The sequence below is a fragment of the Elephas maximus genome, chromosome 12, assembly GCF_024166365.1.
Source record: "Elephas maximus indicus isolate mEleMax1 chromosome 12, mEleMax1 primary haplotype, whole genome shotgun sequence".
NCBI lineage: Eukaryota > Metazoa > Chordata > Mammalia > Proboscidea > Elephantidae > Elephas > Elephas maximus.
Window position 1 is genome coordinate 109,472,720 of NC_064830.1, and position 60,948 is coordinate 109,533,667.

Genomic DNA, 60,948 nt, shown 5'->3' on the forward strand with positions numbered 1-60,948 from the left:
CAGTCTCAGTTAGACCATTAAAAAAGTCTGGTCTTTTTATGAGAATTTGAGGTCTGCATCTCACTTTTCTTCTGCTCCGTCAGGGACCCTCTGTTCTGCTCCCTGTCAGGGCGGTCATTGGTGGTAGGTGGGTACCATCTAGCTCTTCTGGTCTCAGGCTGATGGAGTCTCTGGTTTATGTGGCCCTTTCTGTCTCTTGGGCTAATATTTTCCTCGTGTCTTTGGGGTTCTTCATTCTCCTTTGCTCAAGCTGGGTTGGGACTAATTGATGTATCTTAGATGGCTGCTTGCTAGCTTTTAGGACCCCAAACGCCACTCACAAAAGGTGGGATACATAACATTTTCTTAATAAACTTTGTTATGCCAATTGACCCAGATGTCCCCTGAAACCATGGTCCCCAGATCCCCATCCCTGCTACTCTGTCCCTCAAAGTGTTTGGTTGTGTTCAGGGAACTTCTTAGCTTTTGGTTTAGTTCAGTTGTCCTGACTTCCCCTGTATTGTGTGTTGTCCTAAGATAATTCTTGCCTACAATCTAGGTAGTGAATTCCCCTCTCCTACCCTCCCCACCCTTGTAACGGTCAAAGAATATTTTCTTCTGTGTTTAAACCTTTTCTTGAGTTCTAATAATAGTGGTCTCATACAATATTTGTCCTTTTGTGACTAATTTCATTCAGCATAATGGCTTCCAGATTCCTCCATGTTATGAGATGTTTTGTGGATTCATCACTGCTCTTTATTGTTGTGTAGTATCCCATTGTGTGAATATACCATAATTTGTTTATCCATTCATCCACCAAGGTTGTTTCCAACTTTTTGCTCTTGTGAACAGTGCTGCAATGAACATTGGTGTGCAGACATCTATTTGTGTAATGGCTCTTATTTCTCTAGGATATATTCCAAGGACTGGGATTGCTAGATCCTATGGTACTTCTATTGTTTCTTGGGAGTATGGCCTGCACTGAATATAAGTGGACTTTCTGGCAAGGCTCGGAGGCTTTTCTCGCACCGGCTCCTGCAGCTCGCTCCTGTTTGTCTGACTTCTGGTTCTTGGGACTTGAGCTAGCAGTTTAATTGCCTTCCTGCCTGCTGATCTGGGGACTCGTCAGTCTTTGCAGCCTGTGAGCCAGAGCTGTGCCGACTTGCTAGTCTTGAGTTCGCCAGCCCCTGCAGCTACGTGAATCAGTAGAAATCTCCAGCCTGACCCATGTTCCAGCCTCTACAATAGTGTGAGTCATTTCCTTAATATAGGTCTCTCTCTATGTATATTCATATGTTTCACTTCTCTAGAGAACCCGGCCTAAGACACCGTATAAAGTTGGTGATTAGTTTTTCCATTTCAGTAAAGAATGTTATTACAATTTGAATCAGGATTGCATTTTATCTATAGATCACTTTGGGTAGTATTGACGTGTTCACAATGTTAAATCTTCCAATCCACAAGCATGGAATATTTTTCCATTCATGTAGGTCTCTTTTAGTTTCCTGCAGTATCATCTTATAGTTTTCATCTTATAGGTGTTTTGTTAGGTTTATTCCTAGGTATTCTATCTTTCTGGGGGCTATTGTAAATGGTATTGTTTTCTTGACTCCTTTTTTGGAGTTCTGCTTGTTAGTGTAAAGTAATCCCATTGACTTTTGAGTGTTGATCTTGTACCCTGTCACTTTGCTGAATCCTTCTATTGGATCCACTAGCTTTCTTGTGGAATCTCTGGGATTTTTTCTATGTATAGAATCAAGTCATCTTCGAATAGTTTTATTTCTTCCTTTCCAACTGGGATGTCTTTTATTTCCCTTTCTTGCCTTATTGCTGTGGCTAGGACTTCCAGTACAATAATGAATAAGAGTGATGGTGGGCATCCTTGTCTCGTTCCTGTTCTCAAGGGGAAGGCTCTCAATCTTTCTTCACTGAGAATAACGGCTGTTGTTCTCTCAAACATCTTAACTTACATTTGCTACTTTAATATACTTTCCTTTTTTAAGTATCTCAGTTATCTGACAACCTTCCAAGTACTCAAACATATTTTTTAATTGAATACATTTGTAATATGTTACATACGAAGTTGTCTTAAATGTCCTAATACCCGTTGCCATCGGGTCAGTTCAGATTCACATCGACCCTATAGGACAGGGCAGAACTGCCCCGTAGGGCTTACAGAGAGCAGCTGGTGGATTCACACTGCTGACCTTTTCGTTAGCAGCCGAGCTCTTAACCGCTGCCCAACCAGGGCTCCAAATGTCCTAATACTATTTATAAATTTGGTGAGATTTCAACTTAAAATCACAACTTGTAAGAATGGCGTGGCAGGGGTGTCTGACCTCCCCTAACTGCACAAGGGGAAGGAGAATCAAGATCAACAGCCCAAGGCTGATTCCTATGAGGTGGTGACCATACATGCCTCCTCTTTCCGCCATCTTTATCAATTCTGACACCTCCCACGGAACTCTCTACTTCTCTGCTGGGTTCGATAACTCATTGCAATGGCCACGCAGAACTCACAGACCATACTCACAGTTATGGGGTTTGTTAGGGAAGTAACAGGTTACAATTCCAGTTCAGGAACACTCGGGGTACAGTTCTTCAATCAGGACAGCCTCTTCTCAGCCGTGCCCACTCTGAGGTCTCTCTCTGGCCCTCAAGCCCTTGGCTTGGCCTCTGCCCTGCTTGGGCAAGTGTTACAAAGCTCTTTTAGCTCTGCCTATAATAGGTGCCCCAGGTGTCCTACTCCACCAGTGAGCTAGGAAGTTGAGTGCCTCCAGGCATGAGGCTTGCTGGCAGAGTAGGGTGCCTCTGGGCACTTGCTGGAGCTAGGTTTGCTGCCCCACAGAGCCAGAGCTGAGCACCTTCCACCCAAGACCTGCTGGTGGAGTGGCACGCCTCAGGGCAGCTTGAACCACCAATCTTCTGGTTAGCAGCTGACATAAAAATACAAACATAAAATTTATTTATTTATTGTGCTTTAGGTGAAAGTTTACAAATCAAGCCAATCTCTCATACAAAAAGTTATACACACCTTGCTATGTACTCCTAGCTGCTTTCTCCCTAATGCGACAGCACACTCTTCCTCTCCAGCCTGTATTCCCCATGTCCATTCAACCAGCCCCTGTCCCCCTCTGCCTTCTCATCTCGCCTCGACAGAAGCTGCCCACGTAGTCTCATGTGTCTACTTGAGCCAAGAAACTCACTCCTCAGCGGTATCATTGTCTGTGTCATAGTTCAGTCCAATCCCTGCCTGTAGAGTTGGCTTCGGGAATGGTTCCAATCCTGGGCTAACAAAGGGTCCGGGGACCACGACCGTCAGGGTCCCTTCAGTCTCAGTCTGACCATTAAATCTGGTCTTTTTACAAGAATTTGAGATTTGCATCCCACTGTTCTCCTGCTCCATCAGGGATTCTCTGTTGTGTTCCCTGTCAGGGCAGTGATGGGTGGTAGCCGGGCACCATCTAGTTCTTCTGGTCTCAGGCTGATAGAGTCTCTGGTTTATGTGGCCCTTTCTGTCTCTGTCTCTTGGGCTTATCTATACCACCTGTCTTTGGTGTTCTTCATTCTTCTTTGCTCCAGGTGGGTTCAGACCAATTGATGCATCTTAGATGGCCACTTGCTAGCGTTTAGGACCCCAGACGCCTCTCACCAAAGCAGGACGCAGGACATTTTCTTAATACATTTTGTGATGCCAGTTGACCTAGATGTCCCCAGAAACCATGACCCCAGACCCCTGTCCCTGCTACTCTGGCCTTCAAAGCATTTGGCTGTACTCAGGAAACTGCTTTTATTTTAGCCCAGTTGTACTGACTTCCCATGTGTTGTGTTGCCCTTCCCTTCACTTAAAATAATTCTTGTCTACTATCTAGTTAGTGAATATCCCTTTCCTTCCCTCCCCACCCTTGTAACCATCAAAGAATGTTTTCTTCTGTGTTTAAACCTTTTCTTGAGTTAATAGTGGTCTCATACAATACTTGTCCTTTTGCAACTAATTTCACTGAGCATAATGTCTTCCAGAGTCTTCCATGTTATGAAATGTTTCACAGATTCCTCACTGTTCTTTATCGATGCGTAGTACTCCATTGTGTGAATATACCATAATTTATTTATCCATTCATCCATTGATGGACACCGGGTTGCTTCCATCTTTTTGCTATTGTAAACAGTGCTGCAATGAACATGGGGGTGCATATATCTGCTCGTGTGAAGGCTCTTATTTCTTTAGGGTATATTCCAAGGAGTGGAATTGCTGGGTTGTACGGTACTTCTATTTCTAGCTTTTTAAGGAAGCGCCAAATCAATTCCCAAAGTGGTTGTACCATTTTACATTCTCACCAGCAGTGTATAAGTGTTCCAGTCTCTCCACAACCTCTCCAACATTTATTATTTTGTGTTTTTTGGATTAATGCCAGCCTTGTTGGAGTGAGACGGAATCTCATTGCAGTTTTGATTTGCATTTCTCTAATGGCTAATGATCGTCAGCATTTCCTCATGTATCTGTTAGCTGCCTGAATGTCTTCTTTGGTGAAGTGCCTGTTCATTTTTTAATTGGGTTATTTGTCTTTTAGTTGTTGAGTTTTTGGTGTAACATGTAGATTTTAGAGATCAGACGCTGATCGGAAATGTCATAGCTAAAAACTTTTTCCCAGTCTGTAGGTAATCTTTTTCCTCTTCTGGTAAAGTCTTTGGATGAGCATAGGTGTTTGAATTTTAGGAGTGCCCATTTATCTAGTTTCTCTTCTGGTGTTTGTACATTGTTCGTAATGTTTTGTGTACTGTTTATGCCATGTATTAGGGCTCCTAACGTTGTCCTTATTTTTTCTTCCATGATCTTTTTTGTTTTAGATTTAATATTTAGGTCTTCAATCCATTCTGAGTTCGTTTTGTGCATGGTGTGACATGTGGGTCTTGTTTCATTTTTTTGCAGATGGATATCCAGGGATGTCAGCACTTTGTTAAAGAGACTGTCTTTTCCCCATTTAACTGACTTTGGGCCTTTGTCAAATATCAGCTGCTCATTTGTGGATAGATTTATGTCCAGATTATCAATTCTGTTCCATTGGTCTATGTATCTGTTGTTGTACCGGTACCAGGCTGTTTTGACTACTATGGCAGTATAATAGGTTCTAAAATCAGGTAGTGTGAGGCCTCCCACTTTGTTTTTCTTTTTCAGTAATGCTTTACTTATCCAGAGCCTCTTTCCTGTCCATATGAAGTTGGTGATTTGTTTCTCCATCTCATTAAAAAATGCCACTAGTATTTGGATTGGGACTGCATTGTATCTATAGATTGCTTTAGGCAGAAAATTGTTGAGTCTTCCTATCCACGAGCAAGGTAACTAACAAACTTTTGATTTATTTCATCCTATCCATGCTTCTGAAACTCCCTGGAGTTATTAATTAATTCAACAAATACTTACCAATTTCTGCTAATGCCAAACTCTGTTCAAGGGACTGGCAATAGCAGTGATGACCATGGAGCGAATCCTTGCCATCAGGGAACTCACACTCTCATGGGTGGATGCACACACGATAAGTACACACACATTTGTCAGCTAGTGACGGGTGTAATAGAAAAGGAAAGCAGGGTAAGGAGGACAGAGCTGCTGGGACGAGGGGAGCTGGGAAGCCCCAGTGAGGAGATGACACTGAGCTGAATGGGGGAAGTCATGTGGACATCTGCGGGACGAGCATTGTAAGCCAAGGGAACAGCAAGTGCAAAGGTCCTCTGTAGGGAGGTGCTTGGCACTTTTCATTTAGAGCCAGGAGGCCCATGTGGCTGGAATCAAGTGAATGAGGAAGAGGGTTGTGGGGGAGGTCAGGGAGGTGGCCTTGCAGAGACAAGACATGTGGATGGAGCCTTATATGAATTGGGCTTTTGCTCTAAAGACCTTGACCTTGAATACTTTGTGAAGATTTGTTTGAAGACCTCCAGAAAATCAGTCTAATAAAAGATCATTACTTGGGACCCGGCAATTCCACTTCTCAGTACCTACCCTACAGCAACTGTCCCAAAAACACAAGGGGAAATGTACAAGGATGGTCATCGCAACACTAATTGAGAAACAGAAAAATGGAATAAACTCTGTCCATCAGCAGGGAAATGGGTGAATAAATTGTGCTTTTATTTATCCAATGGAATACTATAACTCATTGAAAACAAATTCATCTGTTCATTTACCTCACAAGTATCTATTGAGCACCTGCTCTATGCCAGACAGTGAACAAAACAAACAATTTTATTCCTATGGAATTTACATTCTAATAGATAAAATAGATCTACAGGGATAAATCTCTAAAACATAAGGCAAAGTTAAAAAAGCAAATTGCAAAGTTATATACAGAATGACCCAATTTATGGAAATTTTAAAAACACACTAAACAAAAAGACCCGACTTATCAGATCAGTCGAGACCAGAGGACTCCCTGAGACTATCACCCTGAGATACTCTTTAAACCTGGAACTAAAACTATCTCTGAGATCACCTTTTAGCAAAATAACACAGTGGCAGACAACATAAAGGCTTTTACCTGTAAGGGCAGTTCTCTATTAGAAACCTATCTACATGCACCTGAATGGTCAACACTGGCTCAAAGGCAAAGGTGAGAAGACAAGAGGAGAAGGGAAACAGAGTACGGGAAGTGGAACAACCAGAGCACAGTTAAGGAGAATGCTGACATGCTGTGAAAAGTGTAACTAAAGTCACTGAACAATTTGTACAGAAACTGTCAAATGGAAACCTAACTTACTGTGTACACTTTTGGCAAAAACACAATAAAATATTATTTAAAAAAAAAACCACTAAACGATGGTACATTGTATTAATAGATAACCTGTATCTCATAAGATTACCAAAGCACACAGAATATACAGGCTCTGGACTCAGACCACTGAGCCTGCACCCAGACTCTGTCTCCTACTCACCTAGACACCCTGGATACCACAGTTGAATTTCTGTACGTCAGTTTCCCCTCCTGTAAAATGGGAGCAGGAAGGGAAGAGAAAAGAATAGGGGTAGAGAACTTTAGTGGTATCCACAATGTTTTGCTTCCCTTTAAAAAAAGAGGAAGACGTGAATTAATATGGTACAATTTTAACATCTGTCTTGGTGGTGGGCATATGAATATTGATATTATTTCCAGTATGTTTGAAATGTTTCATAATTAAAAAATTAGAGATTAAAAGATCACAAAACAAATATAAACACTTCTACCCATACTTCCTCCACATTTTCCCTGCAGGCTACTCCCCACATGGCAGACAGAGTGACCTAAAATGCAAACCAGGTCGTGTCCCTTTTGCTGTGTATGTGGTGGGAGGTGTGTGTTGTGTGTGTGTGTGTCTGACAGCTGACTACAGGAAAACATGAATACTACCACATGGAAAAAAAAACCCAAGGAAAAATCACAAAGAAATATTTCAAGAAAACTGTATTTTCTCCTCCAGAAAAATAATCTGTGAATAGTGACTTTGAAAATATATAGATGGGTCCGTGAGAGACAGCCAACTTCAAGCATCTTTTCCAAATTATACAAAAAGTGAGAAGAAAAACACTGAGTGAGTTCTGAACCTGCACACTTTAATAATGACTATCATTGGCGTAGTGGTTAAGAGCTACAGCTGCTAACCAAAAGGTCGGCAGTTGGAATCCCCCAGGTGTCCCTTGGAAAACTCTGTGAGGCAGTTCTACGCTGTCCTACAGGGTTGCTATGAGTCATAATCAGCTCAACAGCAATGGGGTTTTTTTTTTTTTTTTTGGTATCTGGGTCCTTTGAGATGCTGCCTAACTGGAAACAATGGTAAAGAACAAGGCTGCACAGGTTCTGGTCTCATCTCACAGGACACGACCGTAGACAGCAGTCACTGCTTGGACCTTGCCAGGCTGGCTGCAAAACTGTAATGCTTCGCAGCGCATCTGAACAGAGAAGAAACTAGGAAGCAGGGGGCAGGGGCCAGGTCCTCAAGGAGCTAAACACTCAGGTTGGAAAGACCAGATTTACATAAGAAAAATGAACGTAACAATATTATCTTCCCTAATACATTTCCACAACGGACAGCGTTTCTTTTCTCCTGGGGGTAGGAAGAAAACTAAAAGGTAAAGATAAAAATAGAGAACGATGTCCTGCAGTACAGATCCTGGAGCCGTATTTATTTGACTGACTAAATCGGACCCCTAGAAGATGGGTCTCTTACCTGTGGTATACACAAACAGTAACTGATGCTGAGTGGAAAACAGCCATGGGCTTTGATAATTCCTATTGGAAACTCTGGTGGCATAGCAGTTAAGAGCTACGGCTGCTAACCAAAAGGTCGGCAGTTCGAATCCACCAGGTGCTCCTTGGAAACTCTATAGGACAGTTTTACTCTGTCCTATGGGGTCACTATGAGTCAGAATCAACTTGACAACAAAGGATTTGGTTTTTGGTGAAAACAGTTCAGTTTCTCACAGCTGACTCAAACTCTTCTGGAAACAGATTCCCACTGTTCATTAAAGACACTCAACTGAACATTTACAGGGCACCAGGCCCTGTGCTAAGCACTGGAGATAGAGATAAACGGGCCTCAATCTTTCCCTTCAGTTCAGATGTTAAAGGCAGCTTTACCTCAAAATTGTAATGCAATATAATAGGATTTTATACTAGGTGCTTGGCAACATGAGGGGAGTGGAATCCCGGCTCCACCACTTACTACGTACATGACATTAGACAAATTATTTACTCATTCCGGAGCCTGCTTCCTCACCTGCAGAATGGGGACGACAAGAGATTCCACCTCGGCACTGCACGGGGGCACGTAGTCACCAATATTATTAGGGTATTTGGGCTAAGGTAGGAAAGATTAGTTCCACAGGTAGAAAAACAGCCCAGGTGAACGCTGAAAGCACTGGTGAGTATGAAGTACCTATTTTTCCGAAGGAGTCCCTGGGTGTTGCAAACTGTTAACATGCTCGGCTGCTAACGGACAGGTTGGAGGTTTGAGTCCACCCAGAGGCACCTCAGAAGAAAGGCCTGGCCACCCACGTCAGAAAATTCAGCCACTGAAAACCCTCCAGCGCACAGTCCTACTCGGACGCGCATGGGGTCACCGTGAGTGGGAATCACTGGACGACAACTGGTGGGATGTGTGTTTCTGGAATACGGATTGGGGCACGCCTGCCAGAGGGACAGTTTCCTCCTCTGCGAAACGGGGACACCGCTGGCCTCGCAGCGCTGGGACAACAGACGTCAAACATCAAACGCAGGAGCTCACCTAAGGCGAGCCGGGGTTACTCGGTCGGGAACCCGGGAACCGGGGCTCTGGCCTCGCGCCGCCCAGGACCCCCGACGTCGTGCCTGCGGGCGCCCGCGCGTCCCAGCCCTGCGTCCGGGCGGCCGGGGCCCCGGCCCCTGCTCCTGCCCGCGGGACACGAAGCGCCTACCCCACCCGGCCGGCCGGCGGCGCGGAGGCGGAGCCCAGGCGAACCACGCAGAGAGAGGACCACGGAGCTCCGCTCCCGGGGCGACCCGCCTTCTGGGAAGGCTGCGCAGGCCGCGGTCGCCCTCCGCTCGCTCCCAGGCCCGACGCCCGGCTTCCCTTGGCAACCCCGGGCCCTGCCCTCGGCGCAGGCGCGGAAAGGGGCGCGCGCACGACTTCCGCTCGCGCCCGGCGTCTCTCGGCGACCAGGGGCGGGGCGTGCGCGGTGACGTCAGGGGCGGGGCCTCGGCGGCGGGAAGAGGCGGCGGGAGAATGGAGGCGCCGGAAGGCGGTGGTGGCGCGGCTGAGCTCGGCGCCCAGGGCCCTTCCCCTGCGCCCGGCAAGGCCTCCGGCGGCGCCGGCCACTACGAGCTGCCGTGGTGAGCACCCCGTCGTATATAAGGGCTGCGTCTCGCTCGGCGTGGGGGTGGGACGGACGGCGGGCCGTGGCCGTGAGGCCCTCAGGGCGAGCCTCGTCTAGGGGGTCCTGAGGGGAGCAGGCGGCCCGGCGAGCTGGCGAGGGGACTGTGGTGGGCGGGCGGCGAGGGGGCCGCGGCGGGCGGGCGGGCGGCGAGGGGACTACTGTGGCGGGTAGACGGCGAGGGAGCGGGGCCCGGGGGGCCAACAATAACGCACGTGAGGGACGGGCCTCATAGTTCAGTCACGAATCCGAGACTGGTGGGGACACGAGAACAAAAGCAAAGAGGAGGAGGCAGGAAGGGCCAGGAAAACTGGACGAATGGAAACGGAAACTGGGTGGAGAAGGGGAGAGAGAGTGTCGACGCATTGCGGGGTTGGCAACCAGTGTCACGAAACAATTTGTGTATGAACTGTTTAATGAGAAATTAATTTGCTCTATAAGCTTTCACCTAAATCACAAAAAATAAAAAGGAGAACCACTGTCTGAAAAGGCCGCCAGCCTGCCCCCTCTACCAGCCTCCTAGGGTCACAGAACAGCCTGTGTTTCTGTGCAGCCAGCCCTGCTGAGGGCTCGGTGCCTGCCTGCCCAGTCGGGCGGGCAGTGAGCAAGGGGCAGTGCTGCAGCGTGTCTGTCACCCCAAGGACGCCAGTGTGGGTGGACGCGCCGGGCCTCTGTTGTGGCCGGCGGGCAGGCTGTGGTGCCGCACGGCTCAGTTTTTCTGGCCCTTCTCCAGCAACGACAGGTGTTTCTCTGCTCTGGTGGCTTTGAAGTCTTTGTTGTACAGTTCTCGTGCACTCAACTTTTCACATGGCCCTTGGGCACCTCATTGAATCTAAAGCCTGCAACCTTTTGGCATATTTGTATTGAATGTATATAATCTGACGAAGCTCTGAGGATTGCCTTTTAGCGCTCTCTCAGGTACTGTGAAAATAGCCATGTCAACATTTTTATGCTTTTTTTTCCTTTTTTTAAAAACAGGGTTGAAAAGTATAGACCAGTAAAGCTGAATGAAATTGTCGGAAATGAAGACACTGTGAGCAGGCTGCAGGTGAGTGAGTTTTTACAGGATGATCTTGTATTGTTATTGTGGCTTTGACAAGCTGGAGTACATTTGGAGGATAGCCAAGATAGTGAAGGGAACGCAAACCACGAATCCAGAAGGATTGAAGGGTTGGGAGACAGTGAGTCTGGAGAAGCCTGGAGGCCATGGTGGATGGCTTCAAATGGTTAAGGGCTGATGCTTTGGAGAGAGGTTGTCAGACTTGTGCTGTGTTCCTCTAGAGCAGGACGGCAGACTCGTGCTGTGCTCCTATAGAGCGGGCTGGCAAACTGTTTCTGTAAAGGGCCAGATAATAAATATCTTAGGCTTTAGGAGCCACAGAATGGCTCTGTGGAATTCATATATATATCTATATATGTATATAAACCTTGAAAGATGTCAAAACCATTCTTAACCTGAGAGATTATAAAAACAGGCCCTGCCCCCACCCCGCCTTAGTATGCTGATCTCTGCCCAGAGGACAAAATTAACACAGTGCGGCTAACAGGTCAGCAGAATTCAGGTTGACATGAGGACAGATTTTGTAGCAAGCAGAAATGTCTAGCAGTGGAGCAAGCAAGTGGGGTTGCACCAGAAGGCTTTGCATTTCCAGCCCTAGAGATCTTCAGGAATCATCTAGAAGCCCAACTGTTTGACACATGACAGAGAAGGTCTCTGTAATAGCTACCGAGTTTCTTTTGATTTGTCGTTTAACAAGTATTTGATTATCTTGTCTGGTCCAGACACAGTGTTAGGAACTGTCAATATCTGATGAACAGAATGTACAAGGTTGCTGGCCATGTGGGACTTACAGTCTAATGGGGCCTACATTAAAGTCAACAGGTAATGTTGTCAGTACTCTGCCAGGTGAAGTACAGGTGCTATGGGACATGTGGGAGGAGTGACCTGCTTGCAGGTGAGCAGCCTGTGAGTAACCTGCTCCAAGTATTCCCCCAGTGGAAGAGGTGACTCCAAAGCTAAAAGATGAGTGGGAGTTAGCTAGACTGGAGTGGGCCGGGAGGGAGGGAGGCAGAAGGAATGGCAGGGACAAAGGCCTGGAGGTAAGAGGGAGTGTGGCTTGTTCTGGGGAACAAATGCTGTCTGATTGGGATACACATCAGTGCTTTTCAAACATTTGTGGGCATATGAATCACCCGAGGATCTTGTAAAAATGCAGATTCTGACCCCGTAGCTCTGGAGTGGGGCTGGGGATTCTGCTCATCTAACAAGCTCCCAGGCAATGCCGATTTTTCTAGTCCCTGGACCCACACTTTGAGTAACAGGGCTATCCAAAAACCAGTTGCAGTCAAGGCAACCCCAGCTTATGGTGACCCCTGGGTATTAGAGCAGAACTGTACTCCATGGGGTTTTCAGTGGCTGATTTTTTGGAAGTAGATCGCCAGGACTTTATCCTGAGATGCCTCTGGGTGGACTTGAATCTCTAGCCTTTCAGTTAGCAGCTAAGCACGTTAGCCATTTGCACCACCCAGGGACTGTGTTTTGGACTGCAGTGAGAAATGAGCCTTGTGTGGTGGGCAGAACCCAGACCCTGTAGGGCCTGTGAGCTCTATTTAAGAGTCTGGGCTTTGTGTTGACGGCAGTAAGGGGTTCATCCAAGGGTTTCAGTTAGGTAAATTTTTAAAAACATTTGCATTTCAGAAAGAAGGTCTTGGTTACAGTGTGGGAAATGGATTAGAGCGGGGCAAGTTTAGAGGCAAGGAGACCAGTTAAGGGCCTGTCGAAAGCAATCCAGGCAAGAGACGGTGGACTAAGAAAGTGGCAGTGGGACTAAGAAAGAAGGCAGTCTACCCTGGAGAGAAAGAATAGAAAGCACAGTCTTTCTGAAAGCTCAGTCACTGAGCTGCTGGGTGGGCTCATGGAGGAGGCCCAGACAAGGATGGTGCCGCCCTCCAGGTTCCAGATGTGAGCACGGGGCTGATGCACTGAGAGCTCACGGAAGGGGGAGCATGGGTGGGGCCCCAGGTTTGTAGGGGATGATGATGAGTTCAGGTTTGAATATACTGAGGGGAGAGTTCTCTGGGGCATCCATTTGGAGAGATTTGTAGTGATGCTTCCTACACGGGACTGTATGGCCGGGGCGGGGGGGACCGCTTGTAAGGCTTACAGAGTAACCAGTTTTAATTAACATTTTTCCTCAGGTCTTTGCAAGAGAAGGGAATGTGCCCAACATTATAATTGCTGTAAGTACTCAGTCCTGGTCTGGTGGTTTTGTTTGTCTCCGAGCCTCATTTTCGCTGCCTGCTTAAGTGTTTTGGTGGCATGGTGCTTCCTCCTCAGAGAGGCCCTTTATCACTACAGCCCTTGTCACTTCCGTCAGCAGGGGGAGATATTCCATGAAAGCTAGTCAGGAGACCTGTGGAGTGGTTACCCTAATGATTTGACGTCCACTTGAAATAGGGTGGGATGGGTTCAGGGGAGGTGAGTGGAAACAGTAATGAACAGCAAAGCTGGGGATATGCTGAATTCATCCTGGTGGCTTGGAGCACTTACTGAGGATTTCATTCCTAGGGGCCCCCAGGAACTGGGAAAACTACAAGCATCCTGTGTTTGGCACGAGCCTTGCTGGGCCCGGCACTTAAAGATGCCGTCCTGGAACTCAATGCTTCCAATGACAGGTACATCTGGGAATCAAGACCAAAGGGTGGCGAGTGTTTGGCGTTTTGAATTGTTATACATGTGGCCCTTTTTTCAGTGTGTGTTATGCTGGGAGCTTGCCTTACCAATGATGTGTTTTCCTTTAATCCTTCCCTGTGAAAGGTTGAGAATTGCTTGCTTGTCAGTGTGGCATCACAAGCCCTTGACTTGCTGGTTTACTTTTCAGATATTGAATAGTGAGAATTACGAAATAAGAACCTGTTGAATATAATGTCTGTAAAGTGTGCTTTTGATTATTCCTCGAGGACGTTGTTCTCAGGTTTTTCATATCTTCTGGATTACGGAGATCTTTATCTACCTGAAATGGCCAGTGTCCTTTGAATGCAGCTAACTGCTCCTCAACTCTCACGCATGAGCCTGTGATACATCTACTTGTGAATACTGATTCCAGAAGTCAAGTACGAATGGGTTCTAGTTAATCATTACTTCTCATTCTTCTCTCACCCGCATCATCAAAACTCACTACTTTTAAAAACTTTGGTGGCTCATAATTTTGTTGAAAAGAGGGTGGCCCATAATTGCAAAATATTTTCAATTTTAGATTTATAAACACCAATTAGAATGATAAATACAGTGATTTTTTTCCCGTTTCTGTGTCATTTATTTCCTTCTAATCACTTTGTATACACACCAGCCTTCCTCTAGCGAAGCAGGACGGTCCAAATTCTCCTCACAAGATACATTGGGGAATGACGTCCTTCCTGTTAAGTGACTAACTGGTTGAAAATATATTTACTTTTTGTCCTTAGAAATATATTGTTCACTTCTCAGTTCTTGAGTTTGAGAAAGTTTAAGTTGTTGGCATCTGAAGGCTCATAGTCTTGAGATTTTGCTTCTGTGATCAGTTTCACCATCAGTAGAGTCTAGACAGATCTCTGGGTGGCACAAACGATTTGCACTTGGCTGGTAACCAAAAGGTTGACTGTTTTTTTTTTAATAATTTTTATTGAGCTTTAAGTGAACGTTTACAAATAAAGTCAGTCTGTCACATATAAGCTTATATACACCTTACTCCATACGCCCACTTACTCTCCCCCTAATGAGTCAGCCTGCTCCCTCCTTCCAGTCTCTCCTTTGGTGACAATTTTGCCAGTTTCTAACCCTCTCTACCCTCCAATCTCCCCTCCAGACAAGAGATGCCAACACAGTCTCAAGTGTCCACCTGATACAAGTAGCTCATTCCTCATCAGCATCTCTCTCCAACCCATTGTCCAGTCCCTTCCATGTCTGATGAGTTGTCTTCGGGAATGGTTCCTGTCCTGGGCCAACAGAAGGTTTGGGGACCATGACCGCCAGGATTCTTCTAGTCTCAGTCAGACCATTAAGTCTGGTCTTTTTATGAGAATTTGGGGTCTGCGTCCCAATGTTCTCCTGCTCCCTCAGGGGTTCTCTGTTGTGCTCCCTGTTGGGGCAGTCATCGGTTGTGGCCGGGTACCATCTAGTTCTTCTGGTCTCAGGATGATGTAAGTCTCTGGTTCATGTGGCCCTTTCTGTCTCTTGGGCTCATAGTTACCATGTGACCTTGGTGTTCTTTATTGTGCTTTGATTCAGGTGGGTTGAGATCAATTGATGCATCTTAGATGGCTGCTTATTAGCATTTAAGACCCCAGGTGCCACATTTTAAGACCCCAGACGCCACATAGGTTGACTGTTTAAACCCATCTAGTGACACTGTGGAAGAAAGGCCTGGCAGTCTGCTTCCATAAAGATTACAGCCAAGAAAACCTTAAGGAGCACTTCTACTCTGTAGCACGTGGGATTGCCATGAGTTGGAGTCAGCTTGACAGCAGTGGATGTTTTTGGTTTTATTAGAGTCTAGAGTGCTGCTGTTTGTCTCTCTGCAGTCATTTTGTGATTTGTCTAATAATTATGAGTCTTCTGTCAGTTTTCTTTTCTTTGCCATTATGGAAGGAAAATGAAAAATTCTGAATTCTCAGCCATATTTAGCAATTCCAAATTCTTACCTGTGTTTAATGAAAGCTTAAAAATAACAACGAAGATGGTAGATCTAGACTGTCTTATATCTTCTTGAAAATAATGCAGAACCACCAGCAATGCAATTAGAAAACTGAAGGATGATGCAGCAGTGACCATTTCTACCACTGTTGTGTCATTTTTCTAGGCAATTCCATCATCCTTTCATTTTCTTCTTATTTTGATCTTTCTTACATAGCTAAGGGTAACCAATGAATAGTGATGAAATAATTAAAGAATAAGATCACTAAAACACCAAAATGTATGAAAGGGTCCATTGGATTCACATGGTAATTGCAAGGTAAAATGAGTTTCATTCTATTAAAAAAATAGTCAATTTTTCTTTGTTCTTTGGAAGACCTATAAGAAAGAATAGAAGTCGTTAAGTATCAATCTTTAGAAATAACTAGAATTGCTCAAAAAAGAAACTCAAAAGCTGAAGTTGGGTCCAATAGTCCCTGATGGTATACTGAGAGAAAACTGAAGGACACCGGGTGGGGCTGATATGGTGGAGCAGTCAGACACTTCTTGTGGTCCCTCTTAAAACAAAGATCCGAAAAAACAAGTGAATTGATTATATATGACAAGCTAGGAGCCCTGAACATCAAAGACAAAGTTGAGAAATTAGACTGAGCGGCTGGAAGGGGCAAAAATGGTTCAGAAACATTGAGTTGTTGCCACACCTGACCCTGCAGGAACCAGCACCCTGCAGGCTGATTCTGACACTGCACCAAGCGTGGAGAGCCAAGCAGAGGCGTTTGGGATGCATTTTCTACACTGAGGGAGGCCGAATGGCGGAGAGCCTGCTCAACCCTCCAGAACAAGTGAGAAATGGCCCACAATTGGCAAACAATAAGTACCTGCATTTACCTACTGCGATACAAAAATACCCCTTCAGGAAAATCATCTCATCCACGTACCTGTTCCCTTCTCACTCTGCATTGTGTCCCAGCTGGCTGCATCCCCTGGGTCAGAAGAGGACCCTGCACTCGCCCTGAGCCATTCTCCCAGCCTTGGAGAGGCAACACATTAACAAAAAGGAAAAAAATCTGCCTGCTCCTCTAAGCCAGGAACTCAGGGCAGAAACAGCTCCTTTGCCTAGGCTCAGGCATAAGGGGTCCATGGACTTTGAATGCCTTTCACCGCTGCATAGGCTTGTGCGGGCCCATTTCAACAGTGTAGGTCCTCATTAGCACAATACAACAGGGTATATACCTGAAGTCTAACTTCAGCTGTTTCAGCTACATGGTGGAGAGGCAGGTTCTTGTCATTTGATACCACTCTGCCTATTAAGCAGGGTCTTCATCTACCCACATCAGGGGCCTGAGGACTGATGGCTCCACCCACAGCACCTAGCCATGTGCAACAGGGCCCAAGAATAAGTGGTGCCTCTCAGTCCTTACAGCCAACAGCATTGGATGCCCATAGTCTGGCTGCAAAACCCACCTACCTACATGCTCTAGAGAACAGGGACACACTTCCCTCATAGACACTCGGGCAGCTGTCAGCCCCCTGCCTTGCTCAGTGCATGACCCCCTACTGCACCCAGGTACCTGTGCCTACACCAGTCACCCCTGCTTGTCTAGGACTGAAGGTGAGAGCTTGCAACATGCACTTGGTGACTGACTGTCTGGACACCTGAGCTGAATCCATACAAGAAAACTGAATGAACTCCTGAGGTCACATACCTAGTAACAGCCCTAACCACCTGGTGACAGGATGTTAGAGCTTCAAAGGCATCAATAATTAAACTAGCTCATTCAGGCAGCCTATTTGGGCATATCAAAACAAAATAAGAAGCTAGGATGCAGTAAGCAAATATAAAATAAATAAGTACAATAACTATTGATGGCTCGGAGACAAGAGTCAATATCAAATATCACAAAGAAGCAGGCCACGATGACTTCGCAAGCTTCCAAAACAAGGAATCAAGAAATCTTTCGGGTGAAAAGAATTTCCTGGAATTACTGGAAGTAGAATACAAAAGGTTAACATACAGAACTCTTGAAAAGATCAGGAAGGAGATTGGGCAAGACACAGAAGAAGCCAAGGAATGCACAGACAAAGCGTTAGAAGAACTTAAGCAGATTAGACAAGAGCATAATGACAGGTTTAACAGAATCCATAGAGAGACAGCAAACAAATTCAGAAGATTAACAATAAAATTTCAGAATAAGACAATTCAGTAGAAAGTCATAAGAGCAGGATTGAGGCAATGGAAGTCAGAATTAGCGAGACTAAAGATAAACCACTTGGCACCAACATATTTGAGGAAAAATCAGATAAAAGAATTTTAAAAAATGAAGAAGCCCTAAGAATTATGTGGGACTCTATGAAGAGAAGTAATCTAAGAGTGATTAGAGTACCAGAACAGGGCAAGGGATAACAGAAAATACAGAGACAGTTGTTGAAGATTTATTGGCAGAAAACTTCCCTGATATGAAAGATGAGAAGATATCTATCCAAGATGCTTATCCAACCTCACACAAGGTAGATCCCAAAAGAAATTCACCAAGACATATAATCAAACTTGACAAAACCAAGGATAAAGGGAATTTTAAGAGTGGCTAGGGATAAATGAAAAGTCACCTACAAAGACTAAGCTCTGACTATTCAGCAGAAGTCATGCAGGCAAGAAGGCAATGGGATAACATATAGAAAGCCTTGAAGGAAAAAAAGTGCCAACCAAGAATTATATATCCAGCAAAACTGTCTCTCAAATATGATGGCGAACTTAGGACATTTCCAGACAAACAGAAGTTTAGGGAATTTGCAAAAACCAAACCAAAATTACAAGAAATACTTAAGGGAGTCCTCCAGTTAGAGAGTCAATAACATCAGTTTTGTTACCCAAAACTAGAACACAGGACAGAGCAACCAGATATCAACCCTGGAGACAGGGAAATCACAAAAATAAATCAAAGCTAAAACACTCAAAACAGGGAAACAGATGTCATTATGTAAAAGATGACAACATTAAAACAAAAAAGAGGGACAAAAAAATGTAGTCATAGATCTGTCGTATGGAGAGGAAGTCAGGGAGATATAAAGAAATAAAAATTGGTTTAAATTTAGAAAGATAGGGGTAAATAATAAGGTAACCACGAAGGAAACTAACAATCCTAGGCATCAAAATAAAAAACAAGAAAAACATAAAGACCCAGCAAATACAAAATCAACAACAATGAAAAAGAGGAAGAGAAAATATATAAACAAAAATGACTCAGCACAGAAAATTAAGTGGCACAAAGAAACTGTCAACACACACAAAAACATCAAAATGACAGCACTAAACTCATACCTATCAATAATTACTCTGAATGTAAATGGACTAAATGCATCAATAAAGAAACAAAGTGGCAGAATGGATAAAAAAACACAATCCGTCTATATGCTGCTTACAAGAGACACACCTTAGACTTAGAAACACAAAGAAACTAAAACTCAAAGGATGGAAAAAAATAAGCAAACAACAACCAAAAAAGAGCAGGAGTGGCAATATTAATTTCTGACAAAATAGACTTTAAAGTTAAATCCACCACAAATGATAAGGAAGGAGGCTGTATAACGATTAAAGGGTCAATACACCAGGAGGACATAACCATCAAAAATATTTATGCACCCAATGACAGGGCTCCAAATTACATAAAACAAACTCTAGCAGCATTGAAAAGTGAAATAGACAGCTCTACAATAACAGTAGGAGATTTCAACTCACCACTTTCCGTGAAGGACATAATGTCCAGAAAGAAGCTCAGTAAAGACAGGGAAGATCTAAATGCCACAATAAAACAACTTGACCTCATAGACATATATGGAACACTCCACCCAACAGCAATCAACTATACTTTCATTTCTAGTGCACATGGAACATTCTCTAGAATAGACCACATATTAGGTCTAAAGCAAGCCTTAGCAGAATCCAAAACATTGAATTATTACAAAGCATCTTTTCTGACCCTAAAACCATAAAAGTAGAAAACAGTAACAGAAAAAGCAAGGGGGGAAAAAAAAAACTTGGAAACTGAACAACCCCTTGCTCAAAAACTATTGGGTTATAAGAGAAATTAAGGACGGCATAAAGAAATTCATAGAATCAAATGAGAATGAAAACACATCCTACCAGAACCTTTGGGACACAGTAAAAGCAATGCTCAGAGGTCAATTTATAGCAATAAATGCACACATCCAAAAAGAAGAAAGGGCCAAAGTCAAAGAATTAATCCAAGAACTCAAACAAATGGAAAGAAAACAGCAAAAGAAACCCTTTGGCACTAGAAGAAAGCAGATAATAAAAATTAGATCAGAATTAAATGAAATAGAGAATAGGAAAACAATCAAAAGAGTTAACAAGACCAAAAGCTGGTTCTTTGAAAAGATCAATAAAATTGATAAACCACTGGCCAAACTGACAAAAGAAAAACAGGAGAGGAAGCAAATAACCCAAATACGAAATGATATGGGTGATCTCACAACAGACCCAACTGAAATTAAAACAATCATTACAGAATACTATGAAAAATTGTACTCTAACAAACTTGAAAACCTAGCGGAAATGGACAAATTTCTAGAAACACACTACCTACCTAAACTAACACAACCAGAGGTAGAACCACTAAATAAAAGCAATAACAAAAGAACAGATTGTAATTTAAAAAGTTCCAATAAAAAAAAAGTCCTGGTCCTGATGGTTTCACTGGAGAATTCTACAAAACTTTCAGAGAAGAGTTAACATCACTACTACTAAAGGTATTTCAGAGTATAGAAAAGGATGGAATACCCCAGACTCATTCTGTGAGGCTAGCATAACCCTGATAGCAAAACCAGGTGAAGACACCACAGAAAAAAGAAAATTACACACCAATATCCTTCATGACCTTAGACGCAAAAATCCTCAACAAAACTCTAGCCAATAGAATTCAACAACATATCAAAAAAATAATTCACCATGTCCAAGTGAGATTTATTTTTATGCAGGGATGGTTCAACATTAGAAAAGCAATCAATGTAATCCACCACATAAATAAAACAGAAGACAGGAACCACATGATCTTATCAGTTGATGCAGAAAAGGCATTAGATGAAGTCCAACACCCATTCATGATAAAAACTCTTAGCAAAATAGGAACAGAAGGGAAATTCCTCAACATAATAAAGGGCATTTATACAACACCAACAGCCAATATCATCCTAAATGGAGAGTCTGAAAGCATTCCCCTTGAGAACGGGAACCAGACCTGGATGCCGTTTATCACCACTCTAATTCAGCATTGTGCTGGAGGTCCTAGCCAGAGCAATTAGGCTAGAAAAAGAAATAAGGGGCATCCAAGTTGGTAAGGAAGAAGTAAAAGTATCTCTTTTTGCAGATGATATGATCTTATACACAGAAAACCCCCCAAAATGCACAAGAAAACTACTGGAACGAATAGAAGATTTCAGCAAAGTATCAGGATACGAGGTAGACATACAAAAATCAGTTGAATTCCTTTACACGAACAAAGAATGTTGAAGAGGAAATCACCAAATCTATACCATTTACAGTAGCCCCCAAGAAGATAAAATACTTAGGAATAAATCTAACCAGAGACATAAAAGACCTATACAAAGAAAACTACAAGACACTACTTCAGGAAACCGAAAGAGACCTACATGAGTTGAAAAACATACCTTGCTTATGGATAGGAAGAATCAACGTTGTGAAAATGTCTTTTGTACCCAAAGTGATCTACAGATACAATGCAATCCTGATCGAAATTCCAATGGCATTTTTTAATGAGATGGAGAAACAAATCACCAACTTCCTATGGAAAGGGAAGAGGCCCCGGATAACGAAAGCATTACTGAAAAAGAACAAAGTGGGAAGCCTCACACTACCTGATTTTAGAACCTGTTATACCGCCACAGTAGTCTGGTACTGGTACTGATATAACAACAGATGCACAGACCAATAGAACAGAATTGAGAATCCAGATGTAAATTCATCCACCTATGAGTAGTTGATATTTGACAAAGGCCCAAAGTCAGTTAAATGGAGAAAAGACAGCCTCTATAACAAATGGTACTGGCATAACTGGATATCCATCTGCAAAAAAAAAAAAAAAAAATGAGACAAGACCCATACCTTACAGGACGTACAAAAACTAACTGAAAATGGATCAAAAACCTAAATGTAAAATCTAAAACGATAAAGATCATGGAAGAGAAAATAGGGACAATGCTAGGAGCCTTAATACATGGCATAAACAGTATACAAAACATTACTAACAATGTACAAACACCAGAAGAGAAACTAGATAACTGGGAGCTCCTAGAAGTCAAACACTTATGCTCATCCAAAGACTTCACCAAAAGAATAAGAAGACAACCTACAGACTGGGAAAAAATTTTGGGCTATGACAAATCTGTTCAGCATCTATAAAATCTACAAGATACTGCAAAACCTCAACCACAAAAAGACAAATAACTCAATTAAAAAATGGGCAAAGGATATGAACAGGCACTTCGCTAAAGAAGACGTTCAGGTAGCTAACAGATAAATGAGGAAATGCTCATGATCATCAGCCATTAGAGAAATGCAAATCAAAACTACAGTGAGATACCATCTCACCCCAACAGGGCTGGCATTAATCCAAAAAACACAAAACAAATGTTGGAGAGGCTGTGGAGAGATTGGAACAGTTAATACACTGCTGGCGGGAATGTAAAATGGTACAACTACTTCGGAAATAGATTTGGCAATTTATTAGAAAGCTAGAAATAGAGCTACCATACAATCCAGGAATCCCACTCCTTGGAATATATCCTAGAGAAATAAGAACCTTTATACACATATATGCATACCCATGTTCATTGCAGCACTGTTTACAGTAGCAAAAAGATGGAAGCAACCAAGGTGCCCATCAACAGATGAATGGATAAACAAATTATGGTATATTCACATGATGGAATACTATGCAATGATAAAGAACAACAATGAATCCATGAAACATCTCAGTGACATGGAGGACTCTGGAAGGCACTACGCTGAGTGAAATTAGTTACAAAAGGACAAATATTGTACGAGACCACTATTATAAGAACTCAAGAAAAGGTTTAAACACAAAAAACATTCTTTGATGGTTACAAGGGTAGGGAGAGAGGGAGAGGGATGTTCACTAACTAGATGGTAGACAATAATTCGGTGAAGGGAAGGACAACACAATACAGGGGAAGTCAGCACAACTGTACTAATCCGAAAGTTAAGAGGTTTCCTGAATACAACCGAACAGTTCCAGGGACAGAGTAGCATGGTTGGGGGTCTGGGGACCATGATATCAGAGGATATCTGGGTCAATTGGCATAACAAAGTGTATTACAAAAACGTTCTGCATCCCACTTTGGTGAGTGGCGTCTGGGGTCTTAAAAGCTAGCAAGCGGCCATCTAAGATGCATCAGTTGGTCTCAACCCACCTGGAGCAAAGGAGAATGAAGAACACTAAAGACACAAGGAAAATATGAACCCAAGAGAAAGAAATGGCCACATAAACCAGAGACTCCATCAGCCTCAGATGGGAAGAACTAGATGGTGCTGGGCTACAACCAATGACTGCCCTGACAGGGAACAGAACAGAGAGAGAATCCTTGAAGGAGCAGGAGAAAAGTGGGATGCAGACCTCAAATTCTAGTAAAAAGACCAGACTTAATGGTCTGACTGAGACTGGAGGGACCCCAGAGGTCATGGCCCAGGACTCTGTTAGCCCCAAACTAACTTCGAACCCGACTCTTCACACAAATGTTAGACCAGACTATAAGATATGAAATGATACTGGTGAGAAGTGAGCTTCTTAGCTCAAGTAGAGACATGGGACTATGTGGGCATCTCGTATCTGTAGGCGAGATGAGAAGGCAGAGGGGCATGGGAGCTGATTGAATGGACACAGAAAGTACAGGGTGGGAGAAGGAGTGTGCTGTCTCATTGTAGGGAGAGCAAGTAGGGTCACATAACAATGTGTGTGTAAGTTTTTGTATGAAAAGCTGACTTGAATTGTAAACTTTCACTTAAAACACGATAAAAACGAAACAAAACTGAAGGACACTGAATTTGTTTTGGAAGGTGACAATAAAATTCTGGCTTCTCGTTTCAGGGGCATTGACATTGTGAGGAATAAAATCAAAATGTTTGCCCAGCAGAAGGTTACCCTTCCCAGAGGTCGGCATAAGATCATCATCCTGGATGAAGCAGACAGGTAGGGCACTTTGCCAAATATGTGTGTGTGTGTTTATGTATATATGTGTGTGTGTATGTATATATGTATGTATGTATGTATATAATGTATATGTATTTTAATAAAAAAAAAATTTATTGTGCTTTGAGTGAAAGTTTACAGATCAAGTCAGTCTCTCACAGGAAAATTTATCTCCACCTTGCTATATACTCCTAGTTGCTCTCCCCCTAATGAGACAGCACACTCCTTCTTTCCAGCCAAATATATTTCGACCTTGATTTCTAAATCTCTTACAGAGCTTTGTTGGCAGGAAAAGCTGTCACCATTGCCCTTCTGTGGTGGGTGGGGCCTGTGCCTTAGACCTTGTCTGCATTACATCACTCCTGGACGTTTGTCTAAGACGGTAGTTACGTGCTTGTCCCAGCATCCGTTACATGAACAACTGAAATACAAAAATTCAGTGACATTTTAAAAACTGTAAAGGTAGTTCATGTTCTGAAGAAAATTTGGAAAATAGCTGGTAATACCTTGCTTTATTTCTTCTCTTACTGATGCAGATTTTTACCTAGTTAAGACTGTGAGACATGTATTTTGATGTCCTGGTTCCTCCTTTTAATGTAAAAACAGTGCTCTGTATTGTAGTAATCTTGCGGGCATGGTCTTTAGTAGCCGTGTTACATTCCGTGTGTGGGTGCACCTTAACCTCCTTAGTGTGATATGATTTATAGTACTAACAGCAGCTAACCTTTATTGAACAGTCACCCTGAGCATTTATGCCGGGTACTCTCCTAAACACTTGGCATGTCACAACTCTTTTGTTCTTGTTATTTTGATCTTTTTTTAAATTATGGTAACACACATACAACTCAGACGTTGCCATTTGAACGATTTTGAAGTGTACAGCTCAGTGGTATTAATCACACTGTTGTGCGACCATCACCTCTGTTTGTTTCCAAAACTTTTTCATCCCCCAAATAGACACTCTGTGCGCATCCAACTGTAACTCCCCGTTCCTCCCTCCCCAAGCACCTGGAAACCACGGTAAACTGTCTGTGCATTGGTCTATTCTAGATATGTCCTAAATGGGATCATGGAACATTTGTCCTGTTATGAAGGGCTTATTTCACTTAGCGTGATGCTTTCAAGATTCATTCAGAACTTTGATTCTCTTTAAGGCTGAATAGTATTCCACTGGGGTTTACCGTTGTGTTCACTCATTCTCCCGCTGATGAACACTGGGCTTGTCTCTACCATTTGACTCTTGTTTGTATCACATATAATTGCCATAACAACCCTCTGAGTTCAGTAGTAGTATCATGTCCATCTTACAGGTGATGACACTGAGACTTAGGGTCACACGGCTTAGTCGAGCACAGGGCCACCTGTGGAAGACCCTAATGGGGTCCTGGAGAGAGCTGAGCATGCTCGGTGAGGGGGTCAAGGTTCTCAGCGCTTTATTAGAAAAGTTGGCAGCTGACGTCATAAAACTATTCTCTTGGATTTCCTGTCATGGCAGAGCTGAAGGGAGCCCTGACCCCTGCATGTTTGGATGCAGCCACTGCAGATGGTGATTTTGTGTGTCTGGGCAGTAAATCTGCTCGGGCAGTCTTGCAGGGTGCTGCTTGTGGGTTTTGGCATTCATGGGGTGACATGATTACTTCTGAGACAACTGTGACTGTCCAGGACTTCAGACATGTCTTGTGTCCTGTGTTCTTGTTCACAGGGAGGGAGGGATTTGTGCCCGGGGGGCTTCAGGTCCCAGTTGCAAAAGTCTTCTTTTGTTTTCTTTCAGCATGACTGATGGTGCCCAGCAAGCCTTGCGGAGAACCATGGAAATCTACTCCAAAACAACGCGCTTTGCTCTTGCATGTAATGCTTCGGATAAAATCATAGGTGTGGTGAGCCCTGGGTGACTTGGGGTTCACATGGTGTTCACATTGGCCCTTTTTTTTAGCAGGGGAAGAGTACGGTCAAGCACTACAGAAGCATCTTTTTTGTTTAATCGTCATACAGTTCTATGAGGAGGCATTATTAACTCCACACTAGAGATGAGGAATCTGGAGCTCAGAGGGTTGAGTAATTTGCCCAAAGCCACTGAGCAAGTAGAAGAGCTGAGATTGTGACCCTAGGCCTGTCTGACTTGTGCTGTGTCAGGCACACGTGACGTTTCTGATGTCCTGTACACAGTGTCTTACTCAGTCACTGCTCCTCCCCAGATATGCTCTTGCACTTTTTGTTTGTTCCAGGCACTTAGCACACTGGGCTTTGTTGTTGCCAGGAATCGCTTCCTCTTTGATTTCTTAAACGTCGTCCTCTCTGACCTCAGTGTTCTGTCCTTCTAGCTCCTGCCCACCGTCCCTCCCAACAGCCTTTCTACTTCCTCACTGCTCTGAGTCTGTCAGCCCCCCACTGGTGTCACATCCTTCCCTTTCTGGTCTAGACCGAGAGCACCACACCGGCCAGCTTCTCTCCCACCACTTCTCACGGCACCCTTGTCGTGTTGTCTTTGCCTCACTTCTGCCCTGCTGAGCCCCAGCCCTTATGATTAAAGTTTTTTGATTTATGGACGTGCATATAGCTTGTCTCCTTAACCAGTGGTAAGACAAGTCTTTAAGGGCAGGACACTATTACAGACATGCCCCCAGTGCAGCCGCCATAGGGCTGAGCGTTAATGAATTTGTTCAGTGATTTTAAATTGCAGTTGTTGGCTGAGAAAGCTTTGACCTTCTGTCTTAGGGTTCTCTAAAAAAACAGAAGTAGTGAAATGTATAGTATGTATACAGAGAGAGAAAAAATGACTGACTTTAAGGAATTGGCTCACGTGACTGTGGGGAGTAAAAAGTCTGAAACTCGAGGGTCAGGCAGGACGCTGGAGACCTGCGGGTTTGCGTCCCAAAATCCGTAGGTGAGTGTTGGGAAGAGTGTGGAGTTGAGAGAGAGAGATTTGCCAAAATGTCTGTAGTCTGAAGGCAGACCGTACCCTAAAGAATTCCCCTTTTAACTGATTGGTTATATTCTCCTAGATTATATTATGGAAGGTATTTACATTATGGTGCATTACATTATATTGTGGAACATCAACTAGTTTAGTGTTTGGCAAAACCACTGGGAACCATAGCCTAGCCAAGTTGACGCATAAAATTAACCATCACACCTCCCCTTTTCATGAAATTAGTTTTTCTGCTACATAGAGCATCCTGATGATTTCTTTTAAGGGACTGTACAAACATGTGAGTGACATCCTTAAAGAAATGTATTTCTACACCTTATATATATATATATTTTTTTTTTATACGAAATGGTTCATGGTCAGATGGCTGCAGGTTTGATTTCTGAGACAGTCGCACCACTGGACTCCTAGACTGACACCAGCTGAGAGCGTGAGGCATGTCTTTTTTGAGGAAGGCCATGGCCTTCCTGAAACTCTGAAACATATTTAAATCCTGCAAGTTAAGCTTTTGGTACTTCTTCAAAGAGAAAAATCTAGTAAAGGAAACTCATGGTGGTGTCTGAATATCAACTGCTTTTAGACGGGAACCTCGGTTTCTAAGAGATCTTTCTCTTGTGTGATAACCCTAAATATGCAAATAAGGTTCAGTTGTGAAGCTTTGTGGTTTCAGATGAGTTGGAATGGACCAGCTCTTAGGAAAGGGGCTCTTTTCATTCATGTGACTGACACTCGGCCATTTTATGTGCAGAGCATCTCCTAGCACAAGGCGCAGTGGAGAATGCAAGTTTCTGGGAGGCTCAGCCCCAGCCCTCGCCCCACCGCGCCGAGTGCATACCTGGATACCAGGAGTAAACCAAAGCCATTGCCGTCTGATCAACGCCTACTTGTTGTAACGCTATAGACAGAGTAGAACTGCTGCATAGAGTTTCCCAGGAGCACCTGGTAGATTAGCAGCCTTTTGGTTAGCCGCCATAGCTCATAACCACTACGCCACCAGGGGTGAACCCCCAAACCTGAGTCACCCTGAGTCCTCCTTTCTCTTTCCTCACCACCGTAGGCAGCCCCTCACCAAATTCAAATCTAGGTGTCCTACCTCAGCAGTGTCTCTTGAACCTTTCTTTCCCATATCAGGTCTGTGCTCTCACTTTTTCTGCCTTGGCTGGTTGGCTTCTTGTTACCTGTGGTCCTTAAATGGCTGCCTGGGAGTCTTCTAAGAACAAGTCCGACTTACCCCTCCCCTGCTTAGTCCTTTGTGGTCTCCCATTGCCAACCACAACATGTGCCCCTCCTGAGCTCACATGCGGGGTCCAGTCTGCCCGAGGGCTCAGCTCTTCCACGCTGCAGCCTCGTGGCGACTTGCTGTTTCCTGAACTCACTTCCCTGGCACCACTTGTCTCTGAGTATGCTTTTCCCTCTGTCTGCGATGCCTCTCCAGCCAGGAAAACCTCATCCTTCACCACAGCTCCCCTCCACTGGGAGCCTCATCTTCTGCAGGCTGAGCTGCTCGTTCTCAGGTCTGGGCTCCAGCGCTGTCCCTGTATATATACACCTCTTCCCGTAGCCCCGGTCTGTTGTGTGTAACTTTCCTGTTTGCCTTTTTCTGTCCTGGTAAGCCTACGCGCTGAGGGGCTAGACCTTTGTCATAAGAGTCATTGCTGCATCCCTGACACCTAGGGCGGTCACTGGTCTGTTTTCTACAAATAATTAAACAGGATTATATGTTCCTCTGTGAGGTCAAAGGAGAGAGGTTGCTTTAGTCCCGGTGGTCTGGGACAGCACCATGAGGTGCTGGCTTTGAGAGGAGCTTTCAAAGATGGTTGTGATTTAGACAGGAAGAACTTGGACAGGAGGGCGCCGTACGTGGGAAGATGGTTGTGATTTAAATGGAAGAACTGGGCGGGAGGGCGCTGTAGGTGGGAAGAACACTGCTAGGCGGGGAGATGATGGTACCAGAGCTGGCTTTAGGAGAGCGGAGGATGAAGAAGTTGCGGGGAGATTTTAGTTACAAGGAAAAGAGCTGGGCTGTAATCGTTAGCATTAAAGGCTACTGAAGGGTTTGCCTTGGCAGGAAGAGGTGACGGGTTAGAGCCTTAGGAAGGTCGGTGTGGCAGGCGTGCAGAGTGTGGGTCAGAGAGGTCAAGTTGAGGCTTGGAGCTCACGGAGCAGCTGATATACCACCCTAAGCCAAAGGTGAAGGGATCTGCAGGGGTTCTCAGCCCTGGCAGCATGTGGACTCTCCTGCAGAGCTGTGAAGAAGCCATGCAGGGCCCGTTATTGGCCCAGACTGAATCGTATCTGCCCAGAGGGCCTTACACCTCCTGGGCAGGCAGCTCTGACAGGCAGTCAGATGGAGTCCACCTGGGCTGGTGCTGACTCACCTGAGGACTCATGGCACATGGGTGTCTCTGTCTTGGGGCATCTTCTCCCCTTCTGGAAGCTGTGGCTTGCCAAGGCCGTCCTTGGCAGTGTGGCATAGTGGTTGCTGTATTGAAATGTAGCCCTGTTTACCATGACCCTCTGGAGCACCTGCTGGTGGAAAAAGAGGTGGCGGCATTGCTGGGCCCTGTGGACTGGGTAGCTGCATCCTGGTGACTAAGGAACTAAGAGGGCCGTGCCATCGGCTGCCTGTCTGTTCAGAGCCCATTCAGTCCCGGTGTGCAGTGCTCCGCTACACAAAGCTGACAGATGCACAGATCCTGGCGAGGCTAATGGATGTGATTGAGAAGGAGAAAGTGCAGTGCACTGACGACGGCCTGGAAGCCATCATCTTCACTGCCCAGGGGGACATGAGGCAGGTACGTGCGGCCACCACCGTGCAGATGTGGGCCTCCTGGGAAATGCCTGCTGCCCAGGGACAAGGACAGCTGGAGTGGGGGACGTGTGCTCATCTCTGTGGGGCATGACCAGCCAGAGTGGGGGACGTGTGCTCAGCTCTGCCAGGAATGGCCAGCTGGAGTGGGGGACGTGTGCTCAGCTTTGCAGGGTGTGGCCAGCTGGAGTGGAGGACATGGACTCAGCTCTGCCGGGGGCGGGAAGGCGAGCAGGCCTTAAGGGAGAGCTCAGCCTGGACTCCAGGAAGAGGAATGGGACAGGCAGAGATTTAAAAGGCAATACTGACACATTCTTGTTTGTCAATAGGCGTTGAACAACTTGCAGTCCACTTTCTCGGGATTTGGCTTTATCAACAGTGAGAATGTGTTCAAGGTATGAACGCTGGTTGTTCATCTGCCGGGGCTGGTGGCATGGAAGCGGGGCTTGATGGAAGGAAGGCTTCCTGGGGCGAGGGGCGCTCAGGGAGCCGGGCCTGCTCCCAGTTGTTCTTTCTCTGCTGTCAGTTTTACTTTCACGCACTAGAGACTTAGGAGATAGCGGACATTCGGGTGATACCTCAGGCCCAGGGCTGGGTGCTCTCAGCGTGTCTGGTTTAATCTCACAACAGACCCACCACACAGATACTCTTTTTTTAATATATGTGATTTAAAAAATTGGTAATTATAGCAGTTAATGTTTGTAACAAAGTATTTGCCTTTCAAACATGCTTTGCGTGTACGGTGACAGCGACAGATTTTGATCAGTGCTTGGTGGACGAGGAGGTGGGCTCAGGTCAGGCAGGCGGCTTACCCGAGACCACGCGGGCTGGAGCTCAGCACTGTCCCTCGGCAGCTTCATAGCCCAGTCCTGCTGACCGAGCTCTCAAAGCCAAACTGTAGAAAAAGCCTCTTTCTCTCCCACGTTGGTGAAAGATTTTTCTTTTGGAAATTCTTTTTTTAACCATAAATTTATTTTTATCTTTATTGTGGCAAAATACACATTACGAAGCATTTGCCTTTTCAGCCGTCCGGGTGATTCCGTGACATTAGCTCGGCACCATGGTGACAGCTGTCGCCATGATCCCTCTCCAAATGTTTTTTTAATAACTTATTTTTGTTCTTGTTCGTTGGAGATTTTCTTGAAAACCCGCTACTACATCCTAACACTCAGCATCTAAATGCTGCTTTGGAGACGGCTTTCTCCCTTGTCTGGGGGCAGAATTGAAGAGAGGGCCCTTGCTATCAGTCCACGACTGCTTCTTAGCAAGTCTGTGGGGAAAGAAAGCCACGTTAAGCATCGTGTGGACCTCAGCAGCGACTATCATCAAGAGGGAAACTTGCTTCGTAGCCTGTGGAGAGAGTTATGTTTTTTCCCGAAGTGAGCATTGAGGGCTCTGGAAACTGGCGTCTCAGGGACAGTAATTGAATGGGGATGAGAAGACCAAGTGCAGGTGTACATAGGTACCGTCCTGAGATATCAGAAAGCTTTCTTTCATTTAGAAGATTTAAAATGTCATATGTTGCACTGGAGACAGAACCTAAGGCTGATGGAGGGAGTTGCAAGCAGGCAGCCTGCAGACTCCGGAGCTGAAGCACCACTCAACGGGCTGCCTGTGGGGTGCAGGGTCCCCTCTCTTCAGGCATTCATGCTGAGTCTAAGGGCCCTTTCTGGGGAAAGCGTATTTCTACTCTGGGTAGGAAATTGGTCCAAATGACCTTTCGGTTCTTAAGATACCAAGACGCGACGACGCGGCTCTGGGCAGGTGCTCCCCCAAGTGATGTAAGACTAATGGTCTTAAAGCCTTTCCCAAGCAGACTCTATTGGCCATTGTCAGTTTTACGCTTAATTCATCTTGTGTTTGAGCAATTTCTAACTATGGTGTCAAAAGCATTTTCCTCACGGCAGTAGGTTGACACGTACTTGGTGGTGAGAGGGGCATTCCCAGACCTGCTTCTGTTTGCTGGAGGATTCTGTGACGAGGAGTTGAGAAGTTGGTGAGGTGTATTGCCCAGCAGCTGGCCTGTTAGGGCCCCTGTCCCTGGCCCCCCACCCCTGACAAGCCGTTGTTCTTGGTGTGGGCAGGTCTGCGACGAGCCCCACCCCTTGCTGGTGAAGGAGATGATCCAGCGGTGTGTGAATGCCGACATCGACGAAGCCTACAAGGTTTGCCTCCTCCCTCATCAGAAGGAACATTGTCTCTCAGGCTGCTAGAGGGAACTGTGCTTGGGACCTGACGTGCGTTGCCCCATTTAATTCTTAAAATAATGTTAGGACTTGAGCTCACTTTACAAATGAGAAAACTTACTCAGGTTAAATTCCTTGCCCTAAGGAATTCACAGACTGGAATTCACAGTCTGGTCTTTCTAGTATAATGACGTCTTCTGTAAGAGGAATTGACCAACCTAAGATATGAGGAAAGACCAGTTCAGCTCCTTCCTGCCAGTGAAGCTGTCTTCTTCTCTGGTGGGGGCTTGAGAGCAGGCTACCAGGAGAGGAGGGACCAGGGGGACTCTAGCCTGATAATGGAGACTGGCTCTGTGATCAGATACCACAGGCATGATTTGGGTTTAAGTGATCTTCAGGTCACATGAGTGGCAATGGTGTGATTTAAGGCCATTGGTCTGATCACAGCAGGTTCTTTCTCTGCCTCTCCCCACCTCCCCCACAAACTAAAGCAACTAGAAGTTGACTAGCTTTAGGGCAGGGCTAGGCCTAATGTGAAACTGGAGCACAGGGCAGGGGGACTGAGGCAGAGACCCAGGCACAGGTCTGGGTCACTGAGTGGGCCTGAAGGAAGGCTAAACATTGATGGACACAGAGCTTCCCAACCCCCTAAATTCACCCCAAGATGCCAAAGCAAAGGCAAGAAAGACTGATTCCGGACTCTGCAGTCTGGGTGGGGGTGGGGAGTGGTTTGTAGAGCTGGGGACTAAGATTTGAGAAGGTATAAAGCTGAGTCTACTGTTAATATCTGTCCTGGTCAGGATTTGTTTGGGGCTAGCCCTCCTTGGGCCTGTGTTATGCCGCCAGCAGCTAGGGAAAGCATGGCAGATACCTTTCTTGGTGAGGTGATTAATAAGCATTTTAAGAGCCTTGGATAAGGACATTCATCACATGGGTATGGTAGTATCTTACAGTATAGTTTTAAACATTTGCAATGTTACCTCTGCCTGCTGGGAAAATAAGTTACATTACCCCTCATGTTCTAGAAGGTGTGACAAACAGGTGTCGTTTGCCCACCAACAGCTCTGTGGTATTCAGGCGATTCTCAAAATTGCAGGGGTTGTCTTAAGTTGACCTGTCTGCTCCCAATAGGCACCCTATCACGGTGTGATAGGCTCAAGATTGGTATGGGTTTGACTTCATTTCACCCTAGAGTCCTTATAGTTTACAGCCTCACTGTATCTTCTTTTGTCTAGATTCTTGCTCACCTGTGGCATCTCGGCTATTCATCAGAAGACATCATTGGTAACATTTTTCGAGTGTGTAAAACCTTCCAAATGGCAGAATACTTGAAACTGGAGTTTATTAAGGTCAGTAAGAGTATAAACATGCCTATTTCCTCAAGACTGTGGGCCATGGTGTGTTCTCTTTTGTTTTGCCCACAGACCTGGCACCTGGAAGATGCTCAGTGTTCCTGACTGCAGTGGAAGTGGGGGTTGGCCGGCTGTCCGAGGGCCCGGAGTTTGTTTAAGCCAGCTCTGCCAGTCAGTGGCCTGAGTGTTCCATAGGGCTTTTTAAAAATATTTTTATTTTTATTTAGGTCAGGCTAATTGAGGTATAGTTTAATCGCTTATAGGTACGTTATGCTGACAAACGTGTTCTAGTTATATAAGCACTACCGCAATCAAGATAAAAAAGTTCTGTTTTCCCAAGAAAATTTATTGGGACCCTTTGTGATCAACTCTTTTCCTTAGCCCCTGGAAACCACTGATCTATTTTCTGTCCCTATAATTTTGGACACAGAATTTTTGAGAATGCATAAAACGGAATCATGCGCAATGTAGCCTTTTGAGTCTGGTGTCTTTAACTTAGCGTAATGCATTTCAGATTTGTTCACGTTACATGTATCAGTGGTTGGTTCTTCTTTATTGCTGAGTAGTATTCCACTGTATGGATGTGCTACAGTTTTTCTGTTCACCAGTTGAAGGACACTTGGGTTTCCAGGTCTTGGTGATTATCGGTAAAGCTACTACAAACATTTGCATACAGGAACTAGGGTGAATGTGAACATAAGTTTTCATTTTCCTTGGGTAAATTCCCAGGAATGAGAATGCTAAGTGTTCCCTTTTACTCTTGTGAACCTCCCGGCATCTTCCTTTGTCTTGTCATGTTGTGCTGACATCCTCCTCATCGTGTATGGCCTTTCCCTTCACCCAAGTGAATGCCTGTCGACTGTCTAGTCGGTGATTTCCCTCCCTCTCCTCTCATCCCTGGTAACCGTCAGAGAACGTCTATTTCTGTGTGTAAGCCTTTTCTTGACTTTTTATAATAGTGGTCTCGTACAACGTTTGTCGTTTTGTGATTGATTTATTTCACTCAGCATAATGCCCTCCAGGTTCATCCATATTGTGAGATGTTTCACGGTTGCGTAGTATTCCATTGTGTGTATATACCATAGTTTGTTTATCCATTCGTCTGTTGGTGGGCACCTAGGCATTTCCATCTTTTTGCTGTTGTGAACATTGCTGCAATGAACATGGGTGTGTACGTATCCAGGTCACTGCTCTTATTTCTCTAGGATATATACCTAGTAGTGGGATTGCTGGAGCCCTGGTGGTGCAGTGGTTAAGCGCTCAGCTGCTAAACAAAAGGTTGGCAGTTTGAATCTGTCAGCTGCTCCCTGGAAACCCTATGGGGGCAGTTCTGCTCTGTCCTGTAAGGTCGTTATGAGTCGAAATCGACTTGATGGCAGTGGGCTTTTAGTGGGATTGCTGGATTGTAAGGTGTCTCTATTTCTGACTTTCTAAGGAAGTGCCATGCAGTTTTCCACAGTGGTTGGACCATTTCACACTCCCACCGGCAGTGTATGAGACTTACCTCCCTGCACCCTCACCAGCATTTTCTCTTTCTTGAATCATTTCCATTATTACCAGGGTGAGGTAATACCTCATCGTTGTCTTGATTTGCATCTCTCTAATGGCTAATGATTGCAAGCATCTCTTCGTGTGATTGTTGGCTACCTGAGTGTCCTCTTTGGTGAAGTGTCTGTCCGTGTCCTTTGCCCACTTCTTAACTGGATTGTTTTTCTTTTTGTTGTCGAGGCGGTGAAGTTTTCTTTATATTTTAGAGATTAGTCCCTTGTCAGATATGTTGCCAAAAATGTTTTCCCAGTCGGTAGGTTCTCTTTTGGAGAAGAGGCCTTTTGATGTACATGAATGTTTGATTTTCAGGAGGTCCCAGTCTAGTGCTTTGTCTTGTGCTGTGTGTGTATTTTTTGTTATATTTGATAGTCTATTTATGCCATAAATTGGGGCCCCTAGGTTTGCCCCTATTTTTTCTTCCATAGTCTTTATAGTTTTAGGTTTTACATTTAGGTCTTTGATCTATCTTGAGTTAGTTTTTGTGTATGGTGTGAGGTATGGATCCTGTTTGATTTTTCTGCAAATGGACATCCAGTTGTGCCAGAACCATTTGTTACAGAGACTGTCTCTTCCCTCCTTAGTGGATTTTAGCTCTTTGTTGAAGACCAGCTGTCCATAGGTAGATGGATTTATTTCTGTGTTGTCAGTCGTTCCTTTTTTGAAGTTTTATTTATTTTATTGTTGTTTGAGAATATACATAGCAAAACATACACCAATTCAACCATTTCTACATGTATAATTTAGTGAAATTGATTACATTCTTCAAGTTGTACAACCATTTCCTCACTCTCCTTTTCTGAGTTGTTCCTCCCCTACTAACATAAACGCACTGCCCCTGAGGTTCTGGTCTAATCTTTTGAGTTGCTCTTGTCCATTTGATCCCATACAGATAGTTCTTAAAAGAGCATGATGCTCAAGGCAGACATTTTTTACTAGTTAAGCTAAAGTGTTATTTGGTTTTAAGATGGCTTCAGGGGATATTTTTGTTTTAAGCTTTAAAGATTATCTCAGGGCAATAGTTTCAGGGGTTCATCCAGCCCCTGTGGCTCCAAGAAGTCTGGAACTTCATTCCTTTTCATTGTTGAATAGTATCCCATTGTACGGGTGTACCACCTTTTGTTTATCTATTGGTGGACATTTGTGTTGTTTCTATTTTTCCGCTATGGTGAATAACGCAGCTGTGAGCATTCATTTATAAGTTTTTGTGTGGATGTGATGTTTTCAGTTCCCTTGGGAATACACCTAGGAGTGGAATTGCTAGGTCATATGGTAATTCTGTGTTTAGCTTTCTGAGGAATCACCAGGCTGTTCCACAGTGGCTGTGCTATGTTTGCATTCCCGCCAGCGGTCCTCCTGGTGTGAAGTGGTGTCTCATTGTGATTCTTCGATTTGCATCTCCCTAATGACTGATGATGTTGAACACGTTCTCATGTGCGTATTGGCCATTTGTATATCTTCTTTGGAGAAATATCTTTTCAAATCCTTTATCCGTTTTTTAATTGGGTTGTTTATCTTTTTATTGTTATTACTGAGTTTTATTTTTCTGGTGTTTTCATTTTACTGTCTTGTAATTTCTCCATCTTTTTGCGCACGTTGTCCACTAGAACCTTAAGATATTAATCATGTTGTTGTCAGGTGCCGTTGAGTCACTTCCGACTCCTAGAGAGACCCTGTGCACATAGAACGAAACACTGCCCTGTCCTGCGCCATCCTCCCAGTTGTTGGCTACGCGTGAGTCCATTGTTGCAGCCACTGTGTCAGTCCATCTTGTTGAGGTTCTTCCTCCTTTTTACTAACCCTCTACTAAAACAAGCATGATGTTCTTCTCCAGGGACTGATCCCTCCTGGTAACATGTCCAAAGTATGTGAGACGAAATCGTAGTTGCTTTAAATTCCCAGTCTGATAACTCTGATGTCCGAGTTCTGTCTCATCAGGTTCTGCTGATTGCTTTGTCTCTGGATAGTGGGTTGTTTTTCTTGCTTTTTTGTGGGTTTTGTAATTTCTATTGAATGCCAGACATTGTGTAGGACATTAAAAAACTGACCTAAATCGTGTTTACGCCTGAAAGTGGGCACACCTTTTCTTCTGCTGGGCGTTGTGTGGGGTTTGAGTCAGTCTTGTCAGGAGTTGACCTGCGTTTGAGTTTCTGGTTGTTAGGACTACCTCCATTGTACCACCGCCTTCAACTTTATTGTTACCTTCTGCTTTTTCCTTGGTATTTTTGCTCTGTGCTCAGCTTTGGGGGCAGCAGTGTCTCAGTGGTAGAGTTCTCCCCTTCCATGCAGGACACCGGGTTCACTTCTGAGCTGATGCAGCTCATTTACAGCCACCCACCATCTGTCAGCCGAGGCTTGCACCTTGCTATTCTGAACAGGTTTCAGAAGTTTCCAGGCTAAGGTGGACTAGGAAGAAAGGCCTGGTGATCGCCTTCCAAAAACAGCCAGTAAAAGCCCTACGGGTGACACAGCCCAGTCCTCGAGTGGTCGTGGAGATGGCACAGGGCGAGGTAGCGTTTCAGTCTCTTGTGCCTGGGGTCACCATGAGTTGGGAGACGACTCAGCAGCGGCTAACAACAAGAGTAACCCTCAGATGCGTCCGGGAAAGGCTCTGTTTCCCCTGGAGCAGCAGCCACCCGCCCTCCTCCAGACCAGCACCTGAGGGAGGCTCCCTTCCATCTCCTGTCCTCCCCCAGCACAGGAAGGGCTTCAGGTGGGCGCCGTCTCCCCCGTCTGGCTCTCTGAGGAGCCTCACTAGCCCACACTTAGTCTGTAGGAGTTTGCTTAAACTTGTTGCCCCACACGGGGCCCTGTGTTTCCTCCTCCCGTGCTCGGCCTCAGGTGAGCCAGTGCGGACATCCAGCTCTCCTTGGAGGTGCCTGTCTTCCCTGGGACTTCAGACCTCGGCTTTCTCTTGGACTTCTCACTCAGAGAAGCAAAGTTATGACTTAGTAGACCTTCAGCTTTTCTGTTGTTAGGATGGGGGTGATGTCCTTTCCAGCCCTCATCATCCCCAGTAGAAGCAGAGCCCTCTCTTCACTACAGGCTAGCTCGTCTTTTCTCTTTCTTCACGAAGGAATTCGCGGGGCCCCGGGGTAGTCTGGATGGGTGACTCCTGGGCACTGGGCACCTCAGAGTGAGGTGGCCTGACTTATTTGCCCCACCTTAAGAGCCTCCTGCCATGTGTGGTTCTGTCTGTGAAGGTCATGGTTTTGGTTTGAGGGGCTCTTACCCTTTTTTCAGCGCCTGATCTTTTTGAGACTGAGACCGTGGGTCCTTTTCCAGAACCTTCCAGAGCCAGCTCCCTGACCCTCCAAAGTCCAAGGTTGAAAAGTTTCTACTCAGTCATCATGAAATACCAGCATCCTTTTAGGAAATAAATTGAACTTTGGTTAAACATAATTCATTACATCTTAGAATTCATTTTCCAACTGGAGTTTGAGTTCATTGCATTGATTTTGAATAAACCACTGAATCAGATTTAAGGAATAAACTCCTCCCTCACCTGTTAACCAGATTTACATTTGGTTTGTTTTTCAGGAAATTGGGTACACTCACATGAAAATCGTAGAAGGTGTGAACTCCCTCCTGCAGATGGCAGGGCTCCTGGCCAGGCTGTGTCAGAAGACCATGGCCCCAGTGGCCAGTTAGCTCTGAGGGGTCCTTGAAACTGGGCCGTGTGAGTCCTCGTCCATCAGAGACGGGAGTCACAGCCTTCTGACTTGGAGACGACACCTCAGGCTGGTGCTGGAGCGCGCCTCCTGCAGACTGCCATTGCCCTGGCACGTGTCACATCTCCGCTGCGTAGACTCACAGGTGTGTGACAGGCAGGACGTCCCCAGAGAGACTTGGGAGCCCGGCATGGAGTCTGTGTGCTGGCAGTGTCTAATAAAACCGTTCCGTTTGGACAGTTTCTGTCTCTCCTGCCCTGCTGCTGAGCTTTATGTTAGTGCCTGGAGAAGGTCTGTGGAGAGGCGTCTACAGTGGGCACGGACTCCCCTCACATCAATCGGGTGACAGCAGAGTCTCGAGGGAAACCACTTCCTGTCTGTGTGGGTGCCTCCAGCTTCCGACAAGTAGAAAAGGTGATTTAGGTAACGGAGTGGACAAGCCAATCTCAGTTCCTCTGGAGACCTGAAGGGACCGGTTCCTGGGGCCAGCCCAGGGTTCTGGGAACTGCAGGGGCGACGAGCCCTTCCCAAGGGGACGCAGAGTGAGCGCAGGGGAACCCCAGCCAGGGCACCTTCCCTGCTGTGTACCATGTGTGCCACTGGCTTTAGAACCGCCCCCGCCAGTGAATTTTATATTAGTTCGTAGAGTTGCTTTTCTCGGGGAGGTTTTTTTTTTTTCTTTTTTTAATTATGAAAAATTTCAGGTGTATAGAGAAGTTGTTGTTAGCTGTTGTCCGGTCAGCCCTGACTCATGGTGGCCTCGTGCACAATGGAACGAAACACTGCCCAGTCCTGCACCATCCCCATGACTGGTTGTGATCAGATTGTGTGATCCATAGGGCTTTTCATTAGCTGATTTTCAGAAGTAGATTGCCAGGCCTTTCTGCCCAGTCCATCTGAGTCTAGAAACTCCCCTGAAACCTGTTCAGCTTCAGAGCAGCACCCAAACTTCCACAGACAGATGGGTGGCAGCTGGGCATGCGATATGCTGGCCGGGAAGCCCAGTCTCCCCCACGGAAGGGAAGACCCACCACCTTCTACGTAGAAGCAGATATGGCGAGCCCGTCAGTCTTCATCGTTCACCTGCAGCAGCTTCATCAGCATGTGACCCCCTTGTTTCCTGTGTATTCCCACCACCCAGTCCAGCTCCCAGGTCATTTTAAAATGATGCTTTTAAGGGGAGGGAGGTGACATGCCTTCCATGACTGGTGGCCTCATGTCTAAAGCTTTGATTGGCAGCACACTCGTGTGTCATGCTGGTGTCCCCCGCCCTGTGGGCTTCCGGAGGTATGGCCGCATGCCCTCCTCTGCGGGTAGTGCCGGGGCAGCCGGGCCGGCCACCTGCTTCCCTCTTGTCCCTTCCACTCCCAGCCCCAGCTTTGTTTGGAGCAACAGGGACCTGCTAGCATTCCTGCTTAGTGCCATTCCTCCTGGGTAGGCTCGGTCACCTCCCAGACTGCATTGTTGAGCAGGGACACAAAGTGGACCCGGGAAGTGCTCCAAGATTCCTCGCATTTTGAGTTAGGGTCTTAATTAAGAGGAAAAAAATTAAGTTCCTCAAAAATTGCAAGGTAATGTTTTACAGAATACTTTCACATAATTCTAAGTCTTCGATTTTTTTAATCTTGAGCCTCACAGTCCCAGTGAGGTGAAGGAATGATGTTCTCTCTAAGAATACAAGGCCCAGAGAGGGGTCTTGGATCCAACAGCCTGCAACCACAGAGCCAGTACTCCTGGGGTTTTATCTCCAGAGCTGGTGGCGGTAATCACCACAACCCAACACTTAGCCTTGCTTTAGGGTCTCTTACCTCTGAGCTTGTGGGGTCAGGACTTCAGTGTGTGGCCTCTGAGCTTGTGGGGTTAGGACTTAAGTGTGTGAAGTGACAAGTGGCCAACAGTTGTGTTCTGGATGGGTTTTTTTCTTTTTGCATTTTTGAACTTGTGGCATTAACCTCTCATGGAAAGATTTGGCGGGGCATCCTGGAAGGGTACTAGGCTTGGGGACCAGGTTGCTGTCCCAGCCCCACCTCTGGGCTTCAGGTCCCTTTTGTTAAACAGGAGGCTTGACCTGGATTACCTTAAAAGGCCTGCGGTGTGATGGATCGATTCTATATCGCCCGTATAGCCATGGTCTTAAAACTCCCACCAAATGATTGGGCAGGACTATGCAAATAAGTGCGTGTGGCCCACCAAGGAGGTTGGATAGCTTGTGAATGATGCAAATAAGGTACCTGGCACCCTTGTGGGCGTGGACAATGCAGGCTGTATGGAACCCTAACAAGGGGGTTGGTCAGTTTTGCCATCCACCAGGCTTAAAATGAGCCATCCCAGAGGTGGACAGGGGGGACCTGATTACCACCAAGAAGAAGAGATGGGAGCTGAGCACATTCTTTGGACCTGGGGCCCCTGTGCTGAGAACCTCCTAGACCCAGGAGACAGAGGTGTAACACCAGAGACAGCGCAGGACAACAAGAAGAGTTGGCAAGTGTGGCTGAGAACCAGCAACAGCAGAACCGGGAGACCAACAGGAGACGGCGTCGTGGGCTTCCCAGCCCACAGAGTGAGAGCTGAGCACCTTTGGGCAGGAGGTTTGCTGACAGGGCATTTATCAGTGGAGCAAAAGAGCTTTCTAACACTTGCCTGAGCAGGGCAGAGTCCGGGTCAGTGTAAGGGGCCCAAGGAGCCGAGGGCTGAGAGGCCAAGGGCCAGGGGGAGGCCTGCTGTGGGTGTGGCTGCGAAGCTGTCCTGACTGAAGAACTGTATCCTGAGTTGTTCCTGATCCTAAATCGTAGCCTAATATTAACCGCATAATCGTGAGTCCTGTGTGGCTATTACAGTGAAGTATTGCACCCAGAGGAGTAGAGAGTGCCGTCGGCGGGGCGGCTGGTGTCAGAACATGGTGACGAGAGGAGGCACGTCTGCCTGCACCTCACAGGAGTCAGCCTGGGGCTGTGGGTGCTGAAAATTCTCTCTCCTCCCCGCTGTGAAGCACCACAATGTTTTACAGGCCCCTCTCCGCCTCTCAGTCTGGTTTTTCACACAAGACAGGAAAGCAGACACAGGAGAACGACTGCCCTTAAACTGAAGGGGTTTATTGACAGGCTTAGGCTGAGGCGCTTTCTTTTCCTGACTGGCTTTTCTGACTCAGGATGGTCCCATGGGCCCTGCCCGTCCCCTGGGACAGTCACATTACTGCCCAGTCAGCCAGCCCGGGGCGGAGGGGATTTTGGGGCAACTGGGGGGGATTCCCTCCTGGTCCAGGGGCCTTGGCCACTGTCCGACCGCCGCCTCCCAGGACTGTGATGTGCATTTTGACCACAGAAATGTTTCCACTGAAGGGACACGGCGCAACAAAAGATGCTTATAGTTGCATTTCCTGAGTGTTCTGAGGCGTAAAGACGAGGGCCCCACAAAGGGCAAAGGAGAAAAAGGGCTCCCCCAAATTAATCTGCCGAAATAAGTCCGTGTAATGCTTTGTAAGAGATAAAGTAGACAAAAATCTCTGACCTTAAGTGTAGGGTATGAAATACGACCCCACCTGCATAAGTTACTGTACAAGCTTATCGGCCACTAGGAAGTGCCAGCAAGCAGTATCAACGATCAACTTGGGATCCAAATCCAAAGCAAAAAAGGACAGGAATACCAGCGTTGTAGGATGTCTTAGGTAGGGATGGCCGACGCTGCTTGCCCTCCTGGCGTCAGATCACAGCGGAAACCGCATTTCCCTCCGCGCCGCTCCAGCCCTGCCCGGGGACGCCCAGGTCAGGGGTGCTGCCCACGGCCAGACGGCGCCCCTTCCAGAGCGATGCGGCTGGGTGTCTAAACCTGAGCAGTTGTGGGAAGGTGATCCTCGAGAGGCAGCAGGCAGTCCTGTGAGCTCTGCATTGTCCTTTGCTCTTGGCCGTGGCTCCTGCGACGCAGCAAAAGAGGGTTTGTTAAAAGGAAAAGGTTTGCCACTGCTGGGATTTTATTCCCTCAGCACTGGAGCACCGGGCTGGGGGTGGGGAGGGAGGCAGAGCAGGTGCTACCCAGCGGCCCCCAGCATTCAGCTGCCCCCCTGCGGCGGCTGAGGAGAGAACCCGCCATCACACAGCCTTGACCTGAGTTTCTTACTCTAGCCGCTTCTGCTTTCAGTCTGAAGTCTGAACTGTACCCCTGATCTTGGCAGAGGCTCTGGGGGTTCTGCCTGTACCTAGTGCAGGCACTTCTGCAGAAGGGCTGGTGGTCTTTCTTGAACGTGCCCTAGGCCAGGGCGCACATCTTCAAGATCTGTCCTTTCACATCATATATAGACAGTACCTACAAGTTTTCCCAAGTGCTGTCTTCTGCTTGATGGACTCAGCTCAAGAGTCTTCTGTCGTACTTACTGATAGCCCTTCAAATTAGAACACAGCGGCTGGGCCACTCCAGTGTTCTCCTAGGGCCCACTAGGGATGCTCGAATGTGGGGTCAGGCCCTTCTCTGCCTGGATGAGATTCAAGAGGTAAATGGTTCAATCCTGCCATAGCCTGGGAGTCCCTGGTTAAGCACTCAACTACTAATCAAAAGGCTGGCAGTTTGAATCCACCCAGCAGCACCTCAGAAGGCCTGGCTTCTGAAAAATTAGCCACTGAAAGCCCTGTGGAGCGGAGTTCTACTCTGTACGCACAGCATCGCCGTGAGTGGGGCTGCTGGTTTGTTGGTTTGTTTTTGGTTGCCATAGCCTGACTCTACTGTGTCACTTCTGTCAGCACGTGGTATGCTGCAATTGAGTTCATCTCAAGGACCTTCACAGTCCCCACTAAAGTGAAACTTCAGAATGATCTCTACTTCCCATCTTTGACTCCTCTCCTGTCTTCTTTGGAATGCAAACAGGCCTTTCCCGCCGCTACTCACCCAGCCAGCTTGGGTCACCAGCCCTCATCGCGGCCACCTCTTGGCTGCACTTACTCTCACCTTCTCTGAAGCTCTGTCCTTGACCCCAGGACACTTCCCCTGCTGACTTCACACCTGGCTGACGGCTCTGCACGTGGGAGGGCCCGGAGCTCAGTGCTTGAGCCTTTTCTCTCTCTGGTTTCTCTGCCTTTCCATACCGTCATGTCTCCAGCCTGAACCCCCAACTCCAGGCTCGGATATCTAGCTGCCTGCTTCCTGTTTCCACCCGGGTGTCTGGCAGCCATCTATTTCATACTTTGTTGTTGTTGTTGGGTGCCGTTGAGTCCGTTCCAACTCATAGTGACCTTACATACAACAGAACAAAACACTGCCCGGTCCTGCGCCATCCTCACAATCGTTGTTATACTTGAGCCCGTTGTTACAGCCACTGTGTCAGTCCATCTCGTTGAGGGTCTTGCTGTTTTCCACTGACCTTGTATTTTACCAAGCATGACGTCCTTCTCCAGGGACTGACCCCTCCTGACAACATGTCCAAAGTATGTAGGATGCAGTCTCGCCATCCTTGCTTCTAAGGAGCACTCTGGTTGTACTTCTTCCAAGACAGATCTGTTCATTCTTTTGGCAGTCCATGGTATATTCAATATTCTTCGCCAACACCATAATTCAAAGGTGTCAATTCTTTAGTCTTCCTTATTCATTGTCCAGCTTTCACATGCATATGATGTGATTGAAAATACCATGGCTTGGGTCAGGTGCATCTTAGTCTTCAAGGTGACACCTTTGCCCTTCAACACTTTAAAGAGGTCCATTGCAGCAGATTTGCCCAATGCAACGTGTCTTTTCATTTCTTGACTGCTGCTTCCATGGCTGTTGATTGTGGATCCAAGTAAAATGAAATCCTGGACAACTTCAGTCTTTTCTCTGTTTATTGTGATGTTGCCCATTGGTCCAGTTGTGAGGATTTTTGTTTTCTTTATGTTGAGATGTAATCCATACTGAAGGCTGTGGTCTTTGATCTTCATTAGTGAGTGCTTCAAGTCCTCTTCACTTTCAGCAAGCAAGGTTGTGTCATCTGCATATTGCAGGTTGTTAATGAGTCTTCCTCCAATCCTGATGCCCCATTCTTCTTCATATAGTCCAGCTTCTTGTATTATTTGCTCAGCATACAGATTGACTAGGTATGGTGAAAGGGTACAACCTTGATCCACACCTTTCCTGACTTTAAACCATGCAGTATCCCCTTGTTCTGTCCGAACTGTCTCTTGATCTATGTACAGTGTTCTGGAATTCCCATTGTTTGCAATGTTATCCATAATTTGTTATCATCCACACAGTTGAATGCCTTAGCATAGTCAATAAAACACAGGTAAACATCTCTCTGGTATTCTCTGCTTTCAGCCAGGATCCATCTGACATCACCAATGAGATCCCTGGTTCCATGTCCTCTTCTAAATCCGGCCTGAATTTCTGGCAGTTCCCTGTTGATATACTGCTGCAGCCGCTTTTGAATGATCTTCAGCAAAATTTTGCTTGCATGTGATATTAATCAATAATTTTTGCATTCAGTTGGATGACCGTTCTTGGGAATAGGCATAAATATGGATCTCTTCCAGTTAGTCGGCCAGGTAGTTCTCCCCCAGATTTCTCGGCATAGACAAGTAAGTGCTTCCAGCACTGCATCCATTTGTTGAAATATCTCAGCTGGTATTCGGTCAATTCCTGGAGTCCTGTTTTTTTTCACCAACGTCTTCAGTGCAGCCTGGACTCCTTCCTAAAGTACCATCGGTTCCTGATCATATGCTGCCTCCTGAAATGGCTGAATGTCGACCCGTTCTTTTTGGTACGATGACTCTGTGTCCAAGTGTCACCTGGCCTCCCCACCAACCATGCTGCACCTCTCGCTGTCCACATCCCAGGGGCCGACAGTGTCCTTCGGTGCTCAGGTGAAAGGTGCGGTCACCCTCAACTCCTCTGTCCCAGCTCACAGCCAGCACAGTGGGAAGTGCTGTGGGCTCTGCCTTCCATGTGCACCCGGTGCACTTCTCCCAGCTGCATCGCGTCCGCCCCGCACCAGGGTCCTGTCACAGTTTTCCCGAATCGGAGCCTTCACTTCCTTCCTGCTGTCCCGTGTTCATTTCTCAGCCCGTGAACCTTAAAAGCACGGAGTCACTCTTCGTTTCAAACCTCCCGATGCCGCCCCTTCTCCCTCAGAAAACACCAGGTCTCCATGCCCGCCTCCTGCCTCAGGGCCTGTGCTGTTCCCCTGCCTGGAACACCTTTCCCCAGAGGGGTGAGCAAGGGGCTCAGGCAGAAGGAAGGGCGTTTCGGTGACGACACCGCGTCTCTCCTTCCTGCCTTACTTATCTTCACGGGTGGCGTAGTGGTTAAGTACCACAGCTGCTAACCAAGAGGTCAGCAAGTCCGAATCGGCCAGGTGCTCCTTGGAAACTCTATGGGGCAGTTCTACTCAGTCCTATAGGGTCGCTAGGAGTTGGAATCGACTTGATGGCAATGGGTTTTTTGGGTTTCTGAACAGTGGATTTACTTACTCTATTAACACTAGTATTTATGATCTCTCCCCTAAGAAGCTGAGCTCTGAGAGGTCAGGGATTCTGTGAGTTTTGTCGATTTCCATGTCCCCAGCACCTAAGCTTGCCCGTAGCAGTGCATGCCCGTGTTTGTTGAGTGAATAAGTGAATGAAGGAATGAATGGTGGGGCTGTGGCCTCCTTGCTCTGGGCCCTGGGCTCACACTCCTGTGGCTGACTCCGTGGGGGCCCCAGGTGCACCATGACTGTGGGTCCTCCAGCCTGCCCGCTGAGGTCTGTGCCTGCCTCCTGCGTCAGGCCTGTGGGCAGCCTTTCAGAAGTCTGCCTGGTCATCCTGCCTCCCAAGCAGAGGTCATGGCCTGGTGCCAGTGTCTGGCTGCTGGGTTCCTGTCCCCTCCTCCACTCAGCCTCTCCAGAGATGTGTGCAGGACACTGAGGGCCAAGCTTGCCTGCGGGGAGCTCCTTTATACTTTTCAGCCACTTGTCACCAGGACCTCAGTCCCCACCTCCTCCACGTGCCTCTGATTCCTGCCCTCTGGACCAGGTCCTGCCTGATACCTTACCTGCAGACTCACCTAAGAGGTAGGCACCAAGAGTGCCATTTTGCATTCTGTGGGCACACAGTGAGTGGAGAGTAGAGCTGGCGCCCCTTCACCCCACAACGCCCAGACGCCTGGCCAAGCGCTGCTGCAGGCCCCCCTGAGTCCTGCGGCAGCAGGGGCAGGCTAGGGGCCAAGCAGGCATGCTGGGGGTACCTCCCTTCTGCCTGGGATTCAGAGCTGAGAAGCAGGGTCCTAACCAGCACGCTGGTGTGCTCCCCTAGGAGACCCTGCCTTCAGCCAAACTGCTGGAACCTGGTGAGGCTGCCCCAGGAGGCTGTACCTTCCTGTGCGTCTGCTAGGTGTCCCCGGCGGCCATGACCCCATTCACATAATCCGGCTCACTGCTTCCTGACGGGGAAGGAGGTGCTTCTCTCCAGGCAAGCTCTGCAGACGGTGGCAAGTGGGTGGTCAGAGGATTCACAGGACACACCCCCCGCCATGTGCCCTGGGCACAGACTCCACAAACCAGACTGCACTGCACAGAACTTGCCATCTGTCCTGCCTCCAGGTGCGGGGACCCACCTGATGGGCACCCCACTCAGCTCCTGGGCATCTCTGTGGGATTGGCTAGGCTGGCCGAGGAGGGCCTCCAAGACCAGCTCCCTCAAACCTCCAGACTCTCTTGCCCCCTCCTCCCAAGCCCCCCCTGCCAAGCCTGTTAAAGCTGACCACTGGCGAGCTCCCCCAACCACGTACCCACAGCCCTCCTGGACTCCTGCCACTGCTGGATGGATGCTGAGTTCTGGTAATCCTCAGAGCTGTCGTCTGTATTAGAGCAAACACAGGGGCCATGGGGGTGGCTGCAACGATTCCTCAGGGCCCCCCTAAAGGTATCCTGCCCTTGTGCGGGGCAGCCAATGAGGGAAGGGGTCCCCTCAGTGCATCCCTGTCACCAGGTGCTGAGGGTACCACCCCCCAGGATCCTTGGGGCGATGCTTTATCCAAAGGCACCGGCGAAGACGCTGAGCCTTCCAGCTTCAAGGCAGCGATGCCTTTGGGTAGGGGGACTTCAACCCTCTCGGTCTGGCCTAGAGGGGGCTGCCCACGGAGGCCCGCTCCCCTGCCCACCCCTCCCCCTCGGCCAGCCTCCTCGCACCTCACCTGGCTCAGTGGCACTTCCTGGCCTGCAGATGAGCACGTTCTGGTAGGAACAGGAGTCGTCCTCCTCTGCCAGAGAGACCCCCCACTGAGCCGGCTCCCTCCTCCCTCTCTCTCAGGTGACCTGTCCTGTGGGCCCCCAGGGCCTCAGACATCCTCCCAGGGAAGCTTCCTGGTGGGTGCTGGCCTGGCTCCTGCTCTGTCCTCCTGGGCACTGGGCACACAGGGGAGGGCACCACAGACAAGCTGTGCTCGGATGCAGGCCAGACTCCCTCCATGAGGCTCAGGAGTTCTTTGCCCAGGAGTCTGGCTTGGGAGCATGTCACAACGGGGAGCTGTGTCAGTGTCAAAGGGACGCCAAGAGCTGAGGGGCCCTCCTCGCCCTTCTCGGGCAGAGGGAAAGAGGCCCCTCCGTCTCCACACGGACCCCTTCCCCCACGTGGCCCAGGAAGGAGCCTGGGTTGGGGGCTGGATTCAAGCCCCAGGCCAGTGCACCCCTCAACAGGCATTCCCCACCTTTGGGCCTCAGTTTCTCCTTCTGTAAAGCTAAGGTGTTAAAGGCTTTTAGTCCCAGCTTCCTCAGAGCATGCTGGGCTTGGCATCCACCAGCAGAGCTACCCGTGGCCTGAGCCTTCCTCCCAGGCCCCAGATGTACTCCAAGGGCCTGGGGTGGGGCCCGGATGACAGCTCCTCCTCCTGCTCCCTCCCCACGGCAGCCTCCTCCACCCCCACCCCTCCCTCCTCTGCACCAGCCTCCCACTGTGGCTCATCCAGCTGCTACCACCCCACCCGAACCTGGGCTGGGCCGCCGCGCACCACCCCCGCCCCCCCGTCCACCCAGGCTCAGTGCCCAAGCCCTTCCTCCCACCTCCCCACCTCACCCTCTTCCTCACCTTCCAGGGGCTTCTGGAATGGCTCCCAGTTGTAATAGTCCACAGTGATGGGGTCTCTGGCCAGGAAAACAGACACAGCGTATGTTGTATAGCAGGCCCATGACCCAGGTGGCGACAGCATGGGAGGGTGCACTGAGTCTCTGGCTGCTCTGGCCATCAGCTCCCGGGCCCCATGAGGCTCTGCCGGCATCTCCTCACCCCCCCCCCCACTCCCTCCATCCACATCCTTCAGCCCCCTGAGCCACCCTAGGGCTGGAGGGGGCTGCAGCCTGGCCGTAGCCACCTTGACTTTGTTATGAGCACGGGTCCCTGCCTGCCCTGGGCCTAGGTTTGCCCATCTGTGAAATTAGAAGACAGCCCCGAGGCTGTTCCTCCTGGGGGTTCTAGGCTTCACCTAACTTGTTTGAACAGATGACACAGGGTGAGTCTCCTCCTAGACGGCCCCCTCTTCCCAGTCCCACAAAGCTACGGCTGCCTGAGGGGAAACAGTGGACCCAGAGCATATTCTAGACGAAGCCAGGGCAGTGGCAGATGGGACAGGCAGAGAGAAGACTACTCACATGTAGGCAGCATCTGATTCTTGCCTGCTTCCTGCAGCGGGAGGGGAGGGTTAGGTTTGAACTGGGCTGTGGTCCCAGCCCGGCCCACCACCCTGCCCACCACCCTGCCCACTCCCGGAGCTTGTCTACCTTTGCTGAAGTTCTGGTACCTGGGGGATGCAGACCCTGGAAGGAAGACCAGGCTAATTTTTCTCCTCTCCTTGGCCTACCCCTGCCCAGCTGGCCAAGGGCTCTGGCCCCTGAGGAGGCGAGGTGCCCCAGCCTTCACCGCTTTGTCTCTGTCTGCCAGGCCAGCTCCATGGCCCTCCTGGCCCAGCCCAGTGTCTCCCCTGAGAAGGCCTCCCTGTCAGGCCTGTGATCCCCGGCTCCCCAGGCTTCCCCTGACAGTACCTGTCCCACCAGGTTTACCTGTCTCAGCAGCACCTCAGCTAGGCCTGCCCCTGCCCCACCCGTGTGGGGGGTCACTCACCCTCGACGCCGGGGGAGAATTGCAGCAGCTTGTCCTTCCTGCAGGGACAGGGGTAGAGACAGGGTGAAAGAGGTGCCGGGGGGTAGGCCCCAAGGCTTCCGAAGGCCCAGGCATCACCTCACAGCCTTCCTGGTGGGGCTCTCAAAACCTATCACTAAGACTCGGAGAGGAATTGAGGTCTTGGCCTGGGCTCAGCCAGGTGGGGGCCCCCAGGACCCTCCTTCTTGTCCCCTCTGTGGGGCTGTGACCTTCTCAGGGCCCAGGACAGGGAGCTTGTTCCTACCTGGTTTGTGCTGAATCAGGGGCTGAGTCCAGCGCGGAGCCTGGCCACGCCTGCCTGGCCGCTGCAAAGGGCAAGGGGGGTTTTAGCCAGCCCCCAGCCCACCCAGCTGGTGTAGCCCTGCCACCCCCTTACCCCACCAGATCTGGCCCACAGCTGTGGGGAGATGGGGACAGAAGGGACCTAGACGTGGCCGCCCCCAGCCCCGAGCCAGCCTGGGCCCTTCAGGGACTCACAGGAATAGGTCCGAGTTACTGCAAAGCTCTGTTGATTCTCTTGTCTGGAAACACAGGGGCTATGATGAGCCAGGGCCTGGCCTCCCCCAGCACAGGAGACAGGGGACAGGAGAGATGGACAAACAGAGACAAGGAACAGAGAGGGGAGGGATGGACCAGGGCGAGGCGGAAAGGAGGGCCCCTCCTGATACCCCAGTTCTCTGGACCGCTGCCTTTCCTGCTTACTGGGTGCCCAGCCTTCACATGGCTAGCCAGACCCACCCCCAATGTGGCCCACCCTGCCTGAGGTCTCAGGCCCCCTGGAGACAGTTGGGAGGGGTCTGTGGACAGGGTTAGGAGGCAGCCCTGAGGTCCGGGGTGTGAGGGCGGCTGAAGAGGTCTCTGAGCCTGGCCCCTTGCTCACGGACCCATCTGTGACTTGGGAAAATGATTTCAACCTGGAAGGACAAAGAGACCTTCCCCCATCCCCAGGGAGTATCTAACATTCCCAAGGGAACACACCCTTCTTGGGATATTCAAACACACCATTTATTCCCAAATAACCTTTTTTTCCCTTCCTCCCTTCCTTCTTTTTACTGCCTGGAATACAGAGATGAGGGCTGGAGCTCTAGCTGCCATCTTGGACCAGGAAGTGTCCTTAAGAACAGAAGTCATACACTCAGGATTGAGTAGACTAGCTCATCAATAAAGGTCTCTGGGCCTCCCTAGGACCAGAACGGGCAGATGTGGCCTGGCCCTCCAGGAGATCCTGAGGAACCAGAGGTAGGGGTGACCTGATTTAGGAGGGATGCCCTAAATCCACAGAAGGGAATCAGGCATGGCTTCCTGGAAGACGTGATGTAGGAGCTGGGCCTGGTGTACACAGTGGCTGCTTCATGCAGTCTAGTGGGACTGAACCAACAGAGGTGGGACTTGGAGAGGCAAGAAAGGCGTTTCAGGGAGGGGAGCAGCCCCAGGCCCCCTCCCGCCTCCTCCCGCACAAGGAGGTCTAGACTCTGGCCCTGACATTCGATTGCTGTAATGTCAGCGAGAGCCTGGAGTCACAGGGACCGAGAGAGGTAGGAGAGCTGAAGGGCGTGGGAGCACCAGGGGGGCTCAGCTTGCCCCTCACGGAGGTCGTGAGCAACTGGGCCAGAGGGACAAGTGGCCAAAAAAGCCGGGGAAAGGTTCAGCCCTGGCCCCAGGTGTGGGTAGGGATGAGAAGATTCTATTTTCAAATCTCATTGTGGTTTTTCAGTTACAGAAGGAAATAAAAGAGGATGTGAGTGTTTGTACTGGGTGCCTGCCTGCCTGAGCGTGCACATGAGTGCACGTGAAAAGTGCACGCATGAGCATGTGCGTGTGAACGCCTGTGTGGGTAAGTGTGCACGCAGCTGAGCATGTGCACAGGGGTGAGCATGTGTGTGTGTGAGTGAGCACACGTGAGCGAGCGTGTGGGCATGGTCTCCCTACCCGCCATCAGTCCCTCTCTTGCTCACTAAAAGGACACATGGTTGCTGCCCTTGTCCTGGGTTGTCCTTGGGCTTCAGCCTCCAGCCTGAAGTGTCAGTACAGCTCACTGCTCTGGGCTCACAGGGTCCACTGCCTGGGAGTGCCGGGACTCCGCTCCACCTGGGGTCAGTGATCCCCTCTTGCCACTTCCGCTCCCTACCTCTCTGCTCCTGCTCCACGTCAGCCCCTGCTCCCCAGACCCCTGAGTCTCCCCTTGCCCTCTCAACAATGGCCTGGGGCTCTCCCTGGCAGTCCAGGTCCTGCTGGACCTCAGCCTTGAGTCTCACAAGACACACCTACTCCCAGCCACCTCGCCCCTGAAAGCAGGTGTCCAGCCTCTCCCTGAGATGCTTTCTTCACCCTTTTCTCCTTCAATATCCTTCCCATCTCCTCCTGGTCCCCCAAGGGACACACCCACATCCGGGGGAGTCTGGGATACTTGTCACATCTTGCTCTGCACTGAGGGTCTCTGTAGGGAGCCCGTGAGCGGGGATTCTTCCGTGTGCCCTAGCACTCGGTCAGCAGCTCTCCTGGGAGCAGCAACCAGGCTGGGATCAGAGGGAGGCCGAGGCCACAGGCGGCCTGGATTTCTGGAGATCCTCCAGGGCAAGATGGAGAAGCGGCTGTCTACCAGACTGGGCGCCTTCTCTCAGAGGTCCTCCCTGACCCCAGGCCGGGGCCCCTTCCCTCTCTCTTCTGACTGCTCGGGACCCACTGGGGCCTGGCGTGGAGGAGGCAGCAGTAAAGAGTTGAGGGAAGGAGTGCTTGGAGATGCCCTCGGCACCCACGCCAGAGCACACAAATACACCCAGGACTGGCAGGGGCGCGGAGGCAACTCACAGGCTTCTCTGCTCGTAGATTTTCTCGGGCTTCTTCATACCTGCAAGGACACGCCCAGGGTAGCAAGGTCCTGGTGGTGGGTGGGGGACGGAGGCTGAGGCCCCTCACCTGGTCCCCGGTACCCTCTGCACCCCTTACAGGGCCCCAGCTGAGCAGCCCATGGCTGTGGGCTGCTGACATTGGAAAGTTGCCTGCTCGCCATTTATTAGGAGAGGTGCCTGGAGAAGGTGGATGTTGTGGACAGCCCTGCCTCCCCTCCACAGTCCAGGCCAAGCCCAAAGCAAAACCCCAGCCCCAACACCCACTCTCTGCAGAGGGCTGTTTAGAGCCCCCCCCAGCCACCCTGAAGGGGTCTCTCCCCTGCCTCATGAGGCTCACAGACTGCCCCTTCCAGCCCCGGCCAGGTCTCTGCCTGACAGGGTCTTTTCCGCCTCTCTGTGACCCTACCTCCCCACCCTTACCTGGACGGGAGCACCGCACACACAGGCTGGCTGCCACCCCCAGCAGCAGCAGCAGCAGCACCGCCGTCCACAGCAGCTCCAGCTCTGTGCTCATGTCTGCTCCCAGCAGCCTTCCTGCAGGGTGCAGGTGGGGGCCGTGAGCGAGGGACCGCGGGCCTACTGGCAGCCCCTGCCTGGCTCCCATGCTCAGGTTTCTCACCCGCACTATCCCTGACAGCCCAACAGCTGAGTCCTGTTCCCTCCCTGCTCCTGGGGCCAGGCCTGAACCTGCCCTGTCCCCATCTGATCCCAAACGGCACCCCGCCCCATCACCAATGCTTGGTCATTGCTGGAAGGTTCTGGGTCCACCGGACAGCAGTACATGCACACACACAGTCCACTGTCTCTCACTTAATCCATGTGAACCATGTGAATGCCCTTAGAGGGAGAGGTTCACCCATTTCACAAACAGACAAATGGAGGCTGGAGACCCCACAGCTGCTGACTGGAAAGACAGGATTTAAACCCAGGCCTGCTGACCCCAGTTCTGGCTCGGTCCACCACCTCCCACCACCTCCTGTAAACCCAACCTTGCTCCCCGAGGTCTGTGTCCTGGCCCTTCTGCACAGGAGCCCCCCACTCTCCCTCGGGCTTAGGGTTCTTTTCTGCCCCTATTCATGGCCTCCTGGGGGAGCTGGGAAGGTGGTTTCCTAAACCCCTGAGTGCCCTCCTGTCATGGGGCTGGGAGGTCAAGAGGCTTCCCAGGGGCCTGAGAGGGTAAGCCTGAGGGTGGGCCCAGGTCTGAGGAGCAAGAGCGTCAGAACAGAGGCTGCCATGGTGGCTTGGGTGAGATGGTGGGGAGAAGGCCTGGGGTGAAGAGGCCCTGGACACCGGGCTGTGTGGGGCCACAGCCTGGTCAGTGACTGTAATGCAAGGCCTCAGGGGAGCCATGTGTACCCAGCGCAGGGTGGCCTGGGAAGGGAGCACAGCCACTGTCCAGTGGACTCCATGAGGAACTCTCAGCTACAGAGACTCAGCCTTCTTGCAATGACTGGGAGGCAGCTGAGGGCAGCGAGGCCTGGAGGGGCACTCGTGGAACCTTCACTACTGTGCACCTGTCTTCGCTCACCTGTCTTCCTGCCTCCACCACCTGTGAGGAGGTTTATCTCCCCCTCTTACAGCTGGGGGAAGCAGGGCTTGGAGAGGGCACAGGGCATACTCAGGGTGAGAAGGGGGGCTTCATACTGCCCGCCTCCTGCTTCAGGTTCCTGTTAAACACCATTCAGGCCCCCGAGGCCTCAGCTGGGCCCTGGCTGCCTTGCTCGTCAGCTCTGTGGCCTTTGGCAGGTCTCAGACACTCTGAGCTTCCAGAACCTCTGCAGGGGAGAAAGGCTGGCCCCAAGGCTGTGGTAATGACACTGCACCACCTCAGAGTGCGGAGCCACGGTCGGGGCCGTCAGGACAGAGCGCTGAGCCATGGTTGGGGGACCTCAGGACAGAGCACTGAGCCACAGTCAGGGCCGTCAGGACAGAGCGCTGAGCCACAGTTGGGGCCGTCAGGACACAGCGCTGAGCCATGGTTGGGGGACCTCAGGACAGAGCACTGAGCCAGTCAGGGCCCTCAGGACAGAGCGCTGAGGCACGGTCGGGGCCCTCAGGACACAGCGCTGAGCCACGGTCGGGGCCCTCAGGACAGAGCGCTGAGCCACGGTCGGGGCCGTCAGGACAGAGCGCTGAGCCACGGTCGGGGCCCTCAGGACAGAGCGCTGAGCCACGGTCGGGGCCCTCAGGACACAGCGCTGAGCCACGGTCGGGGCCGTCAGGACACAAAGCTGAGCCACAGTCGGGGCCCTCAGGACAGAGCACTGAGCCACAGTCGGGGCCCTCAGGACAGAGTGCTGAGCCACGGTCGGGCCGTCAGGACAGAGCGCTGAGCCATGGTTGGGGGACCTCAGGACACAGCACTGAGCCACATTCGGGGCCCTCAGGACAGAGCACTGAGCCACAGTTGGGGCCCTCAGGACAGAGCGCTGAGCCACAGTCGGGGCCATCAGGACATAAAGCTGAGCCACAGTCGGGGCCCTCAGGACAGAGCACTGAGCCACAGTCGGGGCCCTCAGGACAGAGCGCTGAGCCACAGTCGGGCCGTCAGGACAGAGCGCTGAGCCACGGTCGGGGCCCTCAGGACAGAGCGCTGAGCCACGGTCGGGGCCCTCAGGACACAGCGCTGAGCCACGGTCGGGGCCCTCAGGACACAGCGCTGAGCCACAGTCGGGCCGTCAGGACAGAGCGCTGAGCCACGGTCGGGGCCCTCAGGACAGAGCGCTGAGCCACGGTCGGGGCCCTCAGGACACAGCGCTGAGCCACGGTCGGGGCCCTCAGGACACAGCGCTGAGCCACGGTCGGGGCCGTCAGGACAGAGCGCTGAGCCACGGTCGGGGCCCTCAGGACAGAGCACTGAGCCACGGTCGGGGCCCTCAGGACAGAGCACTGAGCCACGGTTGGGGCCCTCAGGACAGAGTGCTGAGCCATGGTCGGGCCGTCAGGACAGAGCGCTGAGCCACGGTTTGGGCCCTCAGGACACAGCGCTGAGCCACGGTTGGGGGACCTCAGGACACAGCACTGAGCCACAGTCGGGGCCGTCAGGACAGAGCACTGAGCCACGGTCGGGGCCCTCAGGACAGAGCACTGAGCCACAGTCGGGGCCCTCAGGACAGAGCGCTGAGCCACGGTCGGGCCATCAGGACAGAGCGCTGAGCCACTGTCAGGGCCCTCAGGACACAGCGCTGAGCCATGGTCGGGGCCGTCAGGACACAAAGCTGAGCCACAGTCGGGGCCCTCAGGACAGAGCACTGAGCCACGGTCGGGGCCCTCAGGACACAGCGCTAAGCCATGGTTGGGGGACCTCAGGACACAGCACTGAGCCACAGTCGGGGCCCTCAGGACAGAGCACTGAGCCACAGTCAGGGCCGTCAGGACAGAGCGCTGAGCTACGGTCGGGGCCCTCAGGCGCACCCGCCTCTCTCACCCCCCAAAGCCAAATGAGTCAGTGGGAAGAGCAAGATTTCCTGGCCATGTGATGGGTGGCCTCCCCATAAGGAGGAAGGAAGGTCCTTGTCACCCCACAATCTCGTCTGAGGCCAGGGCACTTGGGTACACCCTAAGGCCCTTCCGCCTCTGGCGCTGGGTGAGGGGAGGGAGCCTGAGGGTGGACCTGGTCTCAGCTGTTGAATCCCAGCATGGCTGGCCTTCAGCAGTTGGGAAAAGATGGACACTCATCAGGATAGTCTGTCCTGAGGCCCAGCAAGGAGAGGAGCCATGTGAAGGGCAGCCAGGCCAGGTCAGAGCTGGCCACTGCGGTACTACTGCGGCTGCCTCATGTGCTTCCTCAGCCCCCACAGAAGGGGGGTGGGAAGCTGGTGGCCTGTGGGAACCAGGCCCTGGGTGCCCGCAGCAAACGTGGAGCAGCCCAGCCCGGAACCTGCTGACTGGACCGTACCACAGACACACACAGGCCCGACCTGTCCCCTCGACCAACCCACAGGGGCCAAGCAGCTGGGCCTAGGATGGGCTGGGAGCTAACGAAAGCAGGCCAGAACACATGGGACCCCTCAATCCCTGGCCTTTGTGACCCCCAGCCAGCCCCCTTTCCCAAGACTCTGAGAGAGGAGGGCCACAGCTGTGCTGCAGAGCCAGGACTGATCCAGGGCTGATCCAGACCCCACGCTCCTTGCCCATTTTTCATATTAAAATTTTTAAAAACCCTAAAATATTTTTCAAAAGAGAGGCTAATTTAGGGAACACTCATATGCCCGCCCCCGGACTGAGTCCCTCTCTTACAAGGGGTTCTCAGAGTAGGTGGGCGGGTGGAACAGGGGGGAGAGGCGGTGGGCTCCCCAGGAGAGGCAGGGCCCAGCCCCAGGTGGGCCCCAAGGGGCCAGGGCGGGGCGGGGCAGGGAGGGGGCCACCGCAGCTCTGGGGCTCTGCGGCCAAAATAGCACAAAGGGAAGTGGGCAGTTTTCATATGAACAAGGCCTGCAGCTAGCAGCGGCGGGAACGGTCAGGGGCTTGGCTGGGGCTCGCTGCCAGCATCCGAGCCTCCCACCCGGAAGGGCTCCTGGGGACCATCCTGTTCAATATCCCAGTCCTCTCTACGCTGTAGATGGGGAAACTGAAGCCCAGTGAGGACAAGGGACTTGCAGAGCCAGCAGGGGTTGGAGTGAGAGGTGGCAACTGGCCTGATCTCCTCAGAAAGCTTTAGCTACCAGGCTCTGCTCTGGGCCTGTTCCGTTTTTTTCCAAATAACTCTGGGCTTCAAATGAGGCTGGCTGAGAGGCCCTATTAGTGGGGCTCAGAACCCCCAGGTGGCAAGGAGAAGGCAGGAGGGTGGGTGGTAGAGAGGTCTGGGCAGCCCTTGTCCCTGGGGGCGGTGGGGGCAATGGTGAAAGCCGGGTGGCTGGGAGCCTGACCCACCCTCCAACAGAGCCAGACACAGGGAGCCTCCCAGCCTTACAGCGGGCATCCCCATGGTGCCCCAACAGAGAGCTGGCAGGCGGGATAGGGGCTAGGTGTGTGTGTGTCGGGGCAGTGGGGTGGCAGGGCCAGGACCAGGCATGACTGCCTGGAGACTCTCACCGATCCTCCCGCAGCCCTGGGGCAGAGATGTTAGTATCCATTTTACAGATGAAAAAACTGAGGCTCATGGGCCTGGGCCTGGGCCTGCTTGGAGCCACCGTTCTGGTTTTTTAGCTGCCCCTCAGAGGTCTGGCAGTGATGGGAACCAACCTGGGGGCTTCCCTGGGCTGTGTCAGGGCAGGAAGGGGGCTGGAGCCTCAGAAAAGGTTGCCCCTCTGAGCGCCACAGGGTCTGGGGTGAGGGCCTCATAGCCAGGGGCATCCTGGCATCATTCCACCCCACCCAACAGGACCACCAAGTACTCCTGCTAGGCCAGCAGGGCCACCCCCTCCCCCGTGGGATGAGCGGGGAACAGCTCCAGACACTCCTGGGAAAAGCTTACCTGAGAGTCAGGGCTTCTCACTGCGGCCACCCCATCCTGAGCCCAGACACCTGCCTGAGCTGACGCCAATGCCAGAGACACTGACGGGCAGCAGGGGGGGTGACGGGCTTCCTGTCAGCCACTGAATCATCCCTCACACATCCGCTGCTCTGCCGGACAGGCTCTGCTATTAACAGAGAGAGGAACAGAGAGAGAGAGAGAGAGAGACACAGAGAGAGGGACAGAAAGAGACAGAGAGGGCGCAGAGAAAGAGAGAGAGAGGGACAGAGAGAGGAGGGGGAGACAGGCAGAGAGAGAGAGGGACAGAGAGACAGAGACAGAAAGAGAGGGACAGAGAGAGAGGCAGAGAGTGGGACAGCAAAAGAGAGAGAGAGGCGGAGGGAGAGAGAGAGACAGAGACAGAGAGAGGGAGACAGAAAAACACACAAACACAGCAGAGAAAGAGAGAAAGACATGGAGAGGCACACACACTAAAAAACACATAAACACAGAGACACCCACAGAGGAAGAGAACCAGAGAGAGACACACACAGAGATACAGGCAGGGAGAGACACACACACAGACAGACACATGCATGGACATACACAGAGACAGGCAGAGAGACAGAGCCCAGCTGAGATTGACCAAGAGACACAGAGAAAGGCAGAGACAGAGATCAGAGACTGTCAGAAACACACACAGAGACAGAGAGACTCAGAGGGCAACAGCCCCAGAGAACCAGACTTGGACATACGGTCCTGACACTTGGCAACAAAATGACTGGAAAATTGGCAACCAAGAAGTTTGGGGAAAAGACATTTGGCAACACATTACAAACCCTACAATTAAAATTTATATCGTAGAAACACAGTACAACACTGCGGTAGCTAAGTTCAGTGCACCCACCAAAATGACACTAAGTATTGGGCCACATGGACAATTAAACAGCAAAAAAAAGCACATCTAAAACCATCAAACCGTAACGATAACCAAAAACTGGGCACTCAAATGAAATCTACCTACGCCACAACACACTTTCCAACACATAGTTACGCTGAATACCTCGTAGGACCTTGCAGCACGGAGACGCCCTAAGGAACATACTGACAAGATAAAGCCTGACAAGCCTTCAAATTATTCTAATAGATTCTGTTGGTCCTTTGCATACCTCTGAAGCCCAAGCAGCGTTTGGTCCCACGTAAGGTCTCTGTTCAGACCTTCCACAATGTACACCTGGCTTCCCTGCAGGAATCATTTACACGGCTGAACGAGCCACACACAGACGTGGCCAATGGGCTCATGGAATCCCACTGCCAGTGGAACCCCTCAGCGAGGCAGCCTGTAACCTGTTTAGACAGCTATTTGCTGTCAGGGCTGCACATACCCAGACAAAATAAGAATTCGCCCTTTAGGTCAACCCTACAACAATAAACTGAAAACATGTACGACAGTACTTTTTCTTTCTCTGTTATTCCTTCTTGGCAAACAGATGAGCACCTACTAGCTCTGAGCATTCTGTCTTGATGCTATGCCTATTAGGAGTTCCTTAAACTAAGAAAATCCTACAGTTTTTAGGTAGTCTCATAGAAGGCCTGACAAGGACCTCGTTAACACCATTAGAAATTAATGACCTGACTGTAAAAGCGGTGCGTTTTAGGAGCTGTGACAGAACTTTAACTCTTCTGCTCTGGAAGCTCTGACACATGGAGGCTCCTCAGTCAGTGACGGCGTCAGTGAGCACAGTCTCTAACAGGCCATGCCATGGACATCCTAAGAAAGGCTGTTAAACAGGAACAAACTAAAAGCCGAATGATTAAGTTATAAATTGAGACCCGAGGTAACCTCTTACAGACTGCATTAAAGGAAATGTGGAACACTTTAAACATCTACCATTTGTAACACTGAAGGTAGTAACCGGAGCTCTGCTGTAACAGACCATCCCATCAAGCCTAAAATTAACGTAAGACTTGACAATGGACGTGACACACTGGGGCATCAGCTTTGAAAGCCGATACTGTGAAATCAGACTCTCATACCATGATGACACACTAATTGCAAAAGTGAGAATGGATGCTTAGAGCTAAACAAATGCCCCTGTACACAGAAGGCATACACGTTCCAACCATTAGTTATTAGAATGGAAGGCTGACAACTGGAAAACCCCTGACAACACCGAAGTTCTAGATGTCCAAATTCCATGGGCTGAACTGTATCCTCCCAAAATACGTGTCAACGTTGTTAGGCCACAATTCCTAGTATTGTGTGGTTGTCCTCCATTTGGTGGTTGATATAATTTTCCTATGCGTTATAAGGAAACCCTGGTGATGTAGTGGTTAAGTGCTACAGCTGCTAACCAAAAGGTCAGCAGTTCGAATCCACCAGGCACTCTTTGGAAACCCTATGGGGCAGTTCTACTCTGTCCTATAGGGTCGCTATGAGTCAGAATTGACTCGAAGGCAATGGGTTTTTTTTGTTGTTGTTGTTTTTGTTATGTGTTGTAAATCCAAATCTCTGCCTGTGGTTATTGAGGCAAGATAAGATTATGTTAAAGATTACTAGGGTGGGATGTAACACCCTTGCTCAGGTCACATCCCTGATCCAACGTAAAGGCAGTTTTTCTAGGATGTGGCCTGCACCACTTTTTATCTTACGAGAGACAAAAGGAAATGGAAGCAAGCAGAGAGTGGGGGCCTCATACCACCAAGAAAGCAGTGCTGGGAGCAGAGCTGAAGTTCCTGCATGAAGAGGCTCCTATTCCAGGAGGAGATTAATAAGAAGGACCTTCCTCCAGAGTTGACAGAGAAAGAAAGCCTTCCCCTGGAGCTGACACCCTGAATTTGGACTTCTATCCTACTAGACTGTGAGAAAATTAATTTCTTTGTTAAAGCCACCCACTTGTGGTATTTCTATTAGAGCAGCACTAGATGACTAAGACAACCACAGTCTTAATTTTTTAACAACCAGTTGTCCATAATTTGACAAACTGGACCTTTGTAGCATGCTCCAAAATTTTGATAAATCCAACTTATTGAACAGATGGCAACAATGCAAATTTCCCCTTCAAGGTTGCACTAACATAATATTTTGAATACTATTGTTGTTAGGTGCTGTTGTTAGTTCTGACTCATAGTGACCCTATGCACAATAGAACAAAACACCTCCCCGTCCTGAGTTATTCTCACAATCGTTGTTATGCTTGAGCCCACTGTTGTAGCCACTGTGTCAGTCCATCTTGTTGAGGGTTTTCCTCTTTTTCACTGACCCTCCACTTTACCAAGCATGATGTCCTTCTCCAGGGACTGGTCCCTCCTGATAACACGTCCAAAATATGTGAGACAGTCTCACCATCCTTGTTTC

General features: G+C 49.2%; 2 protein-coding genes across 4 annotated transcripts; one reads left to right on the forward strand and one right to left on the reverse strand.

The window, feature by feature from the left end:
* Nucleotides 1-9,679: 9,679 nt before the first annotated feature.
* On the forward strand, nt 9,680-38,504 carry RFC2 (replication factor C subunit 2). Of its 2 annotated transcripts, XM_049904798.1 has the most exons (11): nt 9,680-9,815; nt 10,835-10,904; nt 13,055-13,096; nt 13,425-13,531; nt 23,669-23,770; nt 25,542-25,642; nt 29,337-29,494; nt 29,838-29,903; nt 31,593-31,673; nt 32,930-33,043; nt 38,132-38,504. In XM_049904798.1, exons 1-11 carry the CDS (start codon nt 9,709-9,711, stop codon nt 38,240-38,242), a joined length of 1,059 nt encoding a protein of 352 aa, XP_049760755.1. In that variant the 5' UTR covers nt 9,680-9,708; the 3' UTR covers nt 38,243-38,504. The 2 variants fall into 2 exon arrangements, with proteins under 2 accessions (XP_049760755.1, XP_049760756.1); XM_049904799.1 differs by lacking the exon at nt 38,132-38,504 and having other exon boundaries at nt 31,593-31,745; nt 32,930-33,002.
* A 2,834-nt stretch (nt 38,505-41,338) lies between these two features.
* LAT2 (linker for activation of T cells family member 2) lies at nt 41,339-57,772 on the reverse strand. Of its 2 annotated transcripts, none has more exons than XM_049904805.1 (13): nt 57,612-57,772; nt 52,616-52,729; nt 52,155-52,194; nt 49,824-49,867; nt 49,591-49,651; nt 49,308-49,345; nt 48,968-49,003; nt 48,839-48,869; nt 48,279-48,334; nt 47,384-47,454; nt 46,984-47,052; nt 46,568-46,671; nt 41,339-42,172 (listed from the first exon to the last, which is right to left on the reverse strand). In XM_049904805.1, the coding sequence occupies exons 2-12, from the start codon at nt 52,707-52,709 to the stop codon at nt 46,612-46,614; spliced, it is 600 nt and encodes a 199-aa protein (XP_049760762.1). In that variant the 5' UTR covers nt 52,710-52,729; nt 57,612-57,772; the 3' UTR covers nt 41,339-42,172; nt 46,568-46,611. The 2 variants fall into 2 exon arrangements, with proteins under 2 accessions (XP_049760762.1, XP_049760761.1); XM_049904804.1 differs by having other exon boundaries at nt 47,389-47,454; nt 57,612-57,762.
* Nucleotides 57,773-60,948: the final 3,176 nt, after the last annotated feature.

Bases quoted from the DNA above. Each gene is read 5' to 3' on its own strand.
- RFC2 (XM_049904798.1), top strand. From the start codon at position 9,709: ATGGAGGCGCCGGAAGGCGGTGGTGGCGCGGCTGAGCTCGGCGCCCAG. The intron at 13,097-13,424 runs GTAAGTACTCAG...TTTCATTCCTAG, and splicing joins TGCCCAACATTATAATTGCT to GGGCCCCCAGGAACTGGGAA. The intron at 31,674-32,929 runs GTTTGCCTCCTC...TCTTTTGTCTAG, and splicing joins ACATCGACGAAGCCTACAAG to ATTCTTGCTCACCTGTGGCA.
- LAT2 (XM_049904804.1), bottom strand. From the start codon at position 52,709: ATGAGCACAGAGCTGGAGCTGCTGTGGACGGCGGTGCTGCTGCTGCTG. The intron at 52,195-52,615 runs GTAAGGGTGGGG...GTGTCCTTGCAG, and splicing joins TGTGCGGTGCTCCCGTCCAG to GTATGAAGAAGCCCGAGAAA. The intron at 49,004-49,307 runs GTGAGTGACCCC...TCTTCCTTCCAG, and splicing joins ATTCTCCCCCGGCGTCGAGG to GGTCTGCATCCCCCAGGTAC.